Here is a 53,745-nt window from a genome sequence, read left to right as displayed (position 1 = left end):
AGGCTTTTTTGTTGTTGCTTCGTCTGACTCCTCATGACTCCGTTTGGGATTTTCTTGGTAAAAATACTTGAGTGGTTTGCCATTTCCTTTTCCAGCTCATTTTACAGATGAGGAAACTGAGGCAAACAGGGTTAAGCGACCTGCCCAGAGTCACTCAGCTAGTAAGTGTCTGAGGCCAGATTTGAACTCACAAAGATGAGTTTTTCCTGACTCCAGGTCCACGCTCTACGGACGGTGCCATCTTACTGCAGAATGGCAGTCATCAGCATCACTCTTCCACAGTCACCATCACAGATTTAGAGCTAGAATGGCCCTCAGAGGTTATCTTCTACAGTATGTATTCCACACCTTAAAAAACTGGGATTCATCATTCCCTGGTTTTGTTTCAGAAGGAAATACCTAACATGTTCTATGGCTGAATTTGTTTGGGAAATGCTTTATGGGGATGCTTTTGTGTGTGTGTGTGTCTGTGTGTGTGTGTGTGTGTGTGTGTGTAGCATGACTGTGCTCTAAGACATTACCCTTGAAGGGTTGAAGGAAGACACCCAAAAACCTTTCTTTTGACCCATTATGAATCTCTCATCCAGGTGTTTATCTGAGCTTGAACCTATTTATATTTTCAGTCCAATTCTGTCATCACCTAGTTGTGTGATTTTGGCAAAGCAAGTAACTTCCCTGGGCCCAGGCTTCCTCATCTGTGAAAGGTACCAGCTGTACCAGCTGATCTCTAAGATTCCTTCCAATTTTACTTTCCTAAAAATTCAAACCTATTGGGAGCCGTGAGTTTGCACTTTACTACGCTCCAAATAAAGTCTTTTTATTTCTACTAAAAGTCAATTCTTTGAAGCTTGCTCTGCAGCTTTGATTTTCCTGGTCCTGTTAAAACAGTTCGTGTTTAACCTATCCATAGTTTTGATGTATGATAACGTAAATAATGTATGGGATTACTTTGCCGCCTTTTGTTTGGCCTGAGGAATTTTAAAAGGGAAATTTACCACACTCTCAGACCACACAACCTTTGGTGTGACTTAGCATAATTAGCTTCTCCACTCCCACCCTCAGACCCCAAGGGGTAGCATTGAGATAATGGGAATTTTAGTGGGTAAGAAGGAAAGAACTTCTGAGTGTGGGTGACAGTCTAACAAAGGCAGCCCTAGGGCCATGCAGTTAGGAGGCTCTTTGTAAACAGAGGGGCAACCTGAGCATGGGGCTGGGGTGGGGCGTCTCCAGGAAGTGGGAGAGTCATACCAAGAGAAGTCACCAGTTGCTGAAGTCAAATGTCACCAATTTCAAAATTTTACTTAGGAACAGTTTTAAAATGAAGTGATCTAGGTTATGGGTCATTTCTTTGACTAATTAGTTGTGTGACCTTGGGCAAATCACTTAACCTTGGGTGAACTCAGTTACCTTTGGAAAAGTGAGAGCTGAACTAAACTGAGCTCCCTTCCTAGTTTAAAGATTCTGTGAAGGTACAAATGCCTGATAAACTGAAATCTCCCATGCGTATTTGCATTTTGAAAGAGTAGCTAATTTAAAATTAAATTTAAATTTAAAAGAGTGGCAAAGAAAAATAATGAAAACACCTCAAGCTAGAACAAAAGATGTCTGGGCAGCTGAAAAGACTCAATTTAGATACTGATGCCTAGTACCCAGAAAATTTGACTTGCTTAAAGTCAAATAGCTAGAAAGGCAGCTTTCCGCAATGCATAGGAGCCCTGGATCTGAAGCCAAGACTTGAGTTCAAACCCCATCTCTTTCTTACAAGCATTATAATCTTAGGTAAGTGACCTAACCTTTCTGAGTCTCTTTGAGGGGATAACAATAGCACCTGTTTTGTAAGATTGTTTAATAGATCAAATGGGACAATGTATATAACATTCATTTTTAAATTTTGAATTCCAAATTCTCTCCCTCTCTGTAACCTGCAACCTGTAAAATCCAATTCTAAGTCAGTGGTCTCTAAAGTGAAGGGTGGGGTTGAGTGTGGCCTGAACCCAAGGAATCAACCAGTCAGATAGTGGGAAGATGGCTCATATTCCTACTCTTGTCTTGATATCCAGTTGTGGATTTCTCTGACACAACCCCCTTCACCCATCCTACTTTATCAAGTTTCCTTCCACTGGTGGCCACCCATCCATCATCAATGGTCCCTCAGGACAGTTATATCCTAACCACAGCCCAGGCAATGATGTAAGTTTCAAGCAACATTTACCCTCTTACCAGGGTCTCAACATCTTTGTACCCCCATACCCTGACCCCCAGGTAAATTCATGACTGTTATAGACATCCCTTATCAAGAAAACCTGGTGTTCTCTCTTGGCTATTGGAGACACTCATTATCAAGAAAGCTCGGTTCTTTCTCTTAGTGGCCTGTGAGTAACTCCTTCCTCTCTCCCATGCCTATTTTTTTTTTCATTTTTCTGTGGGAAAGATAAATAATTGATGGGTTGTGACTTTGCTGCAAATCTCATCATATTGTCTTTCACCTCAATCCTAACCATCTTTCCAGACTTCCTTATTTCTGCCAGGGTGCCATCATCCTTCCATCCTTCCCTATTTTCAGCTTCCCAATTATCCTTGAATTACCACTCATCTGAAACTGAAATTTACCAATGATTCTCAATCATCCTTTCTAATCTTTTTATAATTTTTTGACACTGTCAGTCACACTTTCTCTTGGATACTTGCTCTTTCACCTTTCGATTGCTCAAAACAATATAAATGTATCATCTATAAAAAGTCTCATGGCCACATCTTTTAAAAAAAAAAAAGAAAGAAAGAAAAGCACGAAAAAAAATTTCTTACAAAAAATTCCAAAAAGTTTGATTGGTTTTGTACCCATTTGTGAAAAATATAAAAATGCAACACCTTCCAATTAGTTTGCAAGAATAATTGATTGACATCAGGGAAGATGGAAAATTGCTAGCTGAATTTCATCAAAAATCTTTGCATAATTGGTGGATGGGATTGAAAAACAAATGTCATGATTAGTAAGGACAGCCAGTTAAGAGTAACTTTCCATTTGAACTTCTATAAGCTTTGCCTGGCTTTTATTTTTGCTTTTGAGCTATGTCAACCATTAAAAACAAGTATAAAAATAAACAAAATTTAGAACTGGACCTTTGCATTTCTTTATTACAAAGTATGAAACCAAGATTTTATAAAAAGTAATGATTAAGTCACATTGCTTTTAGTAAAAATATCATTAATAATGGCACTTATAAAATTGATATATGATAAATTAACAGTAATGCTGTTTTGGTGAGAACAAAAAGTTTTGTATAATTAATAAATATCATTTCATCTTTATTTCATCCTTTAAAATTTTCTATTTTTTGTGTGTGTTTCATATTTTGGGTCACACAGCTAGTTAAGTGTCAAGTGTTTGAGTCAGTATTTGAACTCAGGTCTTTCTGAATCCAGGGCCAGTGCTCTATTCTTTGTGCCACCTAGCTGCCCCAATATAATTTATCATCTTAATTGAATTGCTAGAACACTGAGAAACTGTGACTTCTCCAGTCACATGCCCAGGGATATGCTGAAGCCAGATCTGACTCATTTGGGGAGCCCATTGTTAAATTTTCAGTGTGACTATTTACTCCTCAGAAATTGGTAATTGTTACAAACCCAGGCTTGATTCATTGTTTTGTTGATTGTCTGGAATTAAGAAAGTGTCTGAATTGCAAATTAAGCTTAAAGGGTGTGTGGACACTTTCTCCACCTTGTTAATCATTTAGTGGTAGACTCTTGGTCCTACAGCCAGTAAGTTAGCATGTGTCAGAGAAGGAACTCGAACTCAGGCCAACTTTGAGGCCAGTTCTCTATCCACCATGCCCCATGCCACATGCCACCTCTCTTATAAGTTTTATGATGTAAGTAATTATGAGTATAGTAGCATATGTATATAATTTATAAAAAATAAATATACATATATGTGTGTATATACATATGTATATATATATATATGTAGGTGTGAGCCACTCTATTTGACTGACTTACCTTCCTGAACTCCAAAAAGATTCAGATTGTCTTCACTTTTATTTTGTGTGAGGAAGTTGCTCAAAGAAAAAACCCAGTATATATTAGGTGATTTTTTTTCCACAAAAATTTCATGAGTGTGCCCAAGCACACAAAGGTTATAAGAAAAGCAATATGGTACGGTAGAAAGCACGCTGCCTCTGGAATCCGAGCACCTGGGTTTGAATTCTGACTTTGCTGCTTATTCTTTGGGCAAGTTGGTTAGCCTCTCTGGTCCTCAGCTTCCTCCTGTATAAAATAAAGATGCTGAACTAAATGACTCCTAAGGTTGCTTCCAGGTCTAAGACTGGGGGAGCTAGGGAATTAATTCCCAGTTCTGTCTCTAAGGTACTCTTTTCCTAAGGTACAATACTGCCTTCCTAATTAAAAAAAACAAACAAACAAACTAAAAACTGATTCTCCAGGATCCTTTTCCAAAGTTTAAGTTAGTATTTATAGTAAATAGGAAAGGACATAGCAATGGGACCTAAGAAATTGCTTGACTTCCTTCCATTTTAAGGTGCTGTTGTGGGCGTAGACTGGAGAAGGAAGAAAAGCAACATTTCTTCACTTGAACACGTTAACCAAAAAAAAAAACAACAACCAAAAAAAAAAAAACACAAGTCCATGTGACGTGTGTTGCAACTGGATTTATTACAAGAGATATGAACCTGTGTGTGCAACGCCTATACAGGTACAAGGAGTTTAGTGGTGCAGGGAAAGCCTATTTAAATCATAGGGAAAAGGAAGCCTTAAAGGATTAATCCCCGCTTAAAGGGAAGAATAAGGTGATGACAAAATTAGCATTCTTTTTCCCTTGAGAATTGCCAGGGGTGGGGCCTCTAGGCCCTCTAGGTCCTCAAGTGAGGCCCTTTGACTGAATCCAAACAAATCCCTTCTGTTCTGTGAAGTTTGAATTCAGTCAAAGGACCACGCTTGAGGACCTAGAGGGCCACATGTGACCTCGAGGCCGCAGGCTCCCCACACCAGCTAGGCCACGAAGATAGGATGGTCTGCTTTTTACAAGGGTCCCAGCCGCAGTTTCTTAGTTTGGTTCAGACTGACTGGCACCTGTCTTGATTCCCAAGGACTTGCAGGGAGTCCAGCTGGGGTGCAAACAACGAATTCTGTCAGCTGGAGGCGGGGTGTGCTTTGTTGCTGATACATTCAGGGCCTCCTGCATATTCTACATCCTGTGTGTCAGGAAAGTATGGCAACTCAAGAAGACAAGTTCAGGGGCCCCCTCAACAACACTGATGCTGGCATAATAATGCTGAAAATTAACAATGTAAGAAAAAAAGCCTCCAAAATGAAAAGATTAAAAAATTAAGACTGTTCAGTGATCTTGGCGAGGAATGACTGTTCAGGGTTCTTTTTTCCAAAGTGGATAGACCTACTCACAATCCCTACCTTTGTGGGAAGCTCAATGGCATAGCATAAATAGTGTACATACAGGGATGGTCTGACCCCATGGAGTACATGCTCAACCAATCAGAGATTGGGAAGAGGGGTCATATTCCTATCCTTGCCTTGGTAGCCCATTATGGATTTTTCTCTGACACAACCACCACAATACTCACATTTATATGATCCTTTAAGCTCCCTAAAGGTAGGGAGGATTTAATTTTGGTCTTTGTATTCCCAGTATCTATCTATTTAATCAAAGAGCATAATAAATGTTCACCTGTTGAGTTGGATTTTTTGGGGAGTGGTGGTGGTGGTAAGCTGTCAATTTAATCCATGTTGGGAAACTCTATGTGAAGTCACTCTCTTTATCACTGCAGAGCAGCATAGTCCTGGAACTAGAGAATATCCTGGGTCAATTAGTGGTTAATTAATGAACTTCCCAGGGTCATTCAGCCAGTATAAATCAGATACACAATTAAACCACAGACATCCTAACTCCAAGACCTTCTTACTATCCATTATACCATATCATACTATACCGTATCGTACCATACCATACTATATGATACCATGCTCTGTCTCTCTGTCTCTGTCTGTCTCTGTCTCTCTGTCTCTTTGTCTCTTTGTCTCTCTGTCTCTCTCTATCTCTGTGTCTGCCTCTCCGTCTCTGTCTGTCTCTCTCCCTGTCTATCTCTCTCTGTCTCTGTCTCTGTCTCTCTGACTCTGTCTCTCTGTCCCTCTCTCTGTCTCTCTGTCTCTGTCTCTATCTGTCTGTTTCTCTGTCTGTCTCACAACTTCCCTGAGACAATGGGAAGTGGATATCAAGTACCTATTTTACAGATAGGGAAAACAAGACTTAAAAGGTTTGAACAATTAATATTCCTTATCACTCAGTGAATTGGTTAGCTTCTGCCTTAAGACTGAGTGCTTGGTGTTTTCCCACTAAAAATCCTTACTTTCTTCAGGCATGTAAACATGATTATCTCAGTAGTATAAATAATAGGAAACATTAGTGTTACTTGACTACCCAGTGGTAACCCTAATAAGGAGAATCTCAAAGCATTTGCCCAGACTGGTGGTGTTCACTGGGCCCTGTGATGGCACTATATTTCTTATCCTGCCTAGAGACATATGCTCCAACTTGTTTGGAATCATTTAAAAACTTGGTAGTACTGCCCTCCCTCTGTTGACATCTGGATAAATCCATTCTCATTTTCAGGCACTTTGTCTGCAATTTAATGACAAGGAAAGCTTCATCAAGTGATGCTAAGTGTTTATTCACTGAGAGGGACATTAATATTTATTCTCATTCCTTGCCTCACATCGTGGTTTCTCAGTAGTACATGTTTTTTTTTTTTTAAACAAACATGCATAATAGCTTAACTGGAGGAGCTACTCAAGAAAATATAATCAATGATGAAGAAACCAACTTTGAAAAATGTGTTTTTGACTAACGTGAAAATCATTTAACCCATTTACCTCACTTTCCAAGAAGATACTGTCTGCTTTTGTCTGGCCTTATCTTAGCTATCTACCCAGCCATTTTATTATTATAATGACTATTTTTTGTTCACCTATTTGTCTATCATGATAGTCACTGTGACTATATACTAGTAATACTGGAAGGATCTTTGATTTATCGGATAGCAAATTCCCTCCATTACCTCAGTTACTTTAACAGTCTGTAAAGAAGTTTAATAGGGAGTTCCTGATCATTTTGATGAATCTCTGTCAATTTGATGAGGCTTTAGAGCATGGACCTTTGTCTGAAAGCTACCTGTGTGGAGATAGGCATGTGTACTAGCATCTTGCTGAGTTATCACAGGGAATTCCTTTGAATCTTTCCTAATGACTAGAGCTGTCTCCAAGATGTTTGGAGACTATGGATCAGAGGGTGATGGACTCTTGTTGGAAAAGCCACCCTTTCCCCATCATCTGCAAAAGAGGACTATGATTGGCTTGGCCCCTTTTATCGTGTATGCTTCCTCTCCTTTGTATTTCCAGACTGGAGCACACCTAGGGATGGGGAGGGGATTTCTACCTTCCCTCTGTCTACACTCCACCTAACAGTCATGATGACTGCAGGAAAAGTACGTGGTAATAACAGAAAAATGGTCTTGGGGAAAAAAGTCTATAACTTAGGAGATAAGTCTTAGGGAGTTGCCTATGCTCAGGCCACAAGGCTAGGAAATGTTAGAGGCTAGTTATAAGTTTAGACCTGGTGGTCTTCAGAACACCACGACAGTTTCCTCTTAAGGGAATCTGTAGCTTATGGAATTTATGCATGGAAATCACCTTTATAAGATTAGGCCTGATGGTTTTGAGGCCATTATGACAATTTCCCCATAAAGGAGGCTGTAAGTTTAAAGTAGATACTCATGGAAAAATATTGACAATAATATTTTTTGAAGGTTACTACAGCTGTGTCCCCTAAATAATATTTTGTCTACTAGCAGCTTGGTTTTTTTTCTCCCTCATAACAAACCCCCAAAATAATATTTTGCCCTGATCCCTCATAGGTTAAGTTGGCCAGCTCCAGGGAGGCCACCTAAAATCATAATATAAGAACTCTTTGAAGAGTGCTCCGGAGCACATCTTCCGGCTGGATCCCCTGTTTCCTGCTGAATGGACCTATGTCTCTGTGCTACTAACATAGCACTGCCTTTACATGAGTTATGCCCTACATCAATATGTATGCCTGAGGTATATTTGGATCCCTTTTTCTTTTCTCTCCTTTCCCTTCTTCTCCATCATTTGCAATAAAGCTTTGCATTGAACTGACTCCCATCGTTTTACATGTTATTCTCAACATCCAAACTCATTAAGGAGTTGTGTTCCCAGATATCTCTTGCTGGTCCACAGACATTTCCTTAGACCTAAACTGTTCAATAAAGTAATTTAAACATAGGCTCTTAGAGTTGAAAAGGTAAACTAAGCTTTATTTTGTTTTTAGCAGTGTGATCTTCTACCTTTAGATGCTCTACCTTGTTGTCTAATGGAATGGAAATTTGTTCAACCTGCTTAATGGAATTAGCCTGACCAGGGCTGAACATGTGTATATGTGTGTGTGTGTGTGTATATACACACACACACACACACACACACACACACACACACATATATACATACATATATACACACACACACACATACACATGCATATATGTACATATATATACACACATGCCTATATGTACAATGCACTGTATGTAAATATAGGTGTAGATGCATTGCAGCATATGTACGTACACATGTTTATGTATACGCACATGTGTATGTATATATACACATACGTGTATATGAATATATTGCATGTCCATATGTGTGCATGCCATATATGCATGCATAGCTATCTCTATATTTCTATTTCTACATTTATATGCCAAAATGGAGTAAAAACCTAGGTGTTCTGACTTATGGTTCAGTGTTCTTTCCATTCTATTCATTACCTCTGCATATGTTCCTTGGGAGCAGAAGAATGGTGATGAGGTCTCCTCTAACCTTCCATCAGCTCATTAGTACAGATTAGTCTCTAGGATTATCTCATTGTCACTTTGGAAGGTCCAGAGGGCCTGTACTGAGGACAGTAAGATACAAGACACATTAGTTTCAGAAAGAAGGCAGAGAGTATGAAGAAAGACAGCCTGGCAGATATAAGCCCAGGTGACCATGTGGGGAACCCTAGTGATAGCTCTGAGTACCTGGGGTTAGAGCATAAGGGACACCTAATTAGGAAGAGAAATCTTGGGATAACGGGACACCTGAGGTAAGGGAAATTTTGCTTGCTTTATTTATCTAATGTTGTACTTGAAAACAATCCTATTATTAACAAATATTTAAAGCCCTTTACTATTTTGCTCCAATCTATGATTCCAGGCTGATTACACATTAAGCCCCCTCACATACTCTACTTTCCAATCAAACTGGCCTACCTGCCATTCTCCATACATGCCATTCCATTTCCCATGTCTGTGCCATGGGACAGGTCCATCCGCCATGCCTGGAATTCTCTTTTTTCTCACATCTTCCTTTCCCTTGGAAAGCCCAGCTAAAGTGTCACACATAGAATCTTTTCTGATCTCAGAGTTGTTACTGCTTCCCCCTCCACCATCTCATTACACTGTATTAGACATACATTATATACTATATTTGGTAACTATGGCATATATAGTATATATATCAATATATGTACATACATATACACAAATGCATTTATATGTGTGTATACATATATATATATATATATATAATTTTTGCATTTCCTTATCTATGTGCATGCTTTTCCTCCAGTAGAATATAAGCTTCTTGAAGGCAAAGACTATTTCATCTTTGTTATTGTAATCCTAACACCTAGCATAGTATCTGGTGTATAGTAGATGCTTAACAAATATTAACTGGGAAGGGAAAGGGAAATAGGGTTTGGGGACTAAGGTAGGAGATATGGTTTTTATAAATGACAACAGGATTAATTATAAGAAGCCTACTGTAAACTCAAAATGCACACTTTAATTGGTTTACCTGTCATTCCTATTTTTTGTAGGATAGATCCTGTCTGTTCAATTTGGGGACTAATCCTACTTTTTAAAAGGACAGACATATCAGAGCTTGGAGTGGCTACACCCTTCTTCAGAAAGAATGTGTCAGGGGCATCTGGGTGGCGCAGTGGATAGAGCACCGGCCCTGAAGTCAGGAGGACCTGAGTTCAAATCCAGCCTCAGACCAAACACTTGACACTTACTAGCTGTGTGACCCTGGATAAGTCACTTAACCCCAATTGCATGAAAAAAGTAATGTGTCTGAGCTGCTGTTATTGGAGGCTTTGGCTTTTGATGGTAAGTTTATGGTGGTTTATTCATTAATTCAACAATATTCTAGAGACATGGTTAAGGCCACATTATACACTATTACACTCTGCTAGGGGCTTGGCATGATTTTATTTAATTGATTTGGGGTTAGATTGGGGCTCATCAACTTGTCCATGTATTTTATAAGAGTCTCTATTCACTCATTCTTTTATGGGGAGGGAACTGTATGATGATGGGCTGGATAGCAGTTATCGCACTCAGGTGCTATTAATTAGTTGGGTCAGTCCACATGCAAAAGCATGGTATGGTATATACTGGGAAATATTTCCTTGAACCTCAGGTTCCTTACAAATCAGATTTTCAGTGGTCTAAAAGTAAGAATGGAAGGTTAGAAAAGAAGAAAACAAATTACCAGTATGAAAAATGAAAAGAGTGAATTTCCAACCAAGGAAGATGAAATCAAAGTAATTATTAGAAGCTATTTTGCCATATTATATGCCAATAAAACTGACAATCTAAATTAAATGAGTGAATATTTGTAAAAATATAAATTTCCCAGATTAACAGCAAAAGAAGTTGAATACTTAAATAATTATCTTAGAAAAAATTGAATAACCCATAAATGAGCTCCCTAAGGGGTTTGGGGAGCCAGGACCAAATTGATTTACAAGTGAATTCCAACAAATATTTAAAGAACAATTTGTTCCAATACTACGTAAACTACTTGAAAAAAAAAAAAAAAGAAAAAGTAGTACCAAGTTCCTTCAATGACACAAATATGGTTTTGATATCTAAACCAGGGAGAGCCAAAACAGCGGAAAGAAAGTTTGTAGATCAATTTCCCTAAAGAATATTGATAAAAAACTTTTTAAATAAAATACTAGGAAAGAGGTTATAACAACAAAATAAAAAGATCATACACTTTGATTAGGCAGAATTTATATCAGGAATGCAAGGCTGCTTTAATATTAGAAAAACTATAGATGTAATAGATCATATCAATAATAAAATAACAAAAAACAATAATTATTTCAATAGATGCAGAAAGAAAACTTTTGACAAAATACAGCACCCATTCCTCTTGAAAACACTAGAAAGCATGGGAACAAATGGAGTTTTTCTTAAATTGGTAAATAGTATCCATCTAATACCAAGAGTCAGAATGGTCTATATTGGAGACAAACTAGAAACCTTTCCAGTACATAAAAGGTAAAGCAAGTATATCTATTATCACCATTATAAAGCTATAAAAAAATGCTCTAAATCATTATTGATTAAAGAAATGCAAACTAAAACAACTCTGAGGTACCACATCACACCTATCAGATTGGCTAACATGACAAACCAGGACAATGATAAATTTTGGAGAAGATGTGGGAAAATTGGAACACTAATGCATTGTTGGTGGAGTTGTGAACTGATCTAACCATTCTGCAGAGCAATTTGGAATGATGCCCAAAGGGCTATAAAACCGAGCATACTCTTTGACCCAGCAATACCACTTCTAGGTCTGTGTCCCAAAGAGATCATACAAATGGGAAAAGGACCCACATGTACAAAAAGATTTATAGCAGCTCTTTATGTGGTGGTCAAGAATTAAAAATCGAGGAGATGCCCATCAATTTGGGAATGGCTGAACAAGTTGTGGTATATAAATGTAATGAAATACTGTTCTTCCATTAAAAAAATGATGAGCAGGCAGACTTCAGAAAAACCTGAATAGACGTATGAACTGAGGCTGAGTGAAGTGAGCAGAACCAGGAGAACACTGTACATAGTAACAGCAACATTGTGAGATGACCAACTTTGATAGATTTAGCTCTTCTCAGCGATGTAAAGATCTAAGACAACTCCAAAAGATGTTCTAGGATGCAAGGATCTAAGACAAAACTCCAAAACTCCAAAAGACTCCTGATAGAAAATGCCATCCACATCAAGAGAAAGAACTATGGAGTCTAAATGCAGATCAAAGCATGCTGTTTTCTCTGTCTCTCTTTCTTTTGTTTCTTCTTTCTTGTGATTTTTCCCTTTGGTTCTAATTCTTCTTTGCAACATGACTAATGTAGAAATATCTTTAATATGATTGGACATGTATAACCTATATCAGATTGCATGCTGTCTTGGGGAAGGGGGAGGGGAGGGAAGAGGAGAAAATTTAGAATTCAAAATCTTATAGAAGTGAACATTGAAAACTAAAAATAAATAAATAAATAAATAAATAAATAAAAACCCCCAGAAATAAAGAAATAAAAACTGCTGGGAAAACTGGAAAGTAGTCTGGCAGAAACTGGGCATAAACTAACATCTCATACCAGATTCTAACATAAGCTCAAAATGTGTACATAATTTACATACAATTACTATAGAGGGCACCACCATCTTCCTGGTCCCTCAGGCTCACAACCTAGCAGTCATCCTGGATTCTTCACTCTCTCTCATTCCCCAGATCTAAGCTGCTGCCAGAGCCTGTCAATTTCACCTTTTCAATATCTCTGGAATATCTCCCTCTCTCCTCTGATACTGCCACTAATCTAAGTGCAGGCCCTCATCACAACATGCCTGGACTGTTGCAATAGACTGCTGGTAGTTCTATTTGTGTCAATTCTCTCACCTCTCCAATCCATTCTCCACTCAACCACTAAAGTGATTTTCCTAAGGCACAAGTCTGATCATGTTACCCTTCTACTCAATAAACTCTAGTGGCTTCCTAATGTCTCCAGGATTAAATATAAAATGCTCTGTTTGGCATTCAAAGCCCTTCATAACCTAGTCCCCTCCTACTTTTCCCATCTTCTTACACCTTACTCCCTAGCAGGCACTCTTTGATCCAGTAACACTGGCCTTTTGGATGTTCCATGAACAAGACACTACATCTCTAGGCTTTCCGCATTTTCTCTGGCTGTTTCCATGCCTGCAACGCTCTTCTTCCTCTGCTCTTACTACCGACCTCCCTGCCTTCTAAATCTCAACTAAAATCTTACCTTCTACAGAAAGTCTTCTTCAAATCTTTTTAATTCTATTGCCTTTCCTTTGTTAATTTTTATTTCCTTTTTATCCTGTACATAATTTGTTCCATGTATATTGGTCTGCTTGTGTTCTCTTCCATTATAATGTAAACTCCTAGACAGTAGCCTTTTGCCTCTTTTTGTATGCCCAGCACTCAACACAATGCCTGGTACATAGTAGGTGCTTAATAAATGTTAATTGATTGATTGAAATAATAAGCAAATTAGCATAGCATGGATGAAATTACCTGTCAGATCTTTAGATAGAGGAAGAGTTCATGATCAAACAAGAGACAGAGAAGTTGTAGGGAGGTAAAATGGATAATTTTAGTTACATAAAGTTGAAAAGCTTTTCCACAAATAAAAACAATGCAGCTAAAATTAGAAGAAAAGCAGGAAACTGGGTAAAAATCTTTGCAGCAGTTTTCTTTGACAAAAGTCATAGTTCTCAGATATATATAAGGAACTGTGCCAAATTTATAAGAATAAGAGCCATTCCCCAATTGATATATAAACAGGCAGTTTTCAGAAGAAGAAATCAAAACTTTCAATCGTCATATGAAAAAATGGTCTAAATCACTTATAACTAGAGAAAGTCAAATTCTGCTCACTCAATATCAGTTTGCATAAGTCTTTCCAGGTTTTTCTGAAGTTTGCCTGTTCATCATTTCTTATGGAACAACAGTATTCTATTACATTCATATACTACAACTTGTTCAGTCATTCCCCAATTGACGGGCATCCCCTCAATTTCCAATTCTTGGCCACCACAAAAAGAGCTGAATTAGCTGGATTCTTATGATTAGATACTTATAAGATATATACAGAGTAGGTAATCTGAAAGAGGAAAGCATTACTAAGGTGGGTTGGGTGGAGGCTGAGAAAGGACTCTAGAATATGAGCTGAACCTTGGAAAAATAATCACTAATAGTTCAACTGAAAATCGATAAGGGCAATAATTCTAGTGATGGCCCTGTGAGTGGATAGAAGGAGATACTTGTGAAAGATGTTAGGTATGTGGAATCAAGGCATAGTTGATTCAGGGATGGGGATTTAGTCAATTTTGATGCCAAAGTTTTAAATCTTGGTAACTTAGGATGTCTAAATAGACATAAAGAAGTTTTAAGAAGGGATGGTTTTAGGGGAAAGATGCTCAGTTCTATTTTAGACATGTGTTCGAGATCTTGATGGTCCATCTAGGTGGTGATGTCCAGCAGGCAGCTAGTGGGGTACAGCACTGAAATTCAGGAGAGAGATTAGGGTTGTATACAGACTTGTGAATCATGGATAAATATGGTAATTGAACCAATGGGAACTGATGAAATCAGCAATGAAGAGAGTGTAGAGAGAGAAGAGGGTCCAAGACAGATCCTTTGGGACACCTGTGCAGGATATAGATGATCATCCTGCTAAAGAAAATAAGAAGTCAGAAATGTAGGAAGAGAAACAGGGGTGAGCAGTGTCACAAAAGTTGAGAGTTGGAGGAGTATTTAGGAGGAAGGGATGGTCACTGCAGTCAGAAACTGCAATGGCAAAAAAATCAAGAAGTATGAGAACTGAGAAAAGGCAATGGAGAGATTATTGGTAAATGTATAGAGCTATTTCAGTCAAATGGCAGGATCAGATGCCACATTTTAGGGGATTGAGAACTGAATGGATTTTGAGGAAATATGTCTTTCTAAAAATTTGACAGTGAAGGAGAGAGGAAACACAGGATGAAAGCTATGGGTGAAGGTAATAACTCGTTGCCTCATCCCATTGTGGTGGGGGATGAGGGGCACCCAGAAGATTCCTGGTGGGTAAAGTATGAACTCAGCTCTCTAGTACCTTTGATACCATGAAGCTCAGGATCTCTGGTCTGACTCCCCTTTTGTGCAGCCCCTCTAGTGCCTTAAATGAATTTAAAGACATGTATTAAGTGCCAGCCACTGGGGCTATAAAGAGAAAAACAAGACATTTCCTGCTCTCAAGGAGCTAACAATCAAATAGAAGGTAGAGGACTTGTTTACAAATGAGAAATCTTATTACATTGTAAGACCACATTTGCGAGTACTCACATCACATCAGTACCCTGTGCCCCTGTACCTGGGTTCTCTCATTGGAGGGCAGGGCCATGGAGTCCAGGGCCTTTATCTAAAAAGAGGGGATTCAGCAACATTTTTCTCCTCATTTCCAGACAGCAGCACTGTTCTTGGACTTCTTTGGGAATGAAGGGTCATCACAGTCTCATGTCAGTTACTTTCTCCCTTCCTCCCCCTCCCCATTTTCAGCTTCCTTTTGTGTGTTGACTTGCCCTATTAGATTGTAAGCTCCTTGAAGGCAGAAACCATCTTCAGTTTTTATTTGTATTTGGGTCCCCCTGTTTTAGCAAAAATTCTTGCTTATTATTGTTTTAGCAAAAATAGTTCGTGCTTAATAAATGTTAATTTATTGATTGAAATAGGTAGCTAACAATCTCAAGACAAACTCTGAACTAGGAGGAGACCTACTTTCAGTTGGGAGATTAGTGGATAGTCATAGAAAACTTCATAGAAGAAAATTAACTTGGATGGGGAAGATGGAAACAAGAAAGGAGTGAATTCTAATCATGTCATTTGTTTTTTTTCTAGTAATACATAAAGTCAAAGACTTGTGAGATTTTACCCTTATAACAAAGAGCAAGTTCTGCTTTAAGATTCCCAAATTGGTGTTATCCTATTCCCATTTTTCTCTTTAAGATTTTGGGCTGCCTGGGTCATTTCTAAATTTCAGTTAATTGACATACAATTTTAAAGTTGGAGTTATGGTGCTCTCTAGCATCCAACCATCTCTATGCGTGACTTCCAAAAATCATCCAATAGTGCAACATAAATACAGACTAAACATTTTTTTAGTTTTCAGAATTAGTCAACATTAGACTTTAATACAACCAATTATAATTCATTGCCAATTATCTAGGACATTAAATTCTCATTCTAGATTAGTTCTGGATTGAGTCCCAGTTTCTAGCATTAAGGTTTCATGGCTATGATTAGATTTTATTGTGGCCAATTATAATTCATCAAATTGGACATAATTACAGGAATTATTATTGAAATCAGAAATGGTCAGATAATGTGTTATCAAAGGTAGCAAATCTTTTCACAATAGGTAATGATAAAATCAAGGAGAGAGTGCTATTTTTAGCAAAGCATTAGGGATCCAGCTTGACAATATCAAGACATTGAAAATGATCCCATTTTAATAAGATTGCATATTTAACAGGAACAGCACTGAAAGTAACTACCATAAATGTATTAGACTAGGCAAATAAAATCAAAACTTACTTTCTGACCTTATTTTCTTCCTTTCCAGCCTTGTTTTACAGTATTTCCCTTTATACACTCCATAGTGGAGCAGAATTGGATTATTAGTTATTCCTCCAGTCTTGTCCTCTCCTACCACAGGCCATACCCTATGGGAGGAATTCTGTTCTTCTATGTCTCTCCTTGTTGAGATCCTTCTTTTCCTTCAAGACCCATTTCAGGTCATTCCTTCCATGAAACCTTACTTCATTTTCCCTAGCTGTGGATGATTTCTTTATCCTCAAAATTCTTTTTTTCAAAATTATTTTTCCTTGATTACATGTAAAAACAAATTTTAACATTCATTTTTAAAATTTTGAGTTCTAAATTCTCTTCTTCCCTCTTTTCCCTCCCCCCCTCCCTGAGACAGTAAGTAATTTGATATATAGCCTCAAAATTCTTAAAGCAGCTCTGTGTTGGCTCCTATTACTTATGACAATCTAAGTTGTTATCATACTTGCTTGTGATCATGTCCTACTCCCTTCTTTCATGTTCTCAAATAGATATATGATTTCATAGATGTAACTGTTTCTTCTAGTCATGCAGTTCACACCCATCTAATCCCCGTCCAGTATGGACTACTCTTGTCCATGTGCTCCCATCAGTTCACCACAGAGGGTCCAGCAAACATGGTGGGGCCTTCCTCCTTTTCTCTTGATATCTTCATCATACCAGTAGAGAAGGTTGGCTTTCCAAGGGTTATCCCGTACTCTTGCCAGGTGACCAATGCACCTTCTTTTCTGGTCATTTCTTTGATGACATCCTTTAATCTGGTTCTTCTTCTTCCCAGTTCCTTATTTATGTGCTGCAGACTGCTCACAAACACCATGCATCTCTTCCTTGCCCTCTTAGTGGTACACAATTTTAATTGTTAGGAAACTAGAGTTTGCCAATATTCCTAGCCAAGCAACATTCTAACATCTACCAATAGATTGTAAATTACTTAAGGGCAGGGAATTGGTTCATCTTTTTATCCCCAGGGTCTACTACAATACATTACATTAAGTCAGACCTTCATGATATTTCTGCTATACATCCCATTTTCTCCACTCAAAACTGATACCACTCTGATATATGCCTTCATCCAACACAAGTATTGGCCTTCCGGTTGGTCTCCTTGCCTGAAGTCTCTCCCCACTCCAATAGGTATTCCACTCATGTCTAAATATCATCCCCTTGCTTGATAAACTTCAGTGGCTCTTTATTACCTAGAAGATCAAATATAAAATTCTCTGCTTGGCATGTAAAGCCCTTTACAAACTTGCCCCTTCCTATCTTTCCAGTCTTCTTACACTTTATCCCCTTCTAGGTACTTTACAATCCAGTAACACTTGTGTTCTTGCTATTCCTTCTACTTGACCCTCCATCTCCAGCCTTTTTGACTTTTCACTGACTGTCTGACATGCCTGGAATATTCTCCCTCCTCACCACTACTTTTGGACTACTTTGGCTTCCTTTCAGACTCAGATCAAATCCAACTTCTACAGGAAGTTTTTCCCATCCTCCATCACGCTAGTGCCTTCCCTCGGAAATTATTTTATCTACTCTGTGAGTGGCTAGAGTGCTAGACCTGTATTCAGGAAGATCTGAGTTCAAATCTGGTTTCAGATACTTCCTAGCTGTGTGATCCTGGACAAGCCACTTAACTGCTGTTTGTCTTAGTTCCCTCAAGTGTAAAATGGAGATAATATCAGCACATACCTCCCAGGGCTGTTGTGAAGATCAAATGAGAAAATAATTGTAAAGTGCTTAGCACAGTGCCTGGCACATAGTAGGTGCTATATAAATGTCAGATATTATTATTGAGAAGGGATAACCTTTAAATCAGGTAGTATTGATTACTTTGATTTAATTGAGTTTGATTATAGGATTAAGCTCCTTTCTCTAGGAAAAGCTAGCCCTAACACCTAGGTCAAACTAACATAGATATTATCTTAAGTCTAGGTTACCTATAGATTTAGTGAATAGATATATTGGTAAGACTTTATCATTTAGTAGCTGATAATTTAGAATAAAACATATATCTTTGTAGGAATAAAAAAAAATCATAGTATTATAAGAATCTTTTTAAAGGCTAAGTTTACCTTTCTGGGAGCTGGAGAAAGGGGGGTTGACTCCTAGCTTACTGATTCTAAGTACCCCCTTTTTTCTTGAACTGAAGGTTAAATATAATTTAAATAATATAATCTTCTAAGGTTGAAACTGGCAGCTGGAGAATGGGGAGGCGGTGACTGCTAATTTACCAACTACAAGACACAAATTCTTCTTTCCTCGTTTTAGTTCAGACTGTAGCCTCCCTTAAATTAATACTTTTGACTGCAAAATGTAACCGTTGCAGGGCAAGGACTTCTGGGATAATCTCACTTTGATAGCTAAATGTTGCCAACAGTATGAATTTGGATTAAGAAAACAAATTTGGGGAGAAGCGAACTAGTCAGATGACTTGCCTTGTCTAATTGAATTATGTGCAAAACAAGTGTCTTAAGATTTCTGTAATTTTTTTCTTCTTCTTTTCTGTTACTAAAAAAAATAAGCTCTGTAAATCACTCCTTTATCCTTGACATCTGAGGAGTAAGATGACCTGGTTTGATATGTAAATGCTAGCTTTGTGAATTAAATCATAAATACTCAGAAATTTTGTGCCTCAGTTTCTTTTATTTCAGATAATTAACTTATATTATTATTATTATTATGTGTATAGAATAATTTGTAAGTTGTTTATCCCATTTGACTATGACCTCCTTTTGGATAAGGACCCTTTTGTTTGCCTTTCTTTGTACCACTATCACTTAACATAGTTCCTGGCATATAGTAAACACATAGTAATGTTTGTTGATTGACTGACTTTAATTGGTAATTGAGGAATTAATTAGCATAGGAACTCCCAAATGAGAAACACCTTCAGTCACTGCAGGTCATCATTTTCTTAACTTAAGGTCACCTGTGGTTAAGATGTTAAGTGGCTTGTCCAAGTTCACATAGTATGTATCAGAAGCAGATTTGAACCCAAGACTTCTCTGCTGTGATGCTAGTTCCTATGTCTACCACCCTACTGCCATTTCATGGCAGGTACTTAATAAATGTTGAATTATATTGAACTGAATTTTAAGTAGCCATCAACCACATAAATATTGGGAGCAAAATGAAAAAATTTAGTATTAACTGTTCAACTCTTTATATGAGGAGGTAACAAAGTTTACTGTCTCCTGAGACCAGGAAGTGCAGACAGTAAATCATATTGGAAAGAATTCTATTATGCAGAATGAGACATACATTTATAGACAGTGCCAAAGTGTTGATTTGTTTTGTTTGGTTCCACTTATTTGTTATAAGGGAGAGCTTCACTGGAGTTGAGGTGGGAGGGATGAGTCAGTAGGAAATCACAGAGAAGTTAGAAAAAAAAGAAGGAAAAGCAAAGAGTAACAATAAAACATTTCTAAAAAAAAGAATGTTAGATGATTTCAACTCTGCTCTTTTTCATTTCCTGCCTTTGAAATGAGTATAATCCGAACTGCCTGCCTACCTCAAACATAGTTTGTGGATAGAATAAAGTGATATGTTTGAAAAATGCTATGAAAAATGGAAGGGAACTTAGTGACCACAAAGTTCAATCACAATCAATCAAACATTTAACAGATGTGTAAACTGAAGCTTCAATCTTGTTGTTGTTGGTGGTCCTTCTTTCTTGAAGAAGACCAATGATATCATGAGGCTGATGACTTGACTTTCAAGTGAATCAGATTGAAGTGAGACAGAGCTGTACCAAGACTTAAGCCTCACTCTTTCCTCCAGAGTTCTCAGAGTCCAGTGGCAAGAGTCAAGATGACTGACAATGGCCCAGAATGCACAGAGAGGTTCAGTGATTTTTTCAGGATCACACAACTAGTTGGAAACAGGATTTGAATTCAGGCCTTCTTAACCATAAGTCCAGTGAGGTACCCTCATAATAGTGATCTTAACTCAGATTTAAAACTGAAAAGGACCTTACATGTCATTAAACCCAATTCTTTTTTTTTTTTTTTTTTTTTTTACAGATGAGAAAACTGAGGCCTGGGGAGGTAAAGTAACTTGCTTGAAGTCACAAAGGAAGTAAGAACCAGGATTCAAATCCAGGTCCTCTGACTCTAAATCCCACACCCTTTTCATATTGCCTTCTACCATCTCACCTTCCTTTTGCATTGAGACTTTTATAGAAAGTTGCTAATTGCCAGTGAAAGGCAGGTGAGATAGCTAGCATCACTTCCAAAAGAAAGAAAATAAGAAAAAGAGAAAGAAAGAAAGAAAAGAAGGAAGGAAGGGTGAGAGGGAGGCAGGGAGGGAGGGAGGGAGACAGGATGGAGGGAGGAAGGAGGAAAGAAGAAAGGAAGGAAGGAAGAAAAAAGAAAAAAGAAAGGAAGGGAGGGAGGGAAGAAGGAAGGAAGAAAGAAGGAAAGGAAGAAAGAAGGGAAGGAAGGAGGAAAGGAGGAAAGAAAGAAAGGAAGGAAGGAAGGAAGAAAGAAAGAAAACCTTGCTCAAGTACCCCCAGTGACTGAGAGCCCAGGTAGGTGAACAGACATGGCAAATAAGTGTTTTGCTGCATCACTTAGCCAGGAGACTTCAATTCTGAACTACCAACAAGAATGGGACAAAACAGAGAGCTGAGATCTCATTACCAGCAAACATGGAGAATAAAGGGAACTTGGGAGTGACCTAAAGAGATCAGTCTAAGCTGCATTTCTGCCAGAGCTAAATAACTATTCACAGAGCTCAGATTGGTCATCCTTCTAGGGGAAAAAGTGAAAGGTCTGGAGGGAGAAAGTGAAGGGTATGGACCTTCATTCCAGGTCGCCAAAGAGAATGGTGCCCTCCTGGAAAGAATGAAAATAGGGCTTGAAAATAAAAACAAAGAAACAAAAGTATGTGAAGAGGCAGAAGGAATTGCACTAAGTGGTTAGAGGATAGTAAAGTGTGAGCCTAGGTTGAAGCAAAGAAGAAAGGCTCCTTTTAAAATGGTCCCTTCCAGATTTAGCGTTTAAAATTTGCATTTTAAAAGGAGCCTGAAGGGCAATCATTACCAAGGCAAGTTGGTAAGTATTAACTGAACACCTACTATGTGCCATGCACTGTGCTAAGCTCTGGACATACCAAGAAAGGCAAAAAACATCCCTGCCCTCTAGGAACTCACAATATACTGGAGGATACACTATGTAAGCAACTATGTACAAACAAGGCAGCAGGGTGGTGCCATAGTGCACAGAGCGCCAGGCTTCAAGTCAGGAAGATTCATCTTCCTGAGTTCAAATCCAGCCTCTGATACTTGCTAGCTGTGTGATCCTGGGCAAGTCACATCACCCTATTTGCCTCGGTTTCCTCATCTGTAAAATGAGGTGAAGAAGGAAATGGCAAACCTCTCCAGTATCCTTGCCAAGGAAACCCCAAATGGGGTCATAAGAAGTCAGAGACGGCTGAAAAAACGACTGAACAGCAACAAGGACAAAGTATATGCAGGATAAATTGAAGTAAATCTCAGAGGGAGGGTACTGACATTGAGATGGGAAAGGGATATAGGCTTCTTGGAGAAGTTGGGGCTATCAGTAGAATTTTAGTTATTAGTGGAAAGTGTTGTTTTTTTTTTCTTTTAAAATGAGGGTGGCCTTTCAGAATATTTCAGCCCTTGTGTTAGAGATTCTCAAGTGACATAAAGAGGAATGGATGGCTTCCTTTCCCCATCTTCCCAACCTAGTTTGGGGGAATTTTCCACCTTTCTGCCTAGGTGCTTCCCCCATGCCTCACACACACTGAGGAAATCTGAGAAACTCATTAGACTGCCACCACTGCACTGTCTCCACCTCCTCCTGCAAGCATGCAGTTCAGAACAAGCAAAGAAGTGTTTTATTTATAGATCAGAGAAAAAAGAAAACAAACAGAATTAATAACTGAGCCCTCAAAAAATAACTGACACTTCCCAAGAGACTTGTATAGCCTGAGTTACTGAGGTTTCTACAGTAAGTAATGGTCTCTAAGAGTTTCTAGAGACTCCCTGTGCAGTTCTCTCTGGGTGGTGCTGTCCCTAATCCTTTGCCAAAGGAAATGCTTCTGTTTTCTACCCCATCCCTAAAGTGAGGACCGTTCCAGAGGCTCCTGTTCTGGGCAACCGGCCTAGTTCTTCCTGTATTGGCTCAAAAACAGCACTAGAGCAGGCGCTTCTACTTTGATATACCTCCATGTTTTTGCTTTATGGTTCCCAATGACTCTTGGCCTCACTGAAGTTCCCAAGAATTCCTGAGGAGTCAGGAACATTTCCTACCACATTCATTTCAAAAGATTTCTGAAACCAACAGCAGGTTGGGACGCAGTGACTCTAATTCCTGACGCCGTCATGGCTCCAGATATCTGGTTAGGTATGTTTCCTGCCAAGTCAGCACTCAAAGCTGGACAAGGCATTCTAATTTCTTCCTATTTTTTTTTCCCTTCAAGATATGTTTCTTAGTCTTCCAGAGCACAAAGAGGCAGAATTATTCAAATTTTTCAGGGATACTTCTCTTCACATCTTAGAGTAGGGAGGAATAGGTGGGGGAATATTCATTATCCCTCTTCCTTACCTACTTTTCATATTGTTGCGGTCTCAGAGGTTGAGAACCCTGAAAGACTTGAGTACAGGACGGGGTCGTCTGGAATGAATTCACAGACTCAGGCATTCTTTAAGTCAAGGTGGCAAAGATTTATTGTTACACTTTTCAGTGGGCAAGGATTCTTAAGGAACCTGCAAGAGACTGAGGATGGAGCTAGGGTTTATATGGAAAAGGGCATGGGAAAGGAATGCCAGGGACATTGATGAGGTAATCTAAAGGTCCAGGTGTCTTTGGGAGCTATGGATGAGAAAGTACAAGAAGTATATTGGACAGGAGGGAGATAACAGAGGTATGGATCTTTGGAGTCTGGCAGGAGGAAGAGTCCTTGGGCCGGCCAAGGACAAAACTCCTTGGGCTGGGTAAGGCACCCCTCTCCCTCTGTTTTGATGAGAGAATGCTCTGCAACAAGGGAAAGCTTTCTCACAAGACAGGAACTAAGAAATTGGGAGGCTTCCAAAGACATGATCTGAGGGCTGGGGCCTGAGCAGCCCAGCACTCTCTCACCCAGCTTCATGTAGCTGCACCAGGGAGAGAGATAAGTGTCATGCTGGGGCCCACGCGTGAATAACTGCTAGGCACAGTGTCCTTGGGCTAGAGAGTAGTTGTTGGAGACAGTGTTTCTGAGACTAGGGAGAAATTGGGATCCAACTACAAGCATAAGCACCCAAGCACCCCATCATTCCCCCCTTAAACAGATGGGACCCAAAATCTTTTGGGGTAAGGGAAAAGGTCTCAGCTTCTAAAACTGCTTCCTGCTAGGATTGGGTGTGGAGTTGTCCCTGCCTTGTGGGATCCCTCCATTCAAGGGTTTGGTGCTTTAGTCAGTGTCTGGAACTTGGCCGATGCCAGGTCCAAGGGGTGATGGGCTGTGGTCCCAGACAGAGGTTGGTACACAGCTTGAGCAGTCATCTGGAAGTGGAGGGCACTGAACCTAGAGGAGACAAATCTGACAAGAAGATTAAGAAGACAAGGGTCAAAAAGAAGTAAAAGGAATATAATCAGGAGTGAGATAAGGATAGGAGTTAACATAGAGAGAAGCCAAGATCCCCAAGAAGAGGATGACCCTGGTGTACTAAGGTTTTCATGGCTGTCTCACATCCAGGTGACTTTCTCTAGTCCTGTTGAGAGTTGTTAATATACCTACTGCAGGAGGTGTTGGCCAGGGCACAGACACCTCCACTAAGCAAGTAGATAATCCAAAGCTATCTGATTATCCAGGACCACATTTGCCAGGGAGTGCAGAGGTTGTTGAATGTCCTGAGGACTATAAGTTGTGTCATTTGCCAATTGGTGAATTGATAACTATCAACTGAAACCTGTCAGGTTTGAAAGAATGAACTCATGTTGTAAATGTCCATACCAAGGCATGAGATATTCTGTTCCCTTTTTAAGGTATCAGAGAACATTGTCTCAGAATTCATGCTTTACTCCTGTTAGGGTGGAGGTACTGGGTTTAGTAATATTGAAAATGGTCAAAGGTGGTGCCAAAAATCCAAGGGAGCACACACCAAAATCCTTATAAGGTGTTAAACACTGGGTGGCTAGAACAACAATCCTGGGGTCCTGCCAAGTAGTGGCATCTCGCTTTACTTCTTCCCCAGAATCCTCACCAGCTGGCCCACCCAACCCACAAAGGAAGGAATATCCCTTAATGGCACAGATGGGGCATGTTTGTAAAAGGTACTGAGCATGGATGCCCCATGGATCAGTATGATTACATGCTAATATTCCGAGTAAGAGAGAAACTTTCAAAAGATCAACAAAAGTGTTATAGTTAGAAGGGGGCTGTGGCATTGTGTGTCAACTGAGAAGAGGTTAAATAGGGAGAGCCTTCCAGGAGAGTGGTAGGAGGAATTTGGTCATAGGTGCAAGTAGGGAGTGTTCCCTCAGAACAGGTGGTACAGGTGGTACAGCTGGGAGAGGTAAAGTTCTGGGGACACTCATCACTGCAGGCATCCTTACAGGTGATTCAAGTCAAGAGACCAGCAGAGACATTTACAATCCCTCCCCTGATAGGGGTCTTTACCTGTACAGTGGCCGTAGAACTTGTCTCCCAAGCAAGGGAATAATTCCCGTTGAGAAACAGGGTGTTGAGATAGAAAAATTTTTCCCATAAAGGAGTGGCCAGTACAAAAAGGGGTGGCAAAGACCTCTGAGCTGGTTACATTAGGGAGGGTTTTTTTTTTGCAAAAACTGCCTTAAACAAAAGAGGTTCCTAACTTTAACCTCACAACTGAATAGATACACAATCTTGTTCCACAAGTTTGTTTACCTTTCTCTAATTATACTTCAGAAGTTGAATCTTTTACATATGACAACTGATTTTACTATTACTTAGGCCATGGGATGACTACAAATTCAGATCAAAACAGCAAGATTTCACATACTTACATTGTGCTCATGTCTTTTACTGACCACTTGCTCTGGTCATAGAAATCTGTTATAAAAGGAAAAGGCAGGGACATGTGACATACCAAATATGACAAGACAGAACATCCTTAGCTCTGTTTGAATTCAGATAAGAGTCACAGTTCTCCTGTCATGCAGTATCCATTCCACATCATAGCCAGACTCAGGAATAGACAGGTGGGAAACATTCCTTCTCAAAGGAACATAATGGGGAAACTGAGCCAGGAGGATCCCATCCTAGATTGAGGCTAAGATTGTCCTCATGACTTTTTCCCAGATGCAGACCTCCACCCGTTAACAGTACAGGATCACATTCCCTCTGAGTAGCTTGTGGCATTTCTCTCAGATACTGATTTAATGTAGACAACTATGCCCAAATTCAAACTCAAAGCAAAATTAGTTATAGTCCCAAGAGCCTTTTACTCCAAACAGCAAGTTTCACTAATCCCAGCTTAAAGCCAGATACAGTTAATTTTATTCTCATGGAGTTGCAATAAGCAATAAGGATTTACCAGGACTCACATACATAAGAGATTTTACTTAATATCTTTCCTTCTCAAATTTAAACTTGTCCTGGTGTAAAAGCCAATCATTAGAAATCATTTCTATGCACTTGCAACTTCTCAGCAAGCCAAGTTCATTGTTTAGGAACTCCAAACAAGTTCTTTTCTCAGGGCAGATGACCTTGCCCACACAGATGGTTTCCAGGGACCTTGGCAAGTTTACAAAATAAGGGGAATTACCATGTACCCCAGGTAGGGGCTAATCTTGGTGTCCCTACCTGCCAACCCCCCATATACCAAGGAGGACTGTTTTGAATGGGCAGAACCAATCTGGATAAGGCTTCTACCCAATCCCCTCCTTTTCACACACAGTAATCAATTAACAATTCTAGGTTTTAACATTAAAACAGTAACTTCATATAACTTAGTTAACAGTCTTATAGCTTTCAAAAGTGATAGTCAAATTGTTTTAGCTATAACCCCTTCTTTAATTACAGGTAAAGGTGAAAATACCTGATTTTCTAAGTGGCAGTTATCAAACATTTTAAGACAGGGTTAGCAGGGCTGACAAAGTAATATAACTGGTTTTACACAATTTTCCCACTATCCTTTAGTTTCTTTCAGTTCACATTTTAATAACATCCAAATTATGAAAAGCTGCTTGACATAACTGATACGAAAATTTACCAGTTTGAAACAATGTATGTATTTAAAACTTGAAACAAACACATTACCAATCACATGACTCCAATTCTGTTGAATGTATTTCCAAATTTCCTTTCATAGAAAATGGGACATCTCTTCACCATTGACATTGCATACTGGTCACAGCTAATTAAGGAACTAATAATAATAGTAGTTAACATTTATAGTGTTTGCCTTCTGCCAGGCATTGTGTTAGGCACCTTCCAATCACGTGAGATAAACTGAGGTAACTTGCTTAATGTCACCCAGTTAACACATTTCAGATCCATACATTTTCCCAATTTACCTTAGTGCCAAACAGTATAAAATATTACCAGAATGAATTAAATTACCTTTTGGTTGTGTTCTGGTACCCAAAAAACTTTTCTCTTTTATGTGAGGCAGAAAAGATTAAGTACTACCTCTCTTTTTGATCTGAGGGGAAAAGATTCCCCTTTTCTTTCTTGTCTTTCCCTCCACATTCAAAATTTGGCCAGAGTTAGAATGTAGAGAGAGAGAGAGAATTTTTTTCCCCAACAATTCTCCGAAGTTTCAAAACCTTTTACTCTCAAACCCTCTGTTCACACTGTTCATGTGAATAGATTATGCTTTTCTTTTTACCCATACTTCTCTCATTCCTACATGCTTAAACTTTCTTGCCTTTCCTTCTGATGGACTTTGATTAAAGTCCCTTTAAAACTGCACATTTCTTATTTCCTTCTAATTCTGACCTGACAGTTCGAGGATCCTTCTCAACTTGCCTTTTGCCAATCATGTAACCTAAATAATAAAGTATTTTTCTCTCTTTCTCTCTCCCATCCACTAGCTCCTCTGAGACTGCTATAATCAGGGAGGGAGAGGGGGAGAGAAAGAAAGTGACTTTCCAGAGTCCAGCTGCAGCCTTGGGATGCTACCTGGCTGCAAAGGGCGTCAGATTACACATAGGACACTCACTCATACCACACAGACAAACAGAGAACAGATACATGGTAATGACAGGGAGAATCCAAAAGCTCAGAGAGACTTGTCAGAAATCCCCTGCACAAATCAGACAATTTTTTTTTCATGGTTCTCCAGATCTTATGGAGACCAGGCAAAATTTTCCTTAAGGTGTTGGAGACTGAGCTTTCTCCAGTTTTGTAAAAGATAACCTAGGGGTGAATCTCAAGGTGTAGGGGGAGATTGGCCCATCCTCTTTGCCTATAAGCCTTAAAAAAAAAAAAAAAAGGACCTGCTCCTGTAGTCTATTTGCCTCGACCAGCATCCTGGTGAGGGAGAAAAAACCTGCAGAAGTTCCCAACAAGGCGTCTCTTGTCAAGAAGGAAATCCACTAGAGCCTGTTGCAGGCTCGACCCAAAGCCCCAGCAAGCCTTCTTAGGTGCTTGAGGGGCGACCCAACTACAGGGCGAGAGGAAGGGGAGGCTTACCTTGATTCAGAGAAGGCTTGAGACTTCAGACAAGCCCCACATTGGGCGCCATAAATGTTGTGGTCTGAGAGGTTGAGACCTCTCAAAGACTGGTGCACAGGACAAGGTCATTTGGAATGAATTCACAGACTCAAGCATTTTTAGGTCAAGGTGGCAAAGATTTATTGTTACGCTTTTTAGTGGGCAAGGATTCTTAAGGAACCTGCAAGAGACTGAGGATGGAGCTAGGATTTATATGGAAAAGGGCATGGGAAAAGAATGTCAGGGACACTGATGAGGTAATCTAAAGGTCCAGGTGTCTTTGGGAGCTATGGATGAGAAAGTACAAGGAGTATACCGGACAGAGGGGGAGATGACAGAGGTATGGATCTTTGGAGTCTGGCAGGAGGAAGAGTCCTTGGGCCAGCCAAGGACAAAACTCCTTGGGCTGGGCAAGGCACCCCTCTCCCTCTGTCTTGATGAGAGAATGCTCTGTAACAAAGGAAAGCTTTCTCACAAGACAGGAACTTACTAAGAAATTGGGAGGCTTCCAAAGACATGATCTGAGGGCTGGGGCCTGAGCAGCCCAGCACTCTCTCACCTAGCTTTGTGTAGCTGCACCAGGGAGAGACATAACGGTCGTGCTGGGGCCCATGCATGAATAACTGCTAGACACAGTGTCCTTGGGCTGGGGAATGGTTGTCAGAGACAGTGTTTCTGAGACTAGGGAGAAATTGGGATCCAAATACAAGCACAAGCACCCAAGCACCCCATCAATATCACCCTTAACGAGTGGAAGGAAAGGGGGGGGATGATTTCTGTTTCAGACAGTAACATATAATGCCAGTCTCATAATAATTCTTATGATAGTTTTTGGTTGTTTACTATCTATCATCCTATAATTTTATAATCCTGTTTATTCTCCAGATTATGGCTCTCTGTTGGAAGATGGTGTTTCTTTTCTTCTCTCTTGTATATCCCCATTGGGTATACCTAGGACACTTCATCCACAGAGAGATTGATCAAATGGATGTTTTCTCACAGAGCACCTGACTTTCTTTCCCTTTTTCATCAGCGTTGGCTACAGTGGCAGGGGGAATTAAACTCTTTGCAACTCAGGATAGCTGGAGCTGGCCTTGATATACCTGGGAGAGCAGATTGGGAATGGATGGTTTGGGGACCAACAGCTGTTGCAGAAAATCCTTTCTTGGCCTAAGTGGGTTTCCTAGTCCCAACAAAGTGTTCTTTGCCATGAAATTACCATTTGATGCTCTTATTAATATGTAATCTGCCTCTTCTGGAGAGGGATGTGGCTTGTATTATTTGTCGAATTATTTATAGTATTTAAAATGAATTTTGCATAACACTTGTATGTATAATCAACTCTCAATCATCTTCCAGTGGATTATCTACAATTTGTCAGAAAAATCTTGGCTCTAAGGTTATTGAAAGTTAAACCTGCTCATCTTAAATACTGTATTTAAGTCCTTGCTTTATAAACCACTATGATCACTATAGATTGCAGTTAATCTGCTTAGTTTTGTTGACTTCTAGGCTGTTTCTGTTGGTTTTCGCTGCAGAGAAGCCCTTGAAAGTCCTTTGTTACTTCTACTCAAGGAAAAGTTGGAGAAAGGATAGAATGTGCCAATCTAAGAGGGTGCTTGTTTGTTCCAACCCCAAAGCCCCCAAAGCGGGGCAGCTTTCAGCATTGTCTATGGGCTTGGAGAAGCTGGGTTCAAATCCTGACCATAACCGAGTAAATTACCTTATCTTGGGTTCTAATGAGAAGGTTGGACAAGATGACCTCTAAAGTGTCTTTTAACTATGATGAAATATGATCCCACGAGTGGGCTGCAGTAAGAGGGTGTGCCAGGAACTTTAGGCTGGATATGCAGAACAGCTTTCCAAAATCAACTGAACTTGATCTCTACAGAGAAGCTTCATTAGCATGTTTGAAGTGAATCTCAGATAAACACAGAACAACATGCCAAAGCAAATAATTTTTGGATTAGCCACAGTTTTGGATGATCTCCAAACCTGCTTTCCTTTATTATTGCAAGTAAACAAGAATTGGCTATTTTTCTTTGTTTGCTCTTTCTTAAAAAAATAAAAAAAACTTGTCAACTTTAAAAAAATGTTAAAAATTGTTTTAGAGTATAATTGGGGAAAAATAAAATATATGTAAAATATTTTTAAAAAATGTGTCAGGGTCTGGGTTCAGAAGGAGGCAAATAATAAAACTTCATTTGTATGATGTTTAAAAATACTTTTTTTAACCTTTGTACACAGTTTAAAAATACTTCTACATTTGTACACAGTTTAAAAGATACTTCAACACCCATTAATCCTTATCCTTATAACAATACTTTGAGGTGAGCAGGGAAGGTATTGAATTCAATTCAAGACATATTTATTCATTTATTCAGCAACCATCAAGTATGAGGCACCAAACCAGTTGCTGGAGATACACATATAAAAACAGTTCTTGGTCTCAGGGGCTTTTGAAGTCATTTCTGTCTATTTTATACAAGGATACTAAGGGGCAGAAAGGTTAAGGTCTCACAATTAGTCAGTGGCAGAGTCAGGTCTAAGTCTTCTGACTCCAGGAAATATTTGAAGACTCTTTTGAAGATCCTTCTCTTGGCTACTCACAAAATTTGTCATTGAAATTGTCAAATTTAAACTCTGTGTCTTGAGGTTTGAATTGTAGGGTATTTTTTCTAGAGGTAACTTGTAAATTCTCTAGCTTGATGCTTTTTTTTTTCTTACCACATCTCCTTGCCTCATTCCAAATATCTCTTTCATTCTATGATCTGTGTTCAGGGCAGCTGAGGGAAAGTCCTGAGGGCAGAGTGGGTTGTGAGCTTCATCCACTGAATGCATAACTGGAGACAAAACACAAAGTATAAAAATTAAGGGAGACAAGCAGCCAGGGCCTTTTTTTCCCTTTCTTTCTTTCTTTCTTTCTTTCTTTCTTTCTTTCTTTCTTTCTTTCTTTCTTTCTTTCTTTCTTTCTTTCTTTCTTTCTTTCTCTCTTTCTTTCTCTCTTTCTTTCTTTCTTTCTTTCTTTCTTTCTTTCTTTCTCTCTCTCTCTCTCTTTCTTTCTTTCTCTCTCTCTTTCTTTCTTTCTTTCTTTCTCTCTTTCTTTCTTTCTTTCTCTTTCTTTCTTTCTCTCTTTCTCTCTTTCTCTCTTTCTTTCTCTCTTTCTCTCTTTCTTTCTTTCTTTCTCTCTTTCTTTCTCTCTCTCTCTCTCTCTTTCTATCTCTCTCTCTCTCTCTCTTTCTTTCTTAGAACTTGGGCAACTAGACTCCTCCAAACTTCACTTTCTTCAGCTACAAAATGATAGGGTTGGGATAGATGATGTCTAAGGTCCTTTCCTGGAATACAATTGAGTGATTTGAAATACGATGCATTTATCTTAATAGCAAAAAGAAAAACAGGTAAAAGAGTCAAATTGCAAATTGCAGAAAGCAAGCATATTTTTAAAAAACAAAACAAAGCAAAATCAGTGTTTGCAAAATGCATTCTGCTTGGAGAAAATCTGTGATTCTTACATTGTATCTTCAAGGTCAATTGCTTTGACTTATATAGAATTCATGTGTTCTTTTGAAATTGTTACCTTTTGCTTCTCTCTTGCCAGATTTTTCTCTGCTTCAGTATTTTTCTATTATAAATCTGTCTTTCATACCTTTAGAGAGACTATACATTATGGATTCCTTGTTTTTCTAATCTGCTAACTGAGCTTTTAATTTTTTCACTGGAGCCTCTAAGTTCTGATCTATGTTCATTTCTAATTTCTCCTTTGATTTTTTTTTGGAACCATTCAGGAGTTTTTTATTTTGTCTCATGTTATTTTGGGAGTTTAGAAAATTCTATAATTCATCAGGCACTGATTCAAATTATTTTGCCTTATAATAGCTTAAAGAGAGTTTTGTATCTCTTTGAGGGTTTAGTATACCCCTTTTAGTTTTAGGATCCATCTGTTCAATGATCTGTTTGTACTCTGGGCTTTTGTTTTCTCTTGAAATCTTTAATGTTTCAAAAAAAAAATCCTGTCACTAGCTTTCTGGGTCCTTTTACTTTGCTGATGGGAACATATCTGAAGTCTGTTTGCAAGTCTGCCTTAGTCTTCTTGAAAAAAAAAATTAGTGATGTAAGGAAAATACTCTTAACGTTTAAAGTTGTCTAAAAGTAGACGGTGTTGCTTCAGGAGGTAAACAGATTATTCCTTATTGAAGGTCTTCAAGCATTTGGTGACCATTTCCTAGTTTCTTTCAAGTATAGAGGGATTGGACCAGATCTCATATGACAACTCAATTGCCTTAAAAACTGGTTTACTTTTTATTCCTGCTGAGCCCTCACAATGATACTGCCGCCTCATTTGTAATAACCTTTCCCTTCTTCTACCTCCCTCATTTTCATGCCCTGAAGAACATATAAACAATCAGGTTGCTTGAAGGATGAGCTCTTTACAGATTGTTGTTCTTGTGAAAAGCATCGGAGATTGGACAAAGCCGATTTTTAATTGAGGATTAAAAGCTGGGGAACAAAACCTTTTTTTTTCCCCTAATGATAACTATAGTGACAAGGCTTTCCTACAAATATCCCCGAGAAAGGTAACAAAGGCACTTCAGTTCACAATATGGTGTACCCCATAAAAAAAGACTAGATAATCTCTGAGTTTGCTTCTAGCTCTAAGTGTCTTGCTTTATAAATGAATTATAGTTTCAGAGAGGAAGAGTAACTTGTACAAAATTGCACAGTTGATATCAGATCCTTTCCTGAAAGCAAGGTTTGAGCTTGTGAAAGAAATAGTGCATGTATCTCATCCCTTTCCCCTACTCCCCATTCCCTGGCAAGCTGAGCAAACCCTAAGACTAAGTGGTCAGCAAGGAAATAACAGCAGTAAGAGCAACAACTCATATTTACACAGTGCTTTAAGGTTTTGTAAAACAATTTATATACATCAACTCATTAGATATTCACAACAACCTTATGTCGTTGGTAGCATAGGGACGGTTATCCCTATTTTCCAGATGAGAAAACTCATCAAGATATAAAGATAGCAGATTTGAAATAGGACATTTCAAGATAAAGACATAAAGATAGCAGAATTAGAACTTCAGATAAACACTGATCCAGTCTGAATGGTCCAGCTGGGGCTGGTAAAGCAAACAGAGGCTTGGTAGGACTCGGGTGGATCTGTATAAAAAGAAACAAGAAGTCAAGTTTCCACAAAGCTCCATGACAGGGGAGAGGTAATTCATAGAGTCACAGTCACAGAAACAGGCAATTAATTGACTTGGCCCGGGTCTCTTTGTCATAGGGATGCCTGACTGTTCCCTTAGCCCTTTCTCACTTAGCTTGTAGTTAAGCTATCAACTAACTCTAACAACAAGAGAACCAGGTACCCTCAGAGGACTGAAAAGAGAAAGTGGCTTGTATTTCATTTTTCATTTTTAGTTTTGGAGACTGGGTCTTCTTATCTTCTTATCTAGGCTGGAAGTGCAATGGCCACTCATGGACCCAATCCCACTCTGACTCCACACTGAATCTCTGACTTGCTCCACGTCTGTCATAGGCCAGTTCACAGTTCACAATTCACTCCTCCTTAGGTAGCCTGGTTTCTACCCCTCCCCATTCCCTACTCTGTCCTTGGAGGTCACGGTATTGGTGCTGGACTTAGTGTGGGCACTCAAATGGCTTACCCCATTTCAGTTCAGAACTCCTGCTCTTAAGCAATCCACCAGCCTCAGCTTTCCAGTAGTAGAGACTATAGGCATGTGCTGCTGCGCCCCGTTATTTCATAATTTTTCTTTTTCTTTCTTTTTTTTTTTTAAGAAGAGCATGAATAGTTCATTTATTGGATCTATGGATAAGAGAAGAATTTAGAACCAAAGAAAATATAGAGAGCATTACAAAACGTTAAATAGATAATTTTGATTATAAAAAATTAAAAAGTTTTTACACAAATAAAACCAATGCAATTTTTCAAAAAGTTGTATCTTTATTTTATGGATGATCTATAGCAAAATATCAACTCCTCTCTCACTGAGCATGTACCCCAACTCTTGGTTTTGTGATTTTGACTATTAATATGTCTTGTATGAGTCCTTCTAGGTTGATGTGCCTGTTTTAGATTTTGAGCTTTAGGCAGGTATTGAGTCTATAGAGTTCCCTTTGTACAAAACCCCTTCAAGGGCTTTGGGCAGAGAGGCATATTTTGATAATTATGCCTTTTTCCACTAGGTAATTCTCCTCCCCTCCCTTGAGATCCTCCTTCAACAAATATTGCTCCCAAGAAAGTGAATGATGAATTCATTCACACTGAGGTTTAAATGACTGATAAAATTCAACACCCTACCTTTCCCAAGGAATTATGATACTGCTGCTGACTCATGTTAACTGAAGGAAGATGAAATCATTGATTTAGATCAATTCTGTGACCCATAAATTGGAAGGCACTATAGTATAAGCTCAAAAGGATGTAGTTATAACCATCACTCAACCAACTTTTATGGTACTTATAGGCAACCACCTTGTAGGCTATGTAAAGAGGACATTTCCATGGAAATGGTATGGGTGTGGTTGAGAGAAAGAAAACTAATAGTTTGCTTGTTGATCCATAATTTGAACTAATACCATTGCTCAGAGGGTAGGTCTATTTGTTTGTTTTTGTTTTTTAATTTATTTGGGGTAGGGATGAGGATTCATCCGAAACCCTTGTGGAGAAGTGGAGAGGAAAACGGTTTTCTTCTATGTGCAACTGTTGTTCCAAGGAGAACCAAAAGGGAAAATTGGGATGGTTGTTTTACTCTCACTACATTTTTTTTTCCTATCTTCTGAAGTGAATGTTTTCCTTACTGGTTTACAAAAGGTAAGATGAGTCAGGACAAAGCCTTCTGGAAGAGGCTTTGATTGGGTTGGGCAGAGTAATAGATGTTATTCTGCTTAAAGGCAGAAAAGTAGATTAATTGACTTTTAGGAATTTTTTCTTTGGGTAAGGAGAGAGTTCTATGGAATTCAGTTCTGGATTAAATTCTGGAACTGCCAGCTTTACATTCTCTTTGTTCCCCTAGGTCAAACTATGAATAGGGAGTTTGTAATTAAGGCTTATAGTTCATTTTTCCTGAACTCCTCCTCCCTGCCCTTCTCCTCCACCCATCCCCCAGGAATATTGAACAACTAGCTGGAGGCGGGGAGGAGAATGTAAGTACAATGTAATTTTGAGTTTAATCTGTATTATTAACATTTTCTCTATCACTTCAAGTCTAGACAATCAACAAAACAATAAATCAAGTTTTGATTTGTAGTTTGCTGATTTTTGAGGTATAAATGATCACATTGAAAATTTAACTATCAGCAATCATTAACCAGTAGGAGATGGCTCTAGCACCTATCTGCTGGGGTATCCAGATGGGGTTTTCTCTTCTGTCTTATCTCCTCTGCATCAAAATTTGTTCCCAAGAAAGAAACTGATAAATGCATTTATACTAAAGTTTAAATGATTGATAAGATTTAATGATCTTCCTTTCCTAGGGAAATATGAATTTTAATAGGATCAAAGGCCTTACATAGCTTCAGGCAAAGGAATAAATTTATGATTTGAATTTTGGTCATCAGTATAGCTCAGTTGGGAAGTTTTTTTTTTTTTGAGAGGGGAACTTCTTGCTGTCCCTCAAATCTTACCCAGTGGCTATTGCCCACTCACAGGGCCATGTCTAATTCTATATTGAAGTTGAAAGGGCATAATAATGGTGCAGCAGAAAGGGTACTGGATGGGAATTCAGAAGACCTGGATTCTAGTTCTAGCTTTGTTCCTAACTCATTCTGTGGTCTTGAGCAAGTCGCTTTGCTTTTTTATGAACCTTAGTTTTCTTACTGTAAAAAATGAGGGCCAGACTGGATAATTTTTAAGATCTCTTTAAAGTGTTTGTGACATCTTTTACCTTGTCTTCACAACTTTAATATTAATGCAATTTATAAATTAATATATTAATATTATTCAGATTATGCTTGGTATTATTTATAAAATACAGAGATTGAGACATTCATTACAGGAGTTTGCATTTTTTTACATAGTTCTACATAGTAATGAAATCCTCCCCCTTCTCCCCCAAGTCCCCAAACAAGCACACTTGTGACTTTGGACTGAGCTTTGTTTATAAATATTTAGGCCATCTGTTGTTCATTTGTAAATAAATGTCCTGTTAGTGCAACTTTGCCTTATAATAGAAGTGGGCTTGTTTTTTCCCCAAAGAGAATTTTGTAACCCTTAAAGAGCTTTAGCTGGCTTACTAGATGGAAGAAAATTCATCTATAAATGATCATTTCCAGCATGTTAGGGGAGGAAAAAAAATTAAAGACTGAGCTGAGTGGAGAAAATGAGGCCATAGCCACCCTAACAGTAAATCCCTAGGATCAACAGTGCCAAGGACAGCAAGAGAAAGTATAAAAGGCCCTCAAATCATCTCCAGTACCCAGACAATCTGGTTCATTTTCCCAACCAATATTTGGAAAAATTCAACTGTATTTCCCCCTAGAGGTGACAGTGAGGGACAACGATCCTAGGCCATTCTTTCTTATTCTATCAGTGCTCAGAAGTAGGGAGGGGCATGCCACGAATGAAGCTCTTTAAGAGGTTGGTATAGGTTGTCTTAGTGTCTCCCTTCCTGAATACCCTCTCCTCTCCTCTCCCTCCAAAATTCTACCACACATGTCTTTCTCAGTTATCTAGACCCTAGAATAACAACAGAACGGCCTTTAGGAAGATCACTCGGGAAGCAATGTCACAGATGGATCAGAGAGGGGAAAGGCCGGAGGCATGAAGATAACTTAGGTAACAATATTCATCTGTATTCTAGGTGAGGTGAGGGCCTGAATTGGAGTAGTCGCAATGGGAATAGAAAAGAAGGAACAGAACGGATCAGATAGATCCATGATGGAGGAGGAATCAATAGGATTTGGCAACCAATTGGATCTAGAGGGCAAGCAAGAGGAGAAGAAGAGTCAAAATGACTTTGAGGTCTTTTTTTTTTGCGGCAGAAATCAGCTGCCAGGTTTATTAATCTATCTGAAAACAAAACCAAACCAAAGTGGAATAAAAACAAAACTTTAAATAAATCTTTAGGTACATTTTAAAAATGGGTTGAAAGTTTAATGAAATATGTGTGTGTGTTTGTGTGTGTGTTTGTGTGTGTGTGTGTATCTCCTTTTGCTGGGAAATGACAACATTGGATTGGTTTCTTGTTTCACTCAGTGAGTCACTGCCTTATACAGCACAACATATTTTTTTTTATCCTTAAATATTAATTATATAATGGATGCAGATTTGTTCCGTCCCCTTATGCTCCAGATTAGAGATGCTCTCTATGGTGACATAAAGAACTCAAACTAGCAAAGAATTCTCTAGGCAGACTTATTTGGATGGACTTTTCAATGAAGCACCTCCAAGTGTATTTCCTTTGTGGGCCCAAATTTCCATCCCAACAAAATGTATGCTGAGTCTTCTTTCTTTATTTTAAGTGAAGTTAATGGCCACAAGAGCTCAGGGAAGAAGGGACAAAAAATATACGCATATGTAACTAATTTTCAAGATATTCCCCCATTAGCCCATTATTCCAATTCACGTGCACGTAAAAACACATGCCAATCATATGCTGCTTATAGGACTGAATGTGCATTGTACAGAGAATAAGTCTCTTTGTTGTATCTGGGGTCCTCTATCACTGCTATATTTGGAGAGTTTAATGGCCACCCAGAGTGGAGATATGTGGCAGAGAATGCATGTCCTTCTGCTTTTCAGAGAGACTCCTTGGTGTCACTCTGGTGGTGCAATGAGGAACATTCTTCTAAGAGTTGCTTACCAAGTACCAGCTAGTTTCCTCAAAAGTACCCTGCTTTCTAATCTGCCCAAATCCCCCAAATTTCATGTTCTTTCTTTGAATTGGGAAAGGGAACATGGAAAAAGGTGATCATAAATAGCTAAATGCAATATTTCTGATATCACTTTTTTAAATTTTCTTTTTTTTATTAATTTATTTATTTTTAGTTTTCAACATTCACTTCCACAAGATTTTGAGTTCCAGATTTTTTCCCCATCTTGTCCATCCTCCCACCCCAAGATGTCATGCATTCTGAACACCCCTTCCCCTAATCTTCATATAATTTTTTCCCTCCCACTACCTTAATACTGACAAAGGTCTCATGAGTTACAAATATCATCTTTTCATGCAAGAACGTAAACAATTCAACCTTAGTAAGTCCCTTATGATTTCTCTTTCCTGTTTACCTCTTCATGTTCCACTTGAGTCTTATATTTGAAAGTCAAATTTTCTATTCAACTCTGGTCTTTTCATCAAGAATTCTTGAAAGTCCTCTATTTCACTGAATGTCCATTTTTTTCCCCTGAAGGATTATACTTAGTTTTGCTGGGTAGGTGATTCTAGGTTGTAGTCTTATCTCCCTTGAACTCTGGAATATTATATTCCAAGCCCTGCGGTCCCTTAATGTAGAAGCTACTAAATCTTGTGTTATCCTGATTGTGTGTCCACAGTAGTTGAGTTGTTTCTTTCTGACTGCTTGCAATATTTTCTCCTTGACCTAGAAACTCTGGAATTTGGCTGTCGTATTCCTAGGAGTTTTCCTTTGGGGATTTCTTTCAGGAGGAGATTGGTGGATTCTTTCAATTTCTATTTTGCCCACTGGTTCTAAAATATCGGGCAGTTTTCCTTGATGATTTCTTGAAAGATGATGTCTAGGCTCTTTTTTTGATCATGGCTTTTGGATAGTCCAACAATTTTTAAATTATTTCTCCTGGATCTATTTTCCAGGTCAGTTGTTTTTCCAGTGAGATAGTTCACATTATTTCCTATTTTTTCATTCTTTTGGATTTGTTTTACAGTGCCTTGATTTCTCATAAAGTCACTAGCTTCCAGTTGCTCCATTCTAATTTTTAAGGAAGTATTTTCTTCAGTGAGCTTTTGGACTTCCTTTTCCATTTGGCCAATTCTGTTTTTGAAAGCATCCTTGTCCTCATTGGCTTTTTGGACCTCTTTTGCCATTTGGATTAGGCTATTTTTTAAGGTGTTATTTTCTTCAGTATTTTTTTGGGTCTCCTTTAGCAAGCTGTTGACTTGTTTTTCATGATTTTCTTGCATCACTCTCATTTCTCTTCCCAGTTTTTCCTCCACTTCTTTTACTTGCTTCTCAAAATCCTTTTTGAGCTCTTCAATGGCCTAGGACCAATTCATATTTTTCTTGGAGGCTTTAGATGTAGGAGCTTTGACTATGTTGTCTTCTTCTGGTTGTATGTTTTGATCTTCTTTGTCACCAAAGAAAGATCCTATGGTCTGACTTTTTTGTGAAGTTTGCTCATGATCCCAGCCAATTACTTGAGTTATAAACTCTTTGTTAAGGTAGGAGTCTGCTTCCAGTGTGAAGAATGTACTGTCTCAAGCTTCAGGGGTTTTGTGCAGCTGTTTTCAGAGATACTTCTAGGGACCTGTAAATTTTCAGTTCTTCCAAGGTGCTATGATCAAGGGCAAGGTTGTTTACTCCTTTCCTGGCCTGTGCTCTGGTCTATGAGTGAGCACAAGCACTCTTTTCTGCCTTGGAACTGTGAGGAGGATTCCCTCTCCACCACCACTACAAGCTCCACTACACCAGCACTCCTCCTTGCCCCAGGACCGCCACCCAGAACTGTGACCCAGATCCAAGAATGAGCAAAACAAGAGAATCCTGCCTCAGTCCTAGCAAAGATATCCCTGCAATCCTCCTCTGATTTGACACTCAATTCCCCTCTCAGTCTGTGGGTTGAGAGCTCTGGAAGCATCCACTATCCCGGGCTGTGCTCAGGGACTGGAACTGGGACTGCACTTCTCTCTCACCACAGTCACAGACTTTTCCTACTGATCTTCTAAGTTGTCTTTGGCGTTCATGGGTTGAGAAGTCTGGAAAGTGCCATGGCTGCTATTGATTCAGTCCTCTGAGGCCTGTTCCAGGTTTGCTGAGGCCTGTTTGGCCTGTGCACCCATGCTGAACTTCTTTCTTCTCTCCCAGCCCAGTGCAATATACCTTTCTGATCAATGTTTTAGGTGTCTTGGGCTGGAAATTTGTTTCACTCTGTCTTTTTATGGGTTCTGCTGCTTTAGAATTTGTTTAGAGTCATTTTTATAGGTATTTGGAGAGGTTTGGGGGAGAGCTCAAGCAAGTCACTGCTTTTACTCCGCCATCTTGACTCTACCCCCATCCCTTTTTTTTCAACCCAAGTGGAATAAAATATTCAGCTTTCAAGATTCTCCCAAAAGGAAAACAAAAGGAAAAAGAAAAACAAACACCCTAAAAACTTTAAATCTTCTTCCAAACCCATTTCCACTGAGCATCCAAGACAAGTTGATGGATAATATCAGTGCCAGCACCACCATGTCATGCAGAGACTTCATCGTATTCTCAACAATCTGTCAATGCATCCCCACTCCATCAAAAGTTACAAAGGTCCCCACAAAATGTCCCTCAGCAAGCTGAAGCTCATGATTCATTTGTTGATGAGCAGAAAGCTGCCAAGAGTCCAGATATGATATAAGCTACTTTCTAAGCAATAAATGTTTTAAGTCATCTTTTTTGTCCTGAAACACCACATGTAGTTAACAGCTTTGCTTATCAATGGTTGGTGTCAGTTTAGCTTCAAAGAGAACAGAAGCATTAGCATTATCTGGTGTTTATGTGTTATATATGTCAGCAACAAAACACAGAAGAAAAAGGCTTAAATGTATATTCATGAGTACCATGTCTAGAAATTACTAAAGTACCTAGTTAATGTATTGGATAGTTTTTTCTGAAGGAGTGCACATTGGATCTATAACAGTGGAAGTAGATACGTGACTGAGTAGAATTAATTCTTTTTTTTTTTAAATTTTTTTAATCTTTTTTGCTTTTTTTGGTGAGGCAATCAGGGTTAAGTGACTTGAGCAAGGTCACACCGCTAGTAAGTGTCAAGTGTCTGAGGCTGGATTTGAACTCAGGTCCTCCTGACTCCAAGGTCTAAGCTCTATCCACTCTGCCATCTAGCTGCCCCTAGTTAATTCTTATCAAATAACTTTTCTCTGTACTGTAGGGAAAGAACAATAAACAAACCTTCTCTCCCCTACTTCGGTCAATATCCCAGACTTGACAAGTTGATGTTTTTAGCATCAATGAACCCCACATCCTTTGTTTGATATAATGGGCTTCCCCATAGCTAATGGATCTGAAAGGCTGTGTCCAAACACACACATTTTGTTATTAATTGGTCTGCAGCTCCATTGGGGAGCCAGAGTTGGAAAGGGGCTATGGTGGACATAGTCAGCTTCAGAGAATATTTCCAACTTTATAGATTTTCTGGGAGCCAAGTGCAAAAACAAAGTCCCAAAAAGAGGGATGGTGCTCAGGACATTATTTAAATACATCTTGAAAAAGAGTAGGTGCAAGACCAGCCATGCCCAATAACCAAACCCAACCGTGTATCCAAAGAGCTTCTCCCTGACACCTGCAGATTCTTAGACATTAACAAGACAAACGCTCAGTGCATTTTCATTCCTCTGCCAAGATTCTCCCAGGGGTTATTTATATAATGAGAGTTAACTATACTGTAGATACTCAGAGAAAATGTGCATTTTCTTATGTTGATATGAAACAAAACAGACATGATATAGCTTCAATGTACATCAAACTTGTATGACCCCTTCCTAAGCCTATGTAAGGAAGCAATCTCCACCCCACTCTCACTTTCGTCCTGTTACACCAAATCAATGTTTAGATTCCTCCCCTACCTCCCTCTGGTAAAGTGCTCTGTCCATGATGTGTGTGTGTGTGTGTGTGTGTGTGTGTGTGTGTGTGTGTGTGTGTATTCTTTTTAAAAAGACAAAATGTTTTCCTCTTTTCTTCTTCATGTTTGAAGAAAGAGGGAAAAGGCCTGGAAAGGATCCATCTCCCAGTCACAAAGTCCTGGTAGCTAGTACCACAGCCTTCATTGTAGGGGTGGGGGTCACAGAAGCCACCTTTTTGCATGTAGGCCGTGCTCTCATCAAAGTGGGACAGAGGCACTGTGTCCTCTTCATTGATGTGATACTCCATGTCCATCTTCAGCAATGGGCACTGGTTATCTAGGAAGGCCATGGAGAAAAGCTCTTGGGGATGGCAAACAAACATGTAGACATATCTCTCTCCAGCCACCTTGTACATGATGCCCTTCTCATGGTAATAGCAGAGAGAGCCGCTAAGCTTGTAGTAGTTCATCACAGGTCTGTTTTTCTGAATGCCTCAGCACTGGGCTACTTCTTCAGGCACAATCAGTTTATACTCCATGCTGGGGCCAGTCCAAGCAAGTAAATGGGAATTTGAGGGGTCATCAAGGAGGACCACCAAGAACTGCTACAATTGTAGGGAACCCCACTGTTGATAGGTGGGGGCCTCATGGTAGAGCCCCAGCTCTTGTTTGATATCTCCATTGAACTTCTATGGGACCACACAGATGTCATTGTAAAGCTTCCTGAGGCCCTTTTCAAACACACAACTCTCTATTCTGTTGGGGTGCACCAGGAAGTCCTCTTACCGCACACAAATGGAATGGCAGCCAGGTACTTTTGGATCATAGGCAAAGTCTCTAAGTTCCTGTTTAATCATTAGAGGTGGGGGGAAGCTGGGGTTGGCTGTACTGCCTACCAGGGTGGTGTGTTCATAAACTGGATCATGGTATTCTTACTCAAAACCTGGGGGGTTAGACGTGTGGTGTTGGTACATTGGACTTCCTTCCGTGGGCATCCTAGGCAAAGGTGGAAGGGAATTACAAAGCTCAGAAAACTGGCAATGAAATCCGTGGGTAGCTGTTGTTCAGGATGGATTGAGATGGCGGTAGATGAGCAGAGGCAGCTTCGGGGTGTGAGCTGCCTTCAGAGAAGCCTGATGCAGGGGAGACACAGGAGTGCTGAACTGCACTGGGGGATTGGAAGTCCTCATTCCCACTTGTGACTTCTGATCATAGGCACTGACATTGTAGAGGCACTTTTCTTCACAGCTGAATTTAAAGGGCTGCTCTTGACTGCAGGCTGAGCCCAGCTTCCAGCATGGGCTATGGAGTTCTTTCTTGATTTTCAAGGGGAGGCCATGAAAAGCCAAACTTTCAGCCTAATAGTCTGGGAGAAACTGTTCATCATTGTTAGGTTGTGCAAGGATGTGCTTGTACATGCCACGTTTCCTGTAATTGGCTCAGATCTTGAAAGAGTTCTTCTGAGTTACGAACTAGGTCTCTGTTAATGAATTTGCTTTTCCTGACATTTGCTGGTTTCTCATCACAGCTTCTCCCAAGCTGATTCTGAAGGCCGTGTCAGGTGCTGGGCTGCCAACACTCCCCTCCCAATTTAATCCAGACACGAATCCTTGCCCAGCACCTCCCCCTCTTGACTTTGAGGACTTGAAGTTAAGTGACTGGCAACGTTGTGGAGCCATTAACAGAAATAGAGAGGTTGAATAGAGGAGCAGGTTTGAAAGGGCAGAACAAGTTCATTTTGAGGCATGTTGAGTTTGAAGTACTGGTAGTACATCCATGTGGCACAGTGGTTAGAGCACTGGACTTGGAGTCTGGAAGACCTGGCTTCAATTCCATGTGATATTTCTCTATTACCACAGGCAAGTCATTTAAGCCTGTTCAGCCTGTTTCTTCAATTTAAAATTGGGATTAATAACTTGTGTAGTACCTATATCTCATGATTATAGTGAGGTTCAAATGAGATAAATAAGCTTTTTTATAAATTGTAAAATGCTATGCGTCAGTTAATATTACTCAGGTAGAGGTGTCCAGGAGGTAGTTGGAAAGTGAGTAAGGGGTTTCCACAGAGAAACACATTCCTATCATATGGAGCTTGCTTAATATCACTTTCCATTTGTCATTCTCATTGATTTTATAATAAGAATAATCTCGTGTCTCTATTTTAAAATTTTATTGATATAAACTTTTTTTTATTGATATAACTTCCCAATAACTTCTTCTCCCCAAAGAACCCTCCTTCTTAACAAAGAGAAGTGTTTAAGCAAAACAGAGGAACGCTGATCCTGTTGTACAATATTTGCAATATTCCACATCCATAGCCTATCACGCTTCTATTTCTCTGTTAAGAAGAAGGAAAGATAACTTTGTGTTTGGTCCTGTGGAATCAAAATCCTTCATTTCATTAATCTGAATTCTGTTATCTTTAAGTATTTTCTTTTACATTTTTGTGATTGTTGTTCCTATTATTCTCTTGATTCTGCTTTCTGAATCAATTCAAACAAATCTTCCCAACTTTCTCTGGATTCCTATTTATTATTTCTTATGGCATAATAATATCCTTTACATTCACATAACACACAATTTGTTCAGTCATTCTCCAATTTATGGGCACCTATTTTGTTTTCAGTTTTTCTACCACAAGAAGTACTGCTATGAATACTTTGACATATGTTGGACTTTTCTCTCTCTCTCTTTTTTTTTTAATTACTGAAACAAATACACCATAAGAAAAGATAAAGAAACATACTATAAACTTAAGTATTGAAACTTAAATACAAAATGAGAAAAGAAAAAAAAGCATGTTGTGTGCACAGTAGAACATAAGAGAGGATTCAAAATATATAGCAATAAATTTCCATTTCAAGAAAGCCTGTATAATAAATACTATGAGTTGTGTTGAGAGCTGTCCATCTTTTCTTTGCTTCCTTGTTTGTTTTCTTTTTTCTCTGCTGTGCAATTTTTACTTTGTTCTTTTTTTCTCCCTTCCTCCTCCTCACCTCCCAAAGGCTACAATTAGTCTCAGATATATTTATATATAGATATAGATACACATACACATGTATACACATACATGCATATGTAGACATATACTTTCCCTAACAAATTCTACTTCTGATCTTTGTTTTTATGTTTGTGCTTATCTTTTTTTTCCTATCCCTCCTAACTCCTCTACTTTACTTCTACCCTCTACCTTGCCCTCTATTACTTAACCTACCCTACCTCCAAGAATCCCTTTCTTATCCTCCTATTCCCATTAATCTAAACATCCTATATCCCCCTTCTAACCTATTCCTGTACCCTCCCCTCTAGAGATTCCTCCCTTATCCTCTTCTCCTTTCTTATTCCCTTAGCTTTTTCTTTCTTTCTTTCTTTCTTTCTTTCTTTCTTTCTTTCTTTCTTTCTAGGCAATGGGGTTAAATGACTTGCCTAGGGTCACACAGCTAGGAAGTATCAAATGTCTGAGGCTGGATTTGAACTCAGGTCCTCCTGACTCTATCGTCCTGGTGCTCTATCCACTGTGCCATAGCTTTTTATTTCTTTCTGAATTTAGAAGACTTTTATACTCTTCTAGATATATATGTGTTGTTCCCTCTTGAATACATTCCCAATGAAAGTAGGTTTCCAGAACTAGCAGCCCTCCTCCCGCATTTAATTCCTCTGTGTTTTTCTTCCTCTCTCATCTCATTTGTATAAGATTTAGCTGTTCTTAAATGGTTTTACTTTTTAAAAGTCATATCATCCTCCTTCAATTCTTCCCTCTGACCTTTAACCAAGACCTCCAGCCTCCTGTAAGTGCCCATAGCCAGAGGCATCCCTGCCTCACGGCTTCTGCACTCACCAGGTGTGTGCTGGTTCTTTCTGGCCTCCCCCCCACCCCTTACTTATTTTTATCCACTAGATATTCATCCTGGGGTTCTATTTCATCTCTTCTGTGGGGAAAATCTTGAGAGCTTGGAATTTTCTGACCTACTCCACCATCTTCTCAGAATCCTCTCTCTATATTGGACTTTTCTCTCAGGATTTGACCTCCTTGCAGTATATGCCCAATAGTGGAATCTCTAGGTGAAAGAATATGAAGTTTATAAGGGATGTCTCCAGACATACACCCTCGCCTGCCTATTTGAGGATCTGTTGTTTGCATATTCCTTCCTTATGCTCTCCTCTTGTCTTGCCCCTTTGCTGGGAAGGGATCTGATGGTGAAGTTGAGGAGCTAATCTTCTCTAGTTAAGCCTCTCATCTCCCTTTTCCCTCTGTGTACCAGACCTCCCCATGTGCCCCTGGAGGTGTGGGAGACAGTTGAGCTAATTGTTTGGGATCAGAGAATTCCTGGGTGAGCTACTCGTGCCACCCCAGCTATTGTTCTCCTCTGAGACCCTAAAGAATTTTACCTCATCACCCTATTTGTAGCCCCACCAGGAAGGTTTGTTTGGCTGCTGCAACAGAAGGGTTTAATTTCTTGGGCACTTGAAGCTATAGGGTGTCTTTGAACAAAATCTAGATAGCATGTTAAACTGTAAAGTGTCTGAGCCACGAACTAACACCCACCCCTCGCTCCTTAACCTCAGAGAGGAAAAAAGACAATCCTGTCTATCCCTGTCTCAGCCATTAAGAAACAACTTTGAACTTTTATAGGCATGGCTGGATTTCATAGACTCTGGATCCCTAATTTTGGTTTTATTGCTCAGCTCCTTTATGACTGTACTCGAGGCCCTGACTTACTCCCTTTAGAGTGGGGCCTCGACCAAATTAAAGCATTTGAGACATTGAAAACTAAATTGACCACCACTCTAGCGTTAGTTGTACCCAATCTAAAAAAACCTTTTACTCTGTATGATGATGAAAGGAGAGGACAGGCTTTGGGAGTCCTAACCCTGTTCTTAGGACCTGACCCCAGGGTAGCTGCTTATTTTTCAAAACAATTAGACTCTGGCTGCCGGATGGCCTTCATACTTCCAAGTAGTGGCTGCAAAAGCCATTCTGTTTAAAAGCCATTTGACTGGCAGTGATGGGGTGGTTGGGTGCTTGTGCTTGTAGTTGGACCCCAATTTCTCCCTGGCCTCAGAAACACTGTCTCTGACAATCAGTGTCCCAGACCAAGGACACTGTGTCTAGCAGTTATTCATGCGTGGGCCCTAGCACAACCCTTATCTCTCTCCCTGGTGCAGCTACACAAAGCTGGGTGAGAGAGTGCTGGGCTGCTCAGGCCCCAGCCCTCAGATCATGTGTCTGGAAGCCTCCCAATTCCTTAGTAAGTTCCTGTCTTGTGAGAAAACTTTTCCTTGTTGCAGAACATTCTCTCATCAAGACAGAGAGAGAGGGGTGCCTTACCCAGCCCAAGGAGTTTTGTCCTGGAAATCCTGCCAGATTTCCAAGATCTATACTTCTGTCATCTCCCTCCCTTTCTGGTATACTCCCTGTACTTTCCCATCCATAGCTCCCAAAGACACCTGGACCTTTGGATTACCTCATCAGTGTCCCTGGCATTCCTTTCCCGTGCCCTTTTCCATATAAACCCTAGCTCCATCCTCAGTCTCTCGCAGGTTCCTTAAGAATCCTTGCCCGCTGAAAAGCATAACAATAAATCTTTGCCACCTTGACTTAAAGAATGCTTGAGTCTGTGAATTCATTCCAGACGACCTCATCCTGTACTTCATTCTTTGAGGGGTCTCAAACTCTCAGACCACAACAGCAGTAAGCTAGGAGAAACCATCCAACAAGTCTGTTGGGCTTGCCCAACTTGTACCCAGAGACTCTGGAATATACCTGAGAATCCTTGGAGAACCTGTAGCTTCTGTCTGGAAAGGCCTCAGCCCCTTTCACAGGACAGGTGGATAAAAAGAGGTGAAATCATACACACTCTTTTCCTTTTATGTTTTTACCTTGCCATAGTCATCTTTAATTCCCTCCAGGGAAATTGTCTTTTCTCTATACTCCTTTTGTCGCTGTTTGGTCCTTGTTGGCTTAACCTCCTTGCCAGGTTTGTCTCCTCCAGGGTCCTAGCCATCAACTTCCAGATGATTGCTCAGTCTACCAACCTCCTACTGAGCTGAAGGTTTTCTAGCCCACTGGACTGAAGTCTGACCCCTTGAATAGGACCCTCAAGGCAGGGACAGCTCTATGCCCCTTGCCAGCAGGAAGCAATTTCAGAAGCCGAGACCTTCACCCCTTACCCCAAAAGAATTTGGGTCCCATTTGTTTGAGGGGGGAATGATGGGATACGGGCATAACCTGAGACCTTTGCTCCTTACCTCAAAAAGAATTTGGGTCCCATTCATCTAGGGATTCTCCTTGAATTCTCCTACTTGCTCAAGGGAGTCTCTGGCATCCCCCTGAGGCTATAATCCTATCAACTGGCCTTTGATTATCACCTAAACCCAATCTCCCAATCTGTACCCTTAACCAAGCCCAGCCCTCCATTGTCTTTTACCTCCTGATGGTCCCTGGCTACTTCCCATCCTTGACCCTATCTAGACCCCATTCTGACCTCCCAGTCATTCCCACCAAGATCCTTCCTAGATCTCTCCCACAGTCTTTCTGAATATAAGGTCCATCTTGTCTCCATCAAGGTTCTCAGATTCCTTAAGAACATAGACAAAGGCTCACATTTTTACAATCTAGCCAATAGCTCACAAATGTTCAGATTCCTTAAGAGTCTGGCCAATATGGCAGATCTTTAATAAACCTTGTTTTTGGCCGAAAAAAAAAAGAATATGAAGTTTATTCTATTTTCTTATATAATTCCAAATATTTTTTAAGAATGGTTGGACTGATGGGGTTGGGATCTGGGTCCCAGAGAGGAAAAACCCTGGACTTTCCCACAAGGCCAAATCTCTGGCGGTCTCCTGAGGCTATAATCCCATCAACTACCCTTTCATTGTGGCTACACCCAATCTCTCCTCCATTGTTATGGCCCCTGTCCATCTCCCACACTTAATCCTAGCTAGGCCAGGTCCCAGGAGTTACCCCAAACTACTCGGCCACTCCTAGATCCCTCCCACAGGCTTTCTGTATATAAGGTCCATCTTGTCTCCATTAAGATGCTTAGATTCTTAAAATCTAGCCACTACTCTGATTCTTATAATCTAGCCACTGCTTAGATTCTTAAAATCTAGCCACTGTTCCGATTCTTATAATCTAGCCACTGGTCAGATTCTTATAATCTATTTTATTTTATTTTTTTTATTAATTTATTTTGATTTATCAATAATCACTTCCATATGCTTTTGAGTTCAAAATTTTTCTCTCCCTTCCTCCCCACCACCCTCCTCAAGACAGTGCACAATTTGATATAGGCTATACATTTACATTCATATTAAACATATTTTCACATTAGTGATGTTGTAAGTAAAAATTAAAACCAATAGGAGGAACCATCAGAAAGAGAAAACAAAACTCAACAGAAGAGAAAAAAAATAGCAATTCAACTTCCATAGTTCTTTCTTTGGATGTGGATAGCATTTTCCATCACAAGGCCTCTGGAGATGTCTTAGATCTGTGTATTGCTGAGAAGGGTTAAGTTTATCAATATTAGTCATCACACAACATGGCTGTTATTGTTTACAGTGTTCTCTTGGTTCTGCTCACTTCACTCACCATCAGACCATACAAGTCTTTCCAGGTTTTCCTGAAGTCAACCTGTTCATCATTTCTTATAGCACAATAGTATTCCATCACATTCATATACCACAACTTGCTCAGCCATTCCCCAATTGATGGGCATCCTCTCAATTTCCAATTCTTTGCCACCACAAAAAGAGTTGCTATGAATATTTTTGTACATGTGGGTCCTTTTCCCATTTGTATGATCTGTTTGGGATATAGCCCTAGAAGTGCTATTGCTGGGTCAAAGGGTATGCACATTTTTATAGCCCTTTGGGCATAGTTCCAAATTGCTCTCCAAAATGGTTGGATCATTTCACAACTCCACCAACAATGCATTAGTGTTCCAATTTTCCCACATCTTCTCCAATATTTATCATTTTCCTGTTTTGTCATGTTGGCCAATCTGATAGGTGTGATGTAGTACCTCAGAGTTGTTTTGATTTGCATTTCTCTAATCAATAGTGATTTAGAGCATTTTTTCATATGAGTATAGATGGCTTTAATTTCTTCATCTGAGAATTGTCTGTTCATGTCCTTTGACCATTTATCAATTGGGGAATGGCTTGTATTCTTATAAATTTGACTTAATTTTCTATAAGATTCTTATAATCTAGCTAATAGCTTACTAATGTTCAGACTCCTTAAGAGTCTGCCCAATGTGATGGATATTCTAATAAACCTTGTCTTTGACTGAAAGAAGGCTTGGGTCAAATTCTTTCAGGCAGGACCTGTGTGTTGTGATATTGGGGTCCCAGTACCCCTAAACCCCTAAACTGCATCAGGACCATTTCACAAGTCCACCTATAGTACATTAGGGTTGCCTTTTCCCCTCTCAAATTCCCTCTAACATTCATTATTTTTTCTTTTACTAATTTATTGAGTATGAAGTACAAACTTTATGCAGCCCTGGTGTCCTTTAAACTTCATTTATAGAGTTAGACAAAATAAGAATAAATTTCACTTGGAGGAACAAATGGCCTAGAATGTCATAGAAAATATTGAAAAAAAGATGGGAATGAGGGAGAAATATTACTTCCATATCTCAGATTGTATTAACAAGGAGTAATCATCAAAACTATTTGATACTAGTTGAAATAAAAAAGGAGATGAGTGGAAAAGGCTAGGTAAACAAAAATGAGAAACAGTCTCAAAAACCCAAGGTTTGATAATACAGAGAGTATCTATGAATTGAGGAAGAGCTCCCTATTTGACAAAAACTGCTTGAAAAACTAGAAAACAGTTCTGCAGAAATTAGATTTAGACCTACAGTTCACACTACATACTATAATATACTGAAAATAGATATGTGACCTGAATATGAAAGGAGGTCACACCATATAGAAAAATTAGAAGAGAATGAGATGAGATATTTCACAGCATATCCTTCATTGGAATGGGAACATTTCACAGCAGTGAAACCATAGGCTTTCTTTAGATAACCAGTCCCATTTAATATGATTCAAATGACAAAAACTTTGATTTTGACCCCAAACTTTTAGGAAACACTTCTATTATATGAAACAAAATATTAAATATTAGTGTAACACTATGTACATATGTGTGTATGTGTAGCACTATATTTTTATGATTAGCGCTATCTTAATCATAACATTGCCAAGCAGATTGAGGATGCTAGAGATAGACATCTACTAGTTTCAAGCAACAGTCTCTTAGCCTTCTCTTTCTTATTGACACTTCTCAGTCTCGGTTTTGTCTTGACTGTGGGACTGACTGAGAGGAAGATTTGCTCTCATAAAGTATCCTCTCCCTTCCTTTGGATTTGTGGGAGGGGGAAGCATGTGAGCCATGGGAGCCAAGACAGAATGATGGAATTATATTTGTGCTATTATCTAATGTAGCATTTAGAAGAGGTGATTAGGAATAGAGAGAAATTGATCTAAAATGGCTATATTTTACCAGAGCGAGATTTCTGGCTGGGGGGCTCAGAACTGTAACAGAGAAAATTATTGATTCATTTTGTTTAAACTTCACAGTCCAGGGAGATTATACTTGCCAGGGGTTTTCGAGGCAAATAGAAGAGCAACCATTTGTAGCTAAATGGCTCAGCTGAAATTGAGCAGCGCATCTGCCGTCCATTTGGTGTGGTTTGAAGGTAAACTACTTCAGAGAAGCCATGTGAGTGGCTAAAGCACAGGGGTGGGGAACTTGCAGCCTCGAGGCCACACATGGCCTTCTAGGTCCTTGGGTGCGACCTTTTGACTGAGTCCAAGTTTTACAGAACAAATCCTTTTATTAAGGGCGTTTGTTCTGTGAAGTTTGGATTCAGTCAAAGGGCAGCACTTGAGGACCTAAAGGGCTGCAGGTTCCCCATCCCTGGGAGTAAGGTGAAAGTCATATCCTAAGGCAAGGCATAGCCCAGCCTCCCCAAAAGGAGGGGGAGTAAGAGAGATTAACCCCACTTGCCAGTTCATGAGCACTGGAACAATAACATCACTACTACATGTATATGACACTTTGAGTCCTTAGGATGAAGTATTCTATGATGGATTTCAAATATCTAAGATCTACTTTTTTCTTCGTAGAAAAGAAGTGCTGAGTATGCAAGGAAATATGTAATGAGGCCAAGGTTAAAGAAAGTGGTATAACAATGTTATTGTTGAGCCTGCAGATGGAAGGATAAGGTAATTTTTATTTCATTCCAGCAATGATTAGGGGCTACAGTATATTTACTTAAATAATCCTTCCTCCTTTTGATATTTCCATTTTAAATAGAGGAAGGCAGGTATTCCACATGCCCCTGGCTCCTGACGTACTGCCATGGCTGACTTTATCTTTGAGATTACAGTGTCAAAGCAAATAGACCATATTTGTCAAGAACTTTAAAGTTTACAAAGAACTTTCCTCACAGCAACCTACAGCAGTACAAATATTAGCACCATTTTATGGAAGAAGAAACTAAGGCTCAGAAAGGGTAAGTGATCTTACTCAGTTACCCAAATTCCAAGTGGTAGACTAGGATTCGAACCTTGGTTTTCTCACTTCAAATTCAGCCTTCTTCCTACCTTATAGTGTTATTGCTTAATAAGAATAAGAGTTTACATTTAAGTCTGATGTAACCCTTTAAAACTATCATCTTGTTTGGGCCTCACAACACCTCTGTGGCCTAGATGGTTGAAGTAGTTTTATATCAGTTTTATAGATGAGAAAACTGAGGGACAGGGAGATCAATTGACTTCTGAAATTACATTGATACCTGTCCATGTAAATGTTGTATTCCACTTATAAAATGTAAAGTGATTAAAGGCAGGAATGTTTTTTTTTGTCTTGGTATCTGCAGTGCCTTCTAAAATTTCTTGTTGAGTTATTTCAATCATGTCCAACTCTTTGTGACCACATTTGGGGTTTTCTTGGCAGAGATACTGGAGTGGTTTGCCATTTCCTTCTCCAGTTCATTTTACAGATGAAGAAACGGAGGCAAACAGAGAGAAGTAACTTGCCCAGGGTCACACAACTAGTAAGTGCCTGAGGCTGGATTTGAACTCATGAAAATTAATCTTCTTAATTCCAAGTCTAGCATTCTACCACCTAGCTGCCCAATGGCATCTTAGAGCTGGAAAAAACCTTTAGGATCATGAAAAACCCTGAAGCCTAGAAAATTAAGTGAATTGCCCAAGGAAACATAGACAGAAAGTAGCAGAGTCAGGATTCAAATCCAGGTCATCTGAATCTATATCAGCACTTAAATCCAATTCACTTGCCTGTCATGGCATCACCTCCTTGATGTCATGATCCTCTTCAAAGGGCAAACAACAACATCAACAACAACAACATTCTGCCCAATGCATCACAATCCCTCCATAGAAGGCACTTAATAAATATTTGTTGAATGTTGCATTTCTTCATTAACACACAAACTCCTTGAGATCAGGGACTGTTTTGTTTTTGCCTCCGTATAACAGTGCTGTATACAAGGGACTCACTTAATATATATTTGTTGTTTGTTGGTTCAAGGTGCTAAGGACCTGAACTAGATTTGGGGGAGTAGGATTGGAAAGGAAGGGAAAGATGTCAAAGGATTCAAGGGGAAAACATAGAACTTGGTGACTGATTGGGGACAAAGAAGAGGGAGAAATCAAAGCTGACTCCAAGGTTTTGAGACTAGGAAGCTATTAGAATAATCATAATGATTCACATGTCTTTTTTTTTT

At 39.3% G+C, this 53,745-nt stretch overlaps 1 pseudogene; it reads right to left on the bottom strand.

The window, feature by feature from the left end:
• Window positions 1-23,969: 23,969 nt before the first annotated feature.
• On the bottom strand, window positions 23,970-45,786 carry LOC114046391 (annotated as a pseudogene).
• Between the last annotated feature and the right edge of the window lie 7,959 nt (window positions 45,787-53,745).

Source organism: Vombatus ursinus, unplaced genomic scaffold (genome assembly GCF_900497805.2).
Source record: "Vombatus ursinus unplaced genomic scaffold, bare-nosed wombat genome assembly UNPS02001419.1, whole genome shotgun sequence".
Taxonomy (NCBI): domain Eukaryota; kingdom Metazoa; phylum Chordata; class Mammalia; order Diprotodontia; family Vombatidae; genus Vombatus; species Vombatus ursinus.
Note: the sequence above shows the minus strand (reverse complement) of the source record. Positions and strands in the feature narration are given on the sequence as shown.